The sequence below is a fragment of the Choloepus didactylus genome, chromosome 1, assembly GCF_015220235.1.
Source record: "Choloepus didactylus isolate mChoDid1 chromosome 1, mChoDid1.pri, whole genome shotgun sequence".
In the NCBI taxonomy this organism is placed as follows: Eukaryota; Metazoa; Chordata; class Mammalia; order Pilosa; family Megalonychidae; genus Choloepus; species Choloepus didactylus.
Genome location: NC_051307.1, coordinates 104,101,155 through 104,173,243, shown reverse-complemented (window position 1 = coordinate 104,173,243; position 72,089 = coordinate 104,101,155). Strand labels below are relative to the sequence as shown.

At 40.9% G+C, this 72,089-nt stretch overlaps 1 long non-coding RNA gene across 2 annotated transcripts; it reads right to left on the bottom strand.

Annotated features, from left to right (window-relative positions):
• Positions 1-26,531: 26,531 nt before the first annotated feature.
• On the bottom strand, positions 26,532-46,784 carry LOC119536033. Of its 2 annotated transcripts, XR_005217346.1 has the most exons (6): positions 45,830-46,784; positions 36,158-36,222; positions 34,857-34,917; positions 34,140-34,296; positions 32,696-32,722; positions 26,532-26,923 (listed from the first exon to the last, which is right to left on the bottom strand). It is a non-coding gene; the product is annotated as an uncharacterized LOC119536033 (long non-coding RNA). The 2 variants fall into 2 exon arrangements; XR_005217347.1 differs by lacking the exon at positions 34,857-34,917.
• Positions 46,785-72,089: the final 25,305 nt, after the last annotated feature.

Genomic DNA, 72,089 nt, shown 5'->3' with positions numbered 1-72,089 from the left:
ACTTCAGGCACTGAGGCCCTGGAGGGAGAGATATCTTTGAGCAGGAGCACTATCTGGAACCTCTGAATTATGCATTTTAGTGGCCATTTGCTTCATTAACCCTGGAGGCCTGCCTAATTCCTGAAGTGTGGTACCAAGCATGGTTTGAAGATCATGGGCAAAGGCTCTAAATTTCTATGCTCAGATACACTGACATTAACCAGAGAACTGGAAAAGAGTAGTAAGTAGTATCCTAACCAGTCTCCTTACCTCAAGCCCCATCTTCCCTTATAGTTCTCTTCTATACTACCTCCAGAGTGTTACTGCTAAAATGCACATCTGAGCAGATTACTTTTCCTACACCATTACCTCTAGAAGCAAGTCTTTGGCTGGACATCAAAGGACTTCTGTGATCTGTCCCCAGAAAATGTCCCCAGCTCTGCATTACTCTCCAATCTCTGAACACATCCTGCACTTACACACTTCCATGACCTTGCTCGTGCTGGTCACTCTAACGGAAATGCCCTTATCCTCATCTGTTGACTTTTAGTCGTTTTCATACCTCAGTTCACCTACTTCCTATTTTATGAAGACTTGGGAGGAGAGGGCAATGGGGAGGGAGAGTGTGGCTATCCAGGTGCTCAGGTGCTCAGGAATGACTGCGGCTTCAACCTTGACATAGCTTAGACATGTAAAGCCAAGCCTGTGACAGAGCCTGCAAATCACATCCAGGCTGCAAATTCAGAACTGGCTCTGGAGACCCTCACAAAGTGTCAGCAGGACCAACCCACATGACCCTGAAACTCAGAGCTTTCTCAGCCTCCCAGAGGTGGTTTCTAGGCAGCAGTGTGGAAAGAGGTTGGACTTTAGAGTCAGACCAACCTGGGTGAAATTTCAGAGCCACCCTTTGAAATGCATTGAATCTATGGGAATTTAAGCATTAGCACTCTGAAAAATTAGAGAACAATTTAAATAGCACATATAACTCTGCCTATCATTTCATTAAGTTAGCACATGTACCCCAGCAAGCATGAAATGATACACCAGAATCTGCTGCTTACACAGAATGACATATTCTGTACTTTACTGACAAATTGAAGGGTTTCTCAGGGTAATTTTGACTATGGAAAATGTTTGTCTTACTCACTGACTCTGAAACATTAACCCCAAGGTGAGATGTCGCTCAACTGCGTTGGTTGGGTGAATTTGAGCAGGTTTCTCAACCTCCCAGAGCTTCAATTTCCTCATTCTTAAATACCTTTAGGAGTGTGGCAGATGGTATTTTCCAATGATGGCCAGAACATCTCCCAGCCCACATGAGATCTCCTCCCATCAAAGCACTTGATCTATGTCCTTCCTCTGGAACATGGGCATGCTTTGACTTGCTTGTAACCCACGGAGTGTAGCAGAACGGATATGATGTGACTTCAGAGCTGGGTTTCAACAGGTGACCTAGCTTCCACCTTTTTTTCCCCCTGGAACTCTTGTTTTTGGAGCCCTGAGTACCATGCAAGAAATCCAATTACCCCGAGGCCTCCAGTCTGGGAGGAAGCCCTGGCCCCAGGGGGAGGCCTTGTTTAGGTGCTCCAACCCGTGCTGACAGACAGCGTCAAATGCCAGATATGTGTCTGAAGATGCCTGCAGGTGATTCCAGCCCACAGTTGAGTTCCTCCAGTCTACCTATCTTCCAACTAAGGCCCCAGACATCACAGACAAACTGTCCCCTCTGTGACCTTTCTGATTTCCCCACCCACAGAATCCATGCACATAATAAATTGTTGTCTTATACACTAGGTTTTGGAGTAGTTTTTTAAGCAGGAAAAGAAGCTGAATCATGGGTTTTTTTTGAGGACCAAGTATAATAAGGTACCCAAAGGATCTGCACAAAGCATTTGCTCAGAAAATGGTTGCCAATACCATTATTGTCTCACATGCTTAGCCTTAGATCAGCCACTTTATTTTTCTGCATGTACGGTTTCTCCTTAGGAATACCTGTCTGAGTAACCTGTGAGGATCAAATAGGATGATGAACATGAACGTGCCTTGGAGACCGTAATGCTCTGTAGAAATCCAAAATATTATTATATTTACATTACATCCATCTGCTAAGGTAAAACTACCTAGTAACAGGGGTCAGAATAGGAGAGCATCTTAATAATCCTTTAATGGCAGTGTCTGAAATCATGAGACCAAAGGACCTTGGCCTGAGGTCCAGCATTTATTCCCCTTTAGAGATCATTAATTACAACCTTTCATCAAATATGCTTTTATTAAGCACCTATTGCAAGTAAAAAGCTGTCAAATGCCCTGAGGTTTCTGCAGAAATTAGGATATTCAATCCAATCCTCCAGGAAGATGCTGGATAGTTGAGAGGACAAGAAATGGACATAATGCTGGTAGAATGGAGGCTTTCTGTAGGCAAATGTTTCAGGAGTTGCCTAAAAGGAAGGAGGAAGACAATTAATGTGGCTTGAAAACCACATTGGCAGAGACCATGCCAAGCTCTTTACATATATTATCTTGCTTAATTCTCACAGTGATGCCATGAGAGGGATTATATAGTATCCTCCTTTACAAAAGAGGAAACTGATGCTTGGAAAGATTAAGCATCTTGTCCAAAGTCACAACAGTACTAAGTCACCACTGAAATCCAGGTGTAGAGACACACAACCAGGCTGCTACCCTGGAATATATTTTTCTGCCTCAAAGATATTACTTCTTCATCCAGATTATCAAAAATATCCCCAGCTGAGATTCAAATATTTACCTTTTAGATAACATTACTGCTCAGTTAATTTTCTTCTGAAATTTCAAGTTAAAATAATTAATAATGATAATATCCCATTTGTACAGACTTGAGAATTTACAAAGTGTGTTCACAACTTTTTCTTCTTTGATCCTCCAACTGTCTACAAAGGAGGCACCATGTTATTTACAGACAATAAATGGGTAAAGTATTACATTTTAGTTTGTTTCCACATTGCTTTTTATTTATAACTTCATTATTTTTACTGTAAGAGGAAAAATAAGCATTTCCTCACTGGTATGTATTTTGTCTCATACTAAGCATCACATGACTTGAAGCACCACCAAAAATTTTACAGAGATTCGTCATTCATGTTCAGGATGTCTTGCTAATCATGATGGCTTCATCCCATCATCTACTCCATTCTCATGATATAATATGCACTTACATTGTGAACAACAGTGGCTATAAATCCATTTTTAAACTATTTGATAATTTCATTTATTTTTTGGTTGGCGTCTTATCAGCCCAGATTAGATGGTTATTGCTTTTTCCTTGTAATGTGGCTGGCAAAGAGTTTTGGCCAGAAATAGCAAGGTCAGCACTACCATTTCCTTGTGGTTTAATTGTGCTTGCAATATCAGTATTATTTGCAATCCACTCATTGTACAAATCTTTTTTAGGCAGAAATATTTTTAACCCACTGAAGTCCATTTTGAGAAAGTTAATTTAGTTAAAACTGGTAATACAATCCATAGATCCACTTGACGGGGCTCATGTAAACTGAAGAATGTCACAATACACTGAGAGGCTAAGAAAGAATGAAGATGGCTTGCCTCACTGTTTGACTCCCATTCTCCCTTTGAGACATCTCAGGTATGTTTCAGGCATGTGACTATCTGATGAATATTGGTGGCAGTACCCATCCTCTTATTAAACATTGATACAACTTTTTTTTTTATATTTAAAATGTTAATAGAAGTTCTTGGTGGTTACGTGAATCTACATGTGAAAAAATCACATAGAACTACACACACACTCATACACACAAGTGCACACGCAAATGAGTGCACGAGAAAACTGGTGAAATCTGAAGAAGTTCTGTGGATTGTACCAAAGTCAATTTCTTGGTTTTGATGCTGTACTATAGTTATGCAAGGTATACCACTGGGAGAAACTAGGTGAAGGGTATAATGGGATCTTCCTCTCCTTTGTGTGTGTGTGCATATGTGTGTGTGAGAAAGACTTCTGTAAATCTATCATTATTTAAAAAAAAAAAAAAACCATATCTAGAAGTTCAAATATCCTTCTGGCATTCCAGTGGATTGTTTGTTGCTGTTCTAAGAGACCACACCCTTATTGTAGACCATGAACCTGGCTCATTGTGGGAATGAGAAAAATGGTTTCACTTCCTTCATCTGTAAAATGGATAGGTTGGCTCAAAGAGTCACTGAACTCTAAAATTCCAAGATTGTATATGCAGCAATTTGGGAATGCCTAAATCTCCTCTCTCAAGTTATGGGATCACAGAACATCATTAGCTGGTAGAGGAAAATGGAAAACATCCCACTTTCCTGGGAAGTAGATTTGGAGCCATTTGCCCTTTCCCATGGACTCCTCTACAGGGTCTTCTGACGAGCAAAAATCTTGCATAAAGCATCACAGAAAGCTGGATGAACGGAAAGCATGATATCATCTGCTGAAGATCATGTCCTTTCTTCTGGGCCTCCAGGGTTTGCCAAGAGCACGTGGTAGCTATTGCCTGAATCCATGGCCTGTTCAGGCTGCCCTGAATGCTAAATGCAGAGGAAAACACCTTTTCAGCAACCGAGTTAAAAGAGGATGTAAGGGGATTTGTAGTAAGACTCAGAGCCTGCAGGAATTTGTAAATGTCACCTTGACATTGCAGCGGAAGAGTTGCATGTTCTCCAAGGCATAGCAATTTCATCCCTAGAGAGACCTGAGGGGTGGGCCATATCTTTTTCACATCCTTAGACAGTCCCTTAACCTTGGTAACTGCTCAATCAGGAACATATATTTACCTTGGACTGGGAACCAGGAGGGGCATTTCTTGCCATGTCTCTCATGGGAGCTAGCCCATGCTTTAGAGTGTTTTCAGCTTTGTATCTTCCTTTGATTCAGCTATTTCTCTGGAGTTTATCCTCCAGAAATAATCATATGTTAATGAAAAGAAAAACATATAAGCACATTTACTGCAGCAGTGTTGAATTTTGAAAATCTGGAAATAATTTTAATAACTGTCAATAGGGTAATTCCCTGTTATGCCATTTAAATTATGACAGTGATTTTCAGACTCGAAGACTGCATGAATCAATAAAATTAGGGAAAATGATGTAAGAAAGATGCTTTTTATTTTGCAAAATAAACATTACAAAATACTAACAATGAGTAAAACTATTGTGCCATCAAAGAAAGATATTTTGCATCAAAAAAAAAAAGAAATTCCATCAGAATTCTTTTCAGAGAAAGGGCTTTGGAAAATTATACCAATATATATGAAGAAAAAAATCTCTTTTAGTAGGACAAGTGGTGAAATTTGAATAGGGCCTATAGATTAGTATTAATATTGTATCAGTGCTAATTTTCTGATTTTGCTAATTGTATTTTGGTTAAGCAAGAGAATGTCCTTGCTTTAGGAAGCATACACTGAAATATTTAGGGGTAAAGGAACATTATGGCTGCAGTTTATTCATCCTCAGTCCCCTTTAGCTGTTTCCCTTCTTTTCCTTTTAGGCTCATCTGTAGAGAGTGAACATGGTAAGAGATGGACATTCTAGAGACCAACGAAGGCAAAGTCATCATTTTGTCCTTTATCCCTAGAAAAGGGAAGTAGCTTGTTCAAAGCCCCAGGGTGAGAGTGTTGGTCTGTAAGCTCCTGAAGGATCATGTTTGTCTTAATAAATATCAAATGAATAAATAGTGGCCAAGTTTGATCTGGAACATCATTTTCTCTCCCTGTCACTCTCAGGTCCATGCTCTTCCAGAAGACCCTACTGTCTCCCCATCTTGCATCATTGTGTGTTTGTCTGTGTTTACTACTTCACTGAAACGTCTTCTGGGAACCAGGATCATATTTTATTCATCTTTATTTTTCCTCCAGTATCTAGGAAGTACCTGGCTTTCAGTAAATTTTTGGTAGGCATGTGTTAAATAAATAAGCAAACAAGCAGCCATAACATAACAACGGACTGTTCAACTTTTGTTCTGATATGATTGATTGTTACATTACAAAAACTTTTCACAACCACACAGGTTAATGTCTTATATCTACACAGTTATACTAAAGTGGGCTCAAATATTGTTTCTTGACATGTCTTCCATGACCACCCCAGATAGCATTAAAAGTTCCCTTTTTCCATTATCTCATGGTCTCGTCATGTTGTATGTTTATTACACCTTGTGCCTGTAATTATGTGTTTGCATGGGTATCTTGGCCCATGGAGGGAACAGTGAGCTTTTTGAAAACAGGAACTGAGTCATGTTCAAATTTGTATCCTCAGCATCTAATATTGGGTCTAATATTGAATGAATGGCTGAACAGCTTTGAAAAGTCAAATGTATTAGTTTAAGAATACTTTGGAATTTTCACTGGGGAAGAGGAACCAAGAAATCAAATGGTAATTTGATTTTTTTTTTTTTTTTTTAGATTGAAGTGACTGTCCATTTGCTAAATTGTCCAAATGGCCTGCTTATATTCTCAGCATGAAGTCAGAATTAATTTCCCCGGATATTTGTTTGCTGTTCACCTTCACTTTCAGAAGCCCTCTTTTTTCATTGCTCATTCTTTAAGCCAGGAACTAAACTAAACATTCCCATTATCAACTTCTGTGATCCCATAGCCTTTAGTAGTAAGGCTCCATGCAACTAAATATCTAATCCACCAAGCTTCTTAAAATCAAAGTCTGTGCCTTTTGGGTAAAGGAAAGTTGAGAAATCATCAGGAAAACATCAATCACTGAAAACAGTTGAGAAGATACACAACCAATCTCCTCCAATCCCAACTCCTCCTACCATACATTGAGTGTCATTTTTAGCAGTAGCTCGGGTTGCCTTAATTGTGCTGATAAATAAATCTTAATTCAAAGTAAATGGACAGGTAGAAATAGCAAGGGTGCTAAAGAAGACTTGAGAAGACTAAAGGGTGTCATGACTGCTATCTTCAAATACTTAGAAGGAGGCATATGGACATGAGGGGCTGACCAATTGTGTGAGGGCCCAAGGACTAAAATAAAGAGTAGTAAGTACAAATTTTCAGGGTAAGTTTTGGCTCATTCTAAGGGACAGATTTCTATCAGACAGAACTGTTGAAAAATGGAATAGGATGCCTCAGAAGTTAGTGAGTTCATGATCAATGATAGCTAGATGACCACAGCAATCCAAATAATTAAAAATTATTTATTGGCACCTAGTACAAGCCAGACACTGCTTAACACCCTGGTCATACATGGAATGAGCCTAGTAGTTATAGTCCTGAAGAGGACTCAGATCAATGAAGGAAGACAGACAAATGAACAAATAACAATACATTGTGACAAATGTTCCAGGAGAAGTAGAGGTAATACATGATGAGAACACAGGGACAGGAGTAATTTATTATTATTATTATTACTATTATTATTATTAGGATCTGATCAGGAAAAGCTTAAGAAAGAAGGAGATATTTGAGCTCAATCTGGGAGAGTGATTAGGATGCTGAAGAATATTGAAAGTGTTCAAGCTTCTGAGGGGGTGGGAAAGGAGGAAACTTGGAAGGGAATGTGACTAAAGAAACATGGTTTCTTTCATCCCCCAAATTCCATCAGTCTATAGCTTGAAGAATATTTGTTTTAAAATGCCATTTCTTTTCCCTTCAGGAACAAGGAACAATTAGAACTAAAATGCTTCCTCCTATATGCCCTTAGGGAGATGTACTTCAATGATGGAATAATAGCACTTGAGATCAGCGTAAGAATCGGTTGTATGGTTTCTTTGACAATGGCAAGGGTTCTCAGAAGAATTTGTTCTGTAAAGTAGTTCCAACATTCTCTCCCACACTCTCAAATGCCCAGCAAATCTGTTCATGGTAGATGGTATCAAGGAAAATTTCAGTTTGCTGGAATGATGATAAATTCAGAATTAGTGTATTCAAGTTCTTGAAGTTTCATTGCAATGTCTTTGCTTTCCCACCCATAGACAGAACCCCAGGCACAAGAAGGAAAGTTTCCTCCATAGAGTATCTGTGAATTTGAGCCTCTTTTATCATACTCACATGGAGGAATAACACTTGACCTATTTGAAAACGCAAAAGATTCCACACCTTCAGTTGTTTCTTCTGTATCAATCATCATTTTTTGGTTGACCACTAAGAGGTTGGGTTGGGGTCAAGGTTGAAGATTTTCCTTGAATTTCCATAGTGCTTTTGTTTGTTTTCTTTTTTGTCTATTAACTTCTGCTGGCTTTCCTGCCTCCTGTGGAGAACTCCAAGATACCTAAACTTAATGTCTCTATTAGTAAGGTTGGGTTTAAAATCATTGTTTCTAGGAATCCTGATGCTATGATCATTAAATTGCCAACATGGATGATTAAAAAGGGTCAGGCAAGATATAAAAAGGTTGGAGCTAAGATGCCTTTCATCTGTTTCCTTGAACCATTTCCATCACTTTTCCTTCAAACTAATCTCTTCCCAACTTATGGCCACAAAAAAATTTTGTATGTGAATGTTTATAACAGTTTTATTCATTTTTGCCCAAAACCAGAAAAACACAAAAGTCCATCATATGGCGAATGGACAAACAAATTGGAATATTCATGCAATGGATTACTACACAGTTATAAAAAGGAACAAACTCCTAATACATGTAACAACATGAATGAATCTTAAATGCACTATGCTAAATGAAAAAGACAAGACTCGAAGTTTCCTACTCTATGATTCCATTTATAAGACGTTCTGGAAAGGGCAAAATTCTAGGGTCTGAATATATCAGGACTGGGGTTGGGGAGATGCACTGACTAGAGGGACAAGAGGGAATTTGGGAGCTGATGGAACTGTCCTATACTTGACTGTGGTGTTGGTTACATGACTATGTATTTGTCGAAACTCATAGAACTGTACACTAAAAAGGGTGAATTTTATTGTATGTCAATTATACCTCAATAAATCTCACTTAAAACAACAACAAAACAAATAGCTTCTTCTCTTTGACCAGGACTTCAGGCCTTGCCCCATCCCTATCACACACACTCACATACTTTTGACACACCCAGCATCCCCAAATTTATGTACCATTTTCTTTGCCCTGTGTTTTCCATCTCCCTGTTCACTGTTCACTGTTCTTGTCCAGTATCTTTGCACTCAACCTAAAGTCCTCTCATTTTCCAACAATCTCTACGTGTCTAAATCCTGCCTATGTTTTGAGACCAACCCAAATGCCAACTCCTTCCTGAGGAGGAGCTTCCTTTGGCTAGGAGAGAGCACAGCCTCTTCTCAGCTCTCATAACCCTAGCTTGTCTTTCACCAATGGCAATCCCCACCTGTACCATTGTACCTGCTTCTGTGCTTGTCTTATCTCCTCTTGAAAGTAGCAACCATGCCAGATTCCTTTCCTTTTTTAAACTGAAAATTTTGAGATAATTGTAGATTCACATGCAAGTGTAAGAAGTAACATAGAACACTCTCACATACCCTTTGCCCTGTTTTCCCCCAGTGGTAACATCTTGAAAAATTATAGTACAATATCACAATCAGGTTGTTGACACTGATACAGTTCATTAATACTCAGATTTCCCCAGTTTTACTTATACGCTTATACGTGTGTGTGCATGTGTATGTGTATGTATTTAATTCTATATAATTTTATCACATGTTTAGGTTCATTATCCATCACTATAGTCAGGATACAGAAGAATCCATATTCTTTCTTATCTTTTCTGCAGCAGTAAGGATACTACATTGTTAAGGGGTAAAAACTGAGAGACATTTATCAACATATTTTCTTAGGAGATTTCATTTAGTGCAACCTATGGTGGTTTCAAGGAAATCCTTAATTCTATTTTCTCTAAAATTGGTCCTCATGGTCTTTGTAAGGGGCTGTAGTTAGTGGATTTGTTTTGCATCAACTGAATTCAGCATCTTGTACATGTCATGTACATACCACATTTCAACTGTTAGAAGGTGGTGAGCAGGACACAACTCCCTTCCCCAGTGAGAGATTGCCTATCTATAGCCACAGGGCTGAGGGATGGCACTTCACACCCATGGCTTTTATGGGTTGAATCACGTCCCCCACAAAGACATGTTCAAGTTCTAACCCCTGGTCATGTGGATGTGAACCCATTTGTAAAGAGACTCTTTGAAGACATTATCAGTTAAAATGAGGGCAACTGAATCAGGTTGGGCCTTGTGACAGTTTGAATGTATTATGTCCCCCAGAAAAAGCCATATTCTTTAATGCAGTCTTGTGTGGATAGACGTTATCAGTGTTGATTAGATTTCTTTGAGCGTTTCTTTGTAGATGTGCCCCACCCAACTGTGGGTGATGACCCTGATTGGATAATTTCCATGGCGGTGTTGCTCCACCCACTTAGGGTAGGTCTAAGTTGAGTCACTGGAACCATATAAATGAGCTGACAAACAGAGGGCAGTCAGTGCAGCTGAGAGAGACGTTTTGAAGAGGAGCTACAGCCAAGAGAGACACTTTGAAGAATGCACTGGAACTGAGAGAGGAGCTTCAGCTTACAGAGACATTTTGGAGATGGCCTTTGAAAGCAGACTTTTGCTCTGGAGAAGCTAAGAGAGGACAAAAGCCTCAAGAGCAACTGAGAGTGACATTTTGGAAAGAAGCTGAAGCCCAGAGAGGAACGTCCTGGGAGAAAGCCATTTGAAACCTGAACTTTGGAGCAGACACCAGCCACGTGCCTTCCCAGCTAACAGAGGTTTTCCAGACACCACTGGCCATCCTCCAGTGGAGGTACTCAATTGCTGATGTGTTACCTTGGACACTTTATAGCCATAAGACTGTAACTGTCTTTTATAAACCCCCTTTATAAAAGCCAATCCATCTCTGGTGTTTTGCATCCCAGCAGCATTAGCAAACTAGAACAGGCCTTAACCCAATATGACGGGAGTCCTTACAAGCAGAGGAAATTTGGGCACAACAGGGGGAGATAGACAAGGAGAGAGAAAGCTTTGTGACGGAGACAGTGATTAAGGAGGCATGAATTGCTGGCAAGCCACCACCAAAGAACTACTGACTTTGGTTAAAGCAGGATCCTGCCAGCACCTTGATTTTGGACTCCTACTTTCAAAAACTGTGATACAATAGAAGCCTGTTGTTTAAACCAACCAGTCTCTGGTATTTGTTATAGCAGCCTTGACACTAAGACAAGCTCAGTCAACAGGGTAAGTATTGTGTTCAATGAGACTTCTGAGATTCCGTGGCATGGTTGTGTCTATATAGCACATGGATAGTCTGGGGTAAAAAGAACAAAATAATCTAATATTTATTCATCTAAAAATGTTTTGGGAGATGAATATGTGTCACTTTTAATAGGGCTACAAAGATGAATCAAACAAAGATTTTGCCTTAAAAGAACTTATGTACTAGCCAGGGAGATATGGCATATAAATACAACTAGTCTTTTTTTTTTTTTATCCCCATTACTTTTCATCACAGCTTTATGCCCAGCCAAGAAAACGATCCATTCACTAATCACCAAACCTTATCCAGTTTCCTTGCCTTTGCATTTATTCATAGTATTTCCTCTGTTTGGTCTCCTCTTGCCCCTCATCACTATTCATTCATTTCTTTCCCCACACCAAGTTCAAATGTAAACCCTTCCATGAAGAGCTCTGTGTTGAACTGATTTGTGTACGCCAGTTTGGACATGTTCTTGATGTAGATGTGGACCCGTTATAAAAAAGATCTCTTCAAGTTATTACATTCAAATTAGGGTGTGGCCCAACTGAAGCAGGTTGGGCTTTAACACAGAATACCGGAGTCCTTTGTAAGCAGAGTGAAGGTCAGACAGAGAGAAGTGCCACCAGGAGCAGCCAGAAGCTGGAAGTCAACAGAACTGGGAGAAGACACCACCATGTGCATTGTCATGTGATGGGAAAGACAAGAGCCAAGGAGAAAAGATTACTAGCAGCCAGACCCAGAATGCCACAGCCTTTGAGGAGAAAGCACCATCTTGCTGATGCCTCAGTTTTAGATTTCTCCTAGCCTCAAAACCATGAGCCAACAAATTCCTGTTTTTTTAATCCAACCCATTGTAAGGCATTTGTTTTAGTGGCTGGGAAAGTAAAACAGCTTTCCTGATCAAGCTAGAAGTGATCCTCTCCCCTCTTCTTTCTATGGGTTTTTAAAATGTCATACTTTGTATTTGAGTTATTTATACCTATGCCTGGCTACCCAATACATATGAGCTTCTGAAGACAGGATATATTTCTAAGATTAGGATCCAATAGACTCCCTTACAATGTAATCAAATGTAAAAATGTTCTGATATAGCATGGTTAATTTCCATAGCAAGTGTTACTCCTATCTACCCATCTACCTCTGCATATGACAATTAAGGAAGGCATGGTTCTGCTGCTAATGTTTGATACGGACTTCAGAAAATCTGAGCCAAAAGTACAGGACAGCATAATATTCTTATGTTTCTTTGCTAATGTTTTTTTTATGATTCTTGGGTGTGACAGCATTTCCAGACTTCCTGTGTCAAAGATTATCCTCCTGATTTCTAAGTAAAATCCCCCAAGGACCAGTAAGATTGGGCAATATTCTGCTATGGAATGTCAGAGCTGGAAGATACCTCAGTTCAACCAATTCATTTTAAATATGGGATAACTGAGGCTCAGAGAAGGAGTGAGGCTTGTCCAAGGTTGCAAAAGGATTCGGGGGTCAAACTGGACCTAGAACATGGGTCTCTTGCTGATTACTGCAATGCCCTGTCTATACATAAGGCCAAGTTTTCATATTGACTGTGGTCTTTCCCAACACTTTGAAGTTTTGGTGTGAAATGAGCCATCAGTTTCTTGGATCATTAAAACAGGCCCACCAGAAGCGCTGCTGAATAGATCATTTGCCCAACCTTACACTAATTTGAAGACCTCTGTAATGAGAAAGTAGCTGAACACAATGCATCATCAAGAATCCCCAAGGAAGCACATGTTCACCAACACAGGACTAAGCCCAAATACAGCAGCCATAACTGGTAGGGGACCACATGGTTAGAGTGATAGACCTGGAAATGGGTAGAACCTTGGGAGATTATCCAGAAGAGAAAGCAGCACAGCAACATGAGATGGGAAACTTATTTTCTAGAAATGATCCTGCTATTTACCTGCCATGTAACAATGGGCAAGTTATTCCCCTTCTCTTGTTCTCAGTTTCCATTAACAGATTGGGCTAGATGATACCAAAGATATTTTCCCAATATAATGCTTTCTGTTGTACAAATCATCCCATTTCTTAGTTTGACAGGGGAGAAAATAGAGGCTTATAGAGGTTCAGTAACTTACCTAAAGTCACAGTGAGTTGGCAGAATGGTGGCTAGAGCCAGCATTCTATCCACTGCCCCATGTGACTAAGGAGACCCATATGGCTGGAATCATCCCTTCCAAGTTGCCCTGTAGCCTTGTGGGGAATTGTGCAATTGCTGTCCCAAGGCTGTTGCAATCACCTTCTTCTCTATCCCCTTTGGACTGCTGGAAACATTCAGAGAGCCGTGGGAGAGGGGTCTGAGCAGTCTCTGCCTTGGAAGTAGAGCATGGGTCAAATAAGCTCTCTCTTCCCTCTGTCTGTTAAAATGAAACCAAAACAAAGCTCCTTAACTCTGTGGGCAGAGAGGCTAGAAAGGAGGTGGCCCTCAGCCTCTGCCTCTGCGGAGCCCCAGAAACTACTTGCCACTGAGTGGAAAGCCCCTTCCCCAGGGAGCAGATGGATTTTCTTCCTGAGTCTCTGCAGAATGGAGCCAGTTGATGAATTAGAACTGGAAAAGATGTCATGATCCAGGAGAATAAACAATAGGTCAAGATGCAGAAAGACTGGCATCCAGCATGGTTCTGATACTGACTGTGTGATTTTGAATCATTTCAGATCCCATCTAGAAATCAGAAAGTAAGTCAACAGAAAGACAAAATAATCATGCTTTTAACCTAATACTACATTTGAGACTCAACCTCTCCTGAGGACAGATACGGAAAGCATTTTTCTTACCTACTTCCTTTGCAATACAATAGAAAAGCTGTTGGAAAAGGCAATTGAAGTGGACCAGCCCTGAGTATCAGGCATTATGATTGGAAAATCTGATGGGTGTGTTCTCTTAAAGGCACATATAAGGAAGGTCTTCCATTTCTTCCTTGAGAGGAGGCGACATGGTTCATAAACCTTCAAACCGGGAGAACCCTTGGACATAAGTTTCAGTTTTGGAATTGACTTGCCCAGGGCCACACAGAAAGGCAGCAGCACGACAAAAACTCCATACAGATTATCTGTCTCCAAGTTCCCCTTCCCTGTTATTGGAAGAATCTATTGAGAATAAGAAAGTAAGCAGGTTTCCTAAGAACTGGTTATTCTAAACCGTTTTAAAAATAAGCTTCAGTTAATCAGAAATTTGAGGTCAGAGGATAACTTAAGGCCATCAGAAGTTGGCCAGATTGGACTCAGGTTCTCCAGAGAATTCCATTCTTTTGGCAGTCAGATACACTGTGGAATGCCAAGCCAGGCCTGCGATTTGGATGCAGCTTCAGGCTCCAGCCCCTCTAAGCCAGACTCCAACTTGCAGAAGCAGCAAACAGGGTCCATGCCGAACATAAGCTTGTAATCAGAGACACTGGGACCTGGATAGGATCTTTGACATGATTTAATTCAGTCCTCTTACTTTACAGAAATCAAAGGCCAGCTTGGGGAATAGGAAAAGGAGTGCTTGCATAAGGTCACTTGGCAATTTTAGAAGCAGTGTGGGACAGTGAAAAGGGTAGCTTTGGAGTGATGACCGGATTCCAAAATACCAGCTCTGCCATTTATTAGCTAAGAAACTCCAGGTAAGTGACTTGACCCCCCTGAGTACCAATGTCCTATATGTGAAATGGGGACTACAGCTGCATTGCCTAAATCACAGGACTGTCGTGATGACTAAATAAAATGAAAAACATGAAATTTTCAGGTAAGAGGACACTATTCACACTTTAGTTAATGTATATATTTAGCTCATGTAAATTTTAAATCATAAGAAAATGCAAACTAATAACAACAAGAGTCCATGTTTTCTTAATACCCACCAAGTGCCAAGTGCTTCACATGCATCATTGCTTTGAATTCCTGAGACCCTGGGATAATGTTCAACCAATAACCATATACTTGGAGAAGGATTTAGACAGAGTCATACACAGAGCAAGACTGAAACACAGTCTCTCACACCTGATAGCTTCAACCCTACAATCCTGAAACCTGGGCCCAGATCCCCTTTGCGGACGTGCTTGGCTCTCCACCCTACTTCCCGCACCACCTTTTCATTGATGAAGGCAGGCCGCACTCCCTCATGTTTGTTTGCCCCACGAGACAGCACAGTATTTTGCACAAGGTAAAAGCTTAGTTTAAAAATTTTTTTTTTAATTTTTAAAAAAAAATTTTTTTTAAAAATCAAAAAAATTAAAAAAATAAAAAGCAACAATAGATAAATTGATATTTCATTTCTTTAAAACACACACACATACACACACTCAGCTTTATTGGGGTGTAATTGGGTGGGAAATGGTATTTGATTTATATCTAGAATCCACCAACTTTTACCTGAGGCAGGGGAGAATAAGGATTGTCCAAGATAATAGAGAACACTTAACTTTTTAAAGTTTTCAAACAAGAAGTTGATTCTGTAAGATGTGAAAATCTAGCAATTTTTATGAGTATTTCCTATTTGCTTCTGTTAGCCTTTTACGAGACTGATTGATCTGCCTGGATATAATTTCAGGACCTTCCCTTATCAGCCAGTCCTAATGTACCCCATCCCAATTGCCAGTTTAACACACTCTTTTGTTAAATGATAGGATGTTGCTGGTATTTTTCACCTGCAGGGGGTACTTATTCTCAGTAAGAGACTGTGCTTTATAATGAACATCCTGGATGCAGAAATAACTACCCCCTCTTCCAAGGGTTTGAGTCTTCCTGCTGATGGCGTTGCAGCCTTATTTCCCTATGGCAGACTGCATTTTTCAAAGGTGGCTGCACCAAACTCTCCCACACCACAACCTATCCTAGAAACTTTCTGCTCTTCTCATCAAAAGGTGGACTCTAAATCTCCTCCCTTTGACCCTGGGTAGGGTTATGACTCACGCATAACCATTTTGATACAGTGTTAGTGATGCTGAGTGACTTCAGAAGCTACGTCATAAAAGGCAATGATGCAACTTCCTCCTTGTTCCCTAGAAAACTCTCACTTGGATCTCTGAGCCTCTGAGTAAGCAGTCCTGTCCTGAGGCTGCCATGCTCTGAGGAAGCCTGAACTGATCCACACAGAAAGGCCACACGGAGGGACCCTGATAGATGCCCAGCCAGCCCAGAACTCCTACCTTCCCAACTGTTCCAGCTCCAGTCTTTCACTTTCTGCAACTGCATGAGAGCTCCTGAGCCAGAACTGCCCAACCCAAGTCCCTCCCATATCCCTAACCCACAGTTTAAATCACTAAGTTTAAGGGTGATTTATTATGCAGCAATAGCAGATGTAACACTTTCCTCTTTCCATCCTGGTACCAAATCTGGTTACAGCAGCCCAGACACATGTCAGGGTCTCTCTAGCACCAGAGGAAAACTCTCAACCATTCTCCTTTCTCCTGCTATTTGTTAATGGGAATGCATGCTGGCCCTGTCATGTACATGAATGCCCTCAGGAAGGGCAGGCCATCTCAGGCCCAGTTTTCTTCACCTGCAAAAGGGGTATAAGAATTGCTTCCCCAGAGGACTGTGAGGGCTCTACAGATGTTTACATTATTACATTGTACAAGGCTCCACATTTTCCTAAGAGTGTTCACATACAATGTTTTGTTTTAATCTTTACAACCGCCTTGTGAGGGTGCAGGGAAGGTGTTATCCATTTTGAAGAGTTCAGGAAAATGACATCCAGAGAGATCAAATCACTTATGTAGCTCCAAAAAGCATCTGTTCCAACTGGAACCAGAGTCTAGATCTGCTTTCTGGAGCCTGGCCTTAGTCTGCACAATCCCATGAAACATTGGAATACCTAACCTGCTATAGCTCATCCTCCACTTCTACCCTGGCTTTCTTCCCTAAGAGTCTGTTTCAGCTTTGACTTTTCCTCTCTACCTACCGACTCTCCATCTTTAGCTCTCCCGATTGGGTAGGAACTATCACACCCTTATCATGTCCATCAGGATCAGTTCTTTCTGGAAAACATGGGATATACCTTCATGGGAAGGGGTGCTCGATTGTCCTAAATTCCCCATGAAGACCAAAAGTTTAGATTTCAGATGGCCAAAGCCAAAACCCATTTAGAGCTTCCCTTCATTAACCTCATGTATTTGGGATTTCAACCAATCTCATCAAATGGATCTCTTGGCAATGAGAAATCCAGACCTGGGAGGTTATTTGGTCCCACTTCTGGCTTGCCCTCAAGTGCACAGTGAGATAATGGCCAAGCCAGGTCTTGACCTCCAATGTTGTGGCTTCCAATCCAGTTCTTGTTTTACTCCTTACATTAGGAGCAGGAAAGCTTTTTGTGAAGACTCTGCTCACCACTCCCAGTGGATGCTGGTCAGCATGAAGTAAAACCTGGTAAAGAGGCAGGGAAGGGACTTTAGCTTCCAGAATCCCAGGTATTGCACCTAAGAAGTACCAAATCTGGAGTCCAAGAAAGAAGGCTTACTCACTTCTCTTGGGTTTGCAAGGACTCTGAGAACTTTGAGGTAATTTCAAAGGAGATTTAGTCCAACTTTTTAGTGAACAATTTAGAGGTTAAATGGGCCCTAATTCAATATATGACATCAGAGTAATTGATTCTCCTTAATGAACTTCTTTTGTAAAGAACAGATGAGCTAGTAGTGGTCTGGAAAGCCAGTTTACCACTTTTTACTGTGATCTTCCAAAGTTACTTAACTCTCTGAGCCTCAGCTTCCTCATCTGTAAAATGGGGATAATAATAGCAACACACTGGGATTGTTGTGAGAATTAAATTATATAGTATGCATGGAAAAGAATAGTTCTGTATCTGGAGTAAAGTGGTTGGTGTTATTTCCCTTCTGCTAACTCCTTCCCCTTAAATTCTAATATTCTCTACTTCTCTACCAAACTTACCAGACTATTGTGTGATTCTTTCCAATTGTAATCAAGTCAGAGAATGTTAGTGAGGTTGTTGTGCCTCAATCATTCTGAGGGTTGAGGGTAAGTTTTGGGTGAATTGTGTTTTTTTAATTTTACTTTTTATTTTTTTAATGCAATTTTATTGGGATATATTCACACACCATACAAACCATCCGAAGTATGCAATCACTAGCTAACAGTATCGTCACATTAAATTGTGGTTTTTAATGTTCACAAAGGAGCCTATAACTGGTGAAGGTTTCCATTGTTCAGTGGCAATATGCAGACAACATGCCTTTGTAGTAATGTACAGCTCTTCTGCCTTTAGCATCCTTGTGACCAAAAGGTGGTTTAAAAGCCCCCTGTTTTCAGATGACTTTGTGGCTGTTTAGCAATCTTTCATTCCTATTTTTAGTTCCAGAAAGAGAAAGACAAGTGAAATTTGCCTCACCTCTCCATTTCAAAATAGGTGATATTACTGAAAAATTATTTAATGTCCTCACAGTATCTGGTTTTTATATTTTTAGGTCTACATTGACTTAATTCATGGATAATCCAAAGGACCAAAATACAATGCTAAACTGGATCTTCTCCTTACAAAAAGGTTTTTCCCTTGTCTAGAATCAGTGTTTGTCACTTGCCAGAACAAATGTACTATGTTGGAAAGAGATTAAGCTGGAAAATTTTATGTTTCTAAAATAAAAATAACGATGATGATAACATCTGTAGAGCATTTAAGAGGTGGCAAAGAGCTTTCCTTGCTGTCATTTCTCTTAAGTATCCCAACCAGCCTGTGAAGCAGGTATGAAAAGAAATTTTATCCCCAAATGACAGATGAGAAAATAGTCTGGGAGTTTAAATGGCTTACCCAAAGTCAAGTTGCGTTTCCTGAGGCTGGGTGCCCCAGGAAGAGCTCCAGTCAACTTGAGGCATACAGTCAAGGAGGTTATCAGTTATAAATCCTGATGATGCATGAGCTATGCAGAACCAGAAAGGCCAACTCTATGCTGGTCCACCAAAGAAGCAAAGCAGGTAGAGGAAGACTTGGATAACAGCCCATCAGCCTATTCAGAGGTTGAGATACAGGTTAAGAGGAAGAAAAAGGATTCAGAGCACTTGGGAACTGGGTACCTCAAGGTAGAAGCGGTATATTCGTTTCCCTACTTTAATAAATGACTGCAGACTTGGTGGCTCAAACAACACAAATTTATTCTGTTACAGTTCTGCAGGTCAGAAGTCTGGAATCAGTTTTTCTGGGCTACAGTCAAAGTGTTGGGCATGGATGAATCTCGAACATATCATGTTGAATGAAATAAGCCAGATACAAAAGGACAAATATTGTATGATCGCATTGATATGAAATAATTAGGATAAGCAAATTCATAGAGTCAGAAACTACATTATAGGTTACCAGGGATCAGGCTGGGGGTACAAAATGGGGAGCTAATTCTTAAATGGTAAAGAATTTCTGCTTGGAGAGATGAAAAAGTTTTAGTAATGGGTGGTGGTGATGGTAGCACAACATTGTAAATGCAATTAACACCACTTAATTATATATTTGAATGTGTTAAAAGGGGGAAATTTTAGGTTGTCTATATGTTACTAGAAAAAAAATTAAAAAACAAAATGAAACATAGAACTGCACAATGCAGTGAACCCCAATGTAAACTATGGACTATAGCTATTGGTAAAATTATAATAATATCCTTTCTTCAGTTGTAACAAAGGTACAGTGTGTGGTAGTTTGGAGCTATATACCCCAGAAAAACATGTTCTTTGACCTGGTCCATTCCTATGGGTGTGAACTCTTGTAAATGGGACATTTTGATGATTTGCTTAGAGTAAGGTGTGGCCCAGTTGAGTCCCAATGGGTCTTAATCCTATTACTGAAGGCCTTAAAGAAAAGATCACAGAGAGAGAGAAGGCCAGAGGAACAGCCAGAAGCAGAACTGGGAGGGAAGGGGGAAGCCAGGAAAGGCCGCCATGTGCATTATCACGTGACAGAAATCCAAGGACCAATAATCACTGGCAGCCAGCCCCAGAATGCCACAGTCCTCTGGGAGAAAGCATTGCCTTGATGATGCCTTGATTTTGTCCTTCTAGCCTCAAGACCATGATCCAATAAATTCCTGCTGTTTAAGCCAACCCGTTGCACCATATTTGCTAAACCAGATTTTGGTAACAAAAAAGTGGAGTGCTGCTACAGAACATACCTAAAAATGTAGAAATGGGTAAATGGGTAAATTGTGTTATGAGTAGAGGGTAATGAGTAGAGGCTGGAAGAATTGTAGAGTGCTTGATAGGACAAGTCTAGATTGCTTTGAAGAGACTGTTGGTAGACATATGGATGCAAAAGATCCTTCCAGTGAGGACTTAGAAAGAAGAATTTCCATCTCTACTTCAGCCAGTTGGCTTCTCCTGGGGAATTAATCGAAAACCTTTACTGGAACTTCCAGCTTGTGACCTGACCTACAGAATTTGGACTTGTCCATCTCCACAGTCATGTGAAACAATTCCTATAATAAATTTCACAATATTTACATTATCCATATATATAGATATATCTCCTGTTGGTTCTGTTTCCCTGGAGAACCCTGATTAACAGGGAGTATATGGGATCTTTGCATTTTCTATATGATTTTTCTGTAAAGGTATAACTTCTCTAATAAAATGCACACACACACACGAAGTCAAGGTGACAGCAGGGCTGGTTCTGTCTAGAGGCTATAGGGGAGAATCCCTTTCTTTGCCTTTTCCAGCTTCTAGAGGCCACCTGTATTCCTTGGCTTGTGGCCCCTTTTTCCATCTTCAAAGCACATCAATCACTCCATTGTCACATAGCCTTCCCTATAACTGTGGCCTATCCTGCATTCCTCTTATAAAAGCCCTTGTGAATATGTTAGATTCTTGGGGGATAATCCAGAATAATCTCCCTATCCCAAGATCTGTACCTAAATCACATCTGCAAAGTCCCTTTACCAGGGTAAAATTCACATATTCTGGGGATTTGGATGTGCATTTTTGGGGGACCACTACGCAGCCTATCACAGGTGACAAGGTGTCAGGTGGATGGTGGCAGCCAGTTTTTTACTGGTGAATGCATCGCTTGTATGACTGTGTTTGCCTGCCTGAAAACCACACAACTGCTGCCACCTGCCACATAGGGGCCAGAATAGAATCCATATCTTCTGAATATAGCGCTTTTTCAGGCACATCACACCAGGCCATGGCAAAACTGTACTCACATTCATTTTTGAAAATATCCCAACCTTGTATAGACAGTAATTAATATTTGCATAATGCTTTAGAGATGATAATGTCCTTTTTATTTACATGAAGTCATTTAAATCCCTACAATAGCCCTCCGAGACAGTTATTATTAACACATTTTTACATATGAAGAAGCTAAGGCTCTGGGCGGTAAAGTGGTTTGTCCAAGGTCACCCAGCTGGTAAGGGCAAGACCAGAATGCAAATCCCAAAAGTTCCACTATACTCAACTCTAAAATTTAATTTACACATAAATCCACTTTACTAGATGTTGGTGGCACTCTGAAGTTAACTGGGATCTCCAGTGAGTTTATGAGAGAAAATGAATCAATAAATGTGAAAGTGCTTTGTAGCAGTATGACTCACTACTACAGAAAGTTATTGATGGCATTATTATTGTTAATATTATAATCATCATCATCATCATAATCGTCATCAGCTGGAATGGAGACCAAGAGAATTCGAACAGGGCTATACCTCTAATTGCTGTGTTTCAAACACTGATCTCTGCTGCCTCGAGGTCTCTGGGGACAGTGTCACAATAACACAGCTCAGGGTTATGTGGTTTCTTGGCCAATATGCAGGTGTGACTTGACTGGCTGAAGCAGGACCCTGAGTGGACAAGCCAAGCTCCCCTACCCTTGTGGATAAATAAGGCAGCCCTTGACTCAGTGAAGCAGTAGATTCCAGACAAATTCTCTTTTTTGTGAAAGGAGAGTGATCTTTCTAGGTGCAAGGTGATATTTGGTCATGTTTATTATTTTTTCCATGTCTTTCTGTCTTTTTTTTTTTTCTATGAGACCATTTGCTCTGCATTTCAAATGTGTCTAATTTGGTGGGCTGGAGGGGGCTGGGAGGTGATAGGTAGGGCCTACGTGAGCCAGATGCAGAACTGTCGCTTACACCTGACTGCTCTCAGGCAGGTGGAGCTCCACTTCGCCAGGCCTCTACCCCCCTTCTTTTTTAAGAGAAGCCCCAGCTTCTGCAATTTGCAACTTCAAAACCAGAACAGAAGACTCCTGAGAAGAAATAGCCAAGCCGCCCTCCAAGTGTGGCAGAGCAGTGAGCCGGGCCCCACCTCATTTGAGTGAGACCGCTGAGAGTCTTCACACATGGGCCACAGGAACACAGTTAGGAAGGGCTTGCTGCCACTCAGAACGACTACCCTCACCAGGCAAGGGGGGGAGGGAATGGAGGCAGGTGCATTCAAATTGTCCTGGTTTGACCAAGAGAAACGAAGCACTAAAACTCAGCGCAGTCCCACAATGAGTCAGGATGGGGGTAGAGAAGGGTGCCCAGAGCCCTTTGACCTTCTGCTTGGGTGGAAGTCCTGCTTACACTGGCCAGCTCTGGGATTCACAGCATTTGGTATGGGTCTTACTTCTTACATCCCATCGCTTTGGGACAAGGGGCACTAATACAAGTTGTTCATGAGACAAAGTTCCCTCCACCTGAAATGTGCCCTCCCAACCCCATTCTCCTAATCCCACAACCTCCACTTCTGCCTGATCAAATCCTACCAACCCATCCAGAATTCACTCATATTCTTCCTTTTCTAAGAAGCCTTCCCTCATTTCGAGCCTAAAGGAATCTCCTTGTTCTCATAACCATCTTTATCCTTTTTCTCAGATATTTGTACTTATTATTTTTAAAAATGAAAATAATTCCTCACCTATTAAATAGGGCATCCTGCTAAGCACTTTCACACTTGCTGTTTAATTTGCTGTTTATGTCTTCCTAATATTAGAAAGAGACTCCTTAAAGACAGACACAGTGTGTGACTCACCACTTCATCGTCTGCCAGGCACTATGCTCTCAAGAAATAGTTATTGGGTTAATAATTTTAGAAAGCTGTTTGGAAAAGTCCTAAATTAGTGGAGATTTGAAGTAAGCATGGAATGATCAACCTGTCCCCATGCCACTCAAAGTAGCCAGAGTGACCTCAATGAGAACCTGAGTCCCTCCCTGTGGTAGGGACTATGGGTCTGTGAGGGGCCAGAAAAATCTTAGGGTGACCACAGGCAGATCAGCTAGAGGAATCTTTGCTTAGGAGGGGGTGGGTTGAAGGAGTGCCAGGCATCTGCTGGCAGCCAAAGGGGATGCAGGTACAAACGGTAAATGAGGATGGAAGAGGAAGAATGAGTTGAGACAAGTTTAGAGCTGATGCCAGGGAAATCTGAGAGCCTAGAGTTCTTATTTAGTAGTTCTTTGAGCAGGGCCAGGAGATGCACACTGTAGAAAATATATTTGCTCCCACATAACAGGCCTGAAAGAAGCTCCACAGGCTCTCCTTCCCAAAGAGCTGGGACTGATGGTGAGGGAGTACATTTGCTATTGACCAATACCCATCTTTCCTAGCTCAAGGACCTTCCCCAGGCCATGAGGACCTGAGAAGCAGCTGGAAAACCAAAAGCACACAAGTCAGATTGATTCTCAGTCATGGCTCTACCACTAACTTACTTCACAAACCAGAATAAGTTGCTTTACTTCTTTGTGTCTTATTTCCCCACTTATCCAATGATGGGATGCAACTAGAATGTTGCTAAGGTTCCTTTCATCTTCCCCTACTTCTCCTCTTCTAAACACACCAGGAGCAAAGTCCTTCCCTTCCCCTTTCCTTCTGTGCCAGAGGTTGAGGCATCTCTTCTTCTCACCATAATTGGTCCAACAGCCTGTGAATTAGACCTTTTCTCTTCAGCCTCCCTCAAGAACCCAACTCACCCATTACGCTCATTACTTTTTGGATTGTCAGTCTCTCCTATTTCCCTTGCTCCTTTCTTTCAGCCTATCAGTATCCTTGAATCTCTCTAAATTCTTAAACATAATTGCTTCATCCAGTAACCTCCTCTTCAAGCTAAACGTATTGATTATGTACAACCATCTCCATAGTCTCCCTTCTCACCTACCCCAACACCCTACAACCTGGCTTATGACAACCCCATAAATTCTCTCTCTCTTTCCCTCTCTCTCTCTCTCTCTCTCAAGTCCTCTTTCTGAAGTTTCTGGTCACCTCCTCATTATATAACCACATTGCAGTCTTCATCTTCCTTATACCCCTACGGATGTTTGCACTGAAAACCAACTGCTTCATCAGTGTTAAAAATTCTCTCCTGGTTCTCAATTTCCACTGCCTCTTTTCTGCTGTCCATACTTAGATACTGGGATTCTTTAAGAATTGGGTCTTTATCTATTTTCACTCCACAGATCTTCCTGGGGGACCTCATTGGGTTCTAGAACTTTATTTGCCATGTATATTTTGATGTCACCTGAATCTGTTATCAGCCTCTACTTCACTCCCAAATATCAGATTTCTCTTTCCAAATGCCTACTTATATTTCCAGCAGGGTGTTTTGCAGGAAGTTAAAGCTCAGCATGCCCAAAAGAGAATTCATTTCCTCCCACCTCTCACCCTAGCTTTACTAAACCTATTCTATGTCCGTAGTGTTCAGTCCTAGTTAATGGCATTCACATCCACCTTACGTCTAAAGCTAGAAATCTCAGAGTCATTCTCAGACACTTCCTTTCCTTTACCCTCCCCATCCAGTCATCAAACCCTCAGAGTTTAAGTTCATAAATCAGCAACACCCATCCTGCCCCTCCATTCATATGCCTTGGATCAAGCTCTCACTAGTTTTCAGCAGGACCACAGGAACATCTGCCCTCGGACCTCCATGTCTCCTTGGATTATTTTCTTAAAAACCAAACCTGACCTAGGCATGCTCTTTCTTTGGAATCCCTGTTGATGACTCATTGCCTGTGGAATTGAGACAAAACTCCTTGGATGGGGCACATAAGCCCCTTCACAATCTGATTCCAAGTTCCATCTCCAGTTTTATCTCCTGTCTTCCCACCATACACAGCCACCCTGAACTTCTTACTGCAACACACTGATTTATTTCACAATTTTGAGCATTTGCACATGCTGTTCCCCTTTTCTGGAATGTGCTTCTGCCCTTCTTTGATTGGCAAACTTAGTCATAGTTTCAAGATGCAACACGAATTTCACCATCTCTGTGAGGTTGTCCTTTATTCCCTCCAGGCAGGACTATTTGCTCTGCCCTGATCTCTCACAGTACTTGTTTATATCCCCATAATAACAATTACTACACTATATTGTAATTTTCCTTTTCATGTGTCAGTCACTCCATTATGCTTTAAGATCCAAGAAGTCAAGGACCTGTACTTATTATTTTTTAAATCCCCAGGGTCCAGCCTAAGATCTGCCTCATAGTCAGCCCTGAGGAAAATACATATCAAAGAAATCAGTGAATATACACAGAAGTTCTCTACACTAAAGGAAACATTACACCCAAGTGAAATGGACTCGGATGCTAGTCCTAGTTCTGTTAATGATTAAAAGGAGGATGGACTTTGCAGTCAAACATGATGGATTTCAAATCCTACCTGCACAATTTATAGCTATGTTATCTCTGGCAAGCAACTCCCAAATCTATGCCTCAGTTTCCTTATCTCCACATGGGAATAACTCCTACTTAATAGTGTTGTTGTGGATTAGATAAGAAGGTGAATATCTAAAGTGTTTAGCACAGGATCTGGTACTTAGCAAAGTGCCGTGATTATTACCATAAATTATCTGTATACTCCTGCACTGGAACCTTCCTTTCATTAGTCTTCCCCGGAATCCCACTTTATAGAATGGGGGTTTAGACTATTATCGCTGAGTTTTCTTTCAGCTCCATCACTGCAGGATTCCACCGCAGTCCGAATGTGCAGTTACTTCATTCAGCCCTGGATTTTATCCTGCCTGGTTTTATGAACTCTAATAGATTTTAGGCATATAACCAAAGCCAAATTCATCGGCCATACTAGAGCTCCACAAGGGCATAGCCTGCTGTTCTCCAGTAGTGTCTGGCTCGGGGCTGGGCACGGGGAAGGTACTCCTTTCTACTTGGCTGAAGCAGTGGAAAAGAGGCCTGTCTATGAAGGGTTAATACTGGTAATAGGGACAGGGCGGTGCGGATTCCCAATCACTAAGTGTGCTCCTAACTTAAATGACTCTGTGAACTTATTTTGCATTTCCGTGTTTATCCCAAGCTCATTCTTATTAGTTTCCTGTTAATATCGTAGTTTGAATTGTGGCCACTGCATCTCACACCAAGAGCACACATGAGTCTATTTAAATTTCTTTGGATTCTCCTAGAAAGGAGGTGTCTCTCTCCCACATTTGCACATTTATAATTTATTTTTGACATCTTAATATGATTATTTTTGTTCTTGTAAAGTAATGGAGTAAAAGAGAAAAATAGCTGGTTGGGTTTCTTCCCCCAACATTAAAAACAGGGAAAACAGCCAATTCTTTGGAAGCCAGTAGTCTGGAGTAAGATTTGAGGTCTTGTTGAGTGAAATAATTATGCACCTCTGTAGAACAAAGCAGCACAGCATTATGGGAAAGCAACACACACAGTCTCCTCAGGAGATCTTGGGCAGTTTTCTTGCTCCAGGGCAATAACTATCTTCAGAGAGACACACAGTGCAGGGGAGAGAACATGAACTTTGGCATCAGTCAGACCTGGATTTAACTTCATCTCTTCCAGTTGCCAGCTGTGAGATCCAGGCCATTTCCTAAATTCAACAAGACTCAGTTTCCCCATCTGTAAAATGAAGATAAAAATAGTGCATACCTCAAGTTGAGGTTGAGAGAATTAAAAGAAAGAATGTATATGAACACAGAGAAGATATTCAATAAATGTAAATTCTGCTCTATGGTGAAAGCATGGTATGAATGGAATGAAGCTTTACATCTTTTTACCCTTTCTCCACAAGGGATTTAAGACAATTTTTATTGAGGTTTATAATATAAAAAAGTGAAACGAATAAAAAGAGAGAGAGAGGAAGGAAGAAAGATGAAAAGAAAGAAAAAGAGAGAGAGCAAGAAAGGGAGGAAGGAAATAAGGCAAAGGGAAAGTAAAGATGACAGAGTAAGATGGACTCAAAAAGTAAGCTTGTTTTACACAATGCACATAAGGTCCTGAGGCCATGGTATATGTGTGTGACAAGTTCAGTGTTTATATGGTGACCAATCACCCAAGCAAAACCTAGCTCTTATTGATTGAAAAGCCAAAGCGATTTTTTTTTTTTTAAACTTCTGGCAAATAAGCCCTGGAAGAAAAAACTTGAGTTCCCTTCCCTCCTCAGCACTTATTTCACTGTGTGACCTTGGACAAATTGAATTACCACTCTGGGCACCCATCTCCTCATCCGTATACAGAGGTCGGACCGGATGAACTCCAAAACCTTTTCTAGCCCCAGTGTTTTATAACTTGATCCTGCAAAATGCTTGCAGCCTTCTCCTCCAAGCATTTGTAATTTGCATGACATTCTCATTGAAATTCTTCGGCATAGTCTAAAAAAACTAGCTCTTCCTTTAGAAAGGTAGGTTTATTTCTTTCAGCTTTGTCATAGGTCTTATGACAAAACCTAGGGAATCAACTTTCTCAGTGTAATAACCATATGCTACTTAAACATACCTTACAATGGAACCATTAGAAACAATTAATACTAACTTGGGCAGATCTGAGTTTATTTAGATTAAAGGTATTATATCATTCCTTCCACCTTTTATTATATTTTTGATACGCAATTTTTTTTTCTTTTTTTTTATCATTTGTTCTCCTTGGGAATGTCTCAGGTCTAAGGAATGGAGAGTACAGGGAGTAGCCGGGGAAGGGGCTGTTGTACTGTGCTCATGAGAATCAGCAGAGCATCCATTAATTGCTCAGACAGGATTTGTCTGCTCTTTAGTCATGGCTTCTTGATCTGTATTCCTATTCTTATTTGGTGGAAGGGTAAGATGGAGAGAAGAGATATATTGAATAGTAAGGACAGTCAGGCCTTGACAATGTCTTCCTCACCCACCACTTCATTTCCACCTTTTCTGAGAGAACCTCCATTCTTTCAGCAGGAACACACCAAAGGCTTCCTGACACCCAACCTTACCTCCCACTACTTCCCTCATGTGCCCTACACTCCTACTGCAGATTCTGTGTGCCCTTGCTCCCAGCTGCTCCTCAGACACGGTAACTAACTCACCCAAGAACACACAGCCACTAAGAGACAGAGCTGAGGTTCCAGTTCACGTCTGTATAACTTCAAAGCCAGCAACTTAATCCTCAGTGTTAAACCAAATCTCCGGTAGAGTAGTATATTATTACACTCCATGAAACCTTTTCCATTTCTCCATTAAAATATCTTTTTTTGGGTCTCCCAGCCCTTTTATTATACCAGTGGTCCCCCAAATGGTCTGCATATTAGAATCACCTGGGATCTTTTAAAACTTCTAAAGCCCAAGACACACCCAAAACCAATGAAATCAGAATCTCTGGGGGGTGGGACATAGTCAATAGTAGTTTTTGATGTTCTTTAGGTGATTCAATGTGCAGACAAGTTTTGGAACCATTGGCTTATACCAGTGTTACAAGCCTTAACATAACTCAGCCAGGTACTATAATTACCAGTTTACTTCTGATTATAAACGGTAAGCTACTTGAGAGAAGAAATCTTATTTTATTCAACTTTGAGAACACACAACACCAAACAAAAAAGAGTAGCTCTGTCAATACTATCAAATGATCACATACGTCCAATTTATGTTCTACTAATTTAAAGGAACAAGGTCAACTTAGCAAGGATCCAAATGACAGAATTGGAAATGCCCCATGTTTAGGAAGTGGGCCTGGAAGTGGTAAAAGCCAACAGACTGTGATTGCTTAGAATAAAAAGAGAGGGCTCTGATAATGTGCTTTACAATTTTCTCCAATCACAAGAAAATAAACCTAGAATGGTGAGTCCTTGTTTTTAATCTCTGCTAAAGAAACAGGTGAAAGCTGCCACAGGAGTTATGTAGTTTAGACCTTAGGAACTGTACCGGTTTGTATATATTATGTCCCCCAGGAAAAACTCTGTTCTTTGATGCAATCTTTTGGGGGCAGACATATTAGTGTTGATTAAGTCGGAACGTTTTGATTAGGTTGTTTCCATGGCAATATACCCCACCCAACCGTGGGTGATAACTCTGATTGGATAAGTTCCATGGAGGTGTGGCCCCACCCATTGAGTGTGGGCCTTGATTAGTTTACTAGAGCACTATATAAGCTCAGACAGAAGAAGCGAGCTTGCTACAGCCAAGAGGGACACTTTGAAGAACGCACAGGAGCTGAGGGGAGCTTCAGCTTACAGAGACATTTTGGAGATGGCCTTTGAAAGCAGACTTTTGCTCCAGAGAAGCTAAGAGAGGACAAATGCCCCAAGAGCAACTAAGAGTGACAGTTTTGAGGAGCTGAAGCCTAGGGAGGAATGTCCTGGGAGAAAGCCATTTTGAAACCAGAACTCCGGAGCAAACACCAGCCACGTGCCTTCCCAGCTAACAGAGGTTTTCCAGACACCATTGGCCATCCTCCAGTGAAGCATTAGCAAACCGGAACAGGAACCAAATCCTAATGACCCAGAATACAAAACTCTAGAATGGTGATGAAAGAAGGCCATAGAATCATTCATCTCAACTAAGGTAAGGTTTAAGAAAGGATGAGACCATGTGTTGCTTTCAGTTCTTAACTGAAGAAGTTGGGTAAAACTTCCATTAGGAACTACAAAGAGGATTTTATTTTTTCAACCTGGCAATGTGGTGAGTTCCTGATTTTCCCTGGGGATTGCAAAACAATCCATTGTATTGGGTCCAGGCTATAAATTCAAGCTTGCAGATTGCTCAGAAGACGGTTCGAGAAAGCAAAAGGCAGATTGTCCAATCTGGCCGCTCCATGTGCCAGGAGTTATTAATTATGTCTGTTCTAATAACAACAGCTGGGAAGCAGCAAACTCAAAACATGCAGGGAAAACAAAACAAAATAAGATGGTGGTTTGCCTTAATGAGAGGAAGTAAGAGACAGCAGCTACAACACCAAGCAGGGTAGCTGGGTACAAAGCCTGCCAGCAATAAATTTCAGTGGCAATCATGCACAATCATCATAGTAGCTAGAGAGGTCATGGAATCCCAGTGGACCTTCCACCATCTGCCCAGTGACCGATGAGGTCACCTTCTTTTCTATGCTTCTCTCAGGTAGGTGTGGCAGGATGAGAGAAGTCATTGAGAGGGACTAATTAGGATTTTTTTGTTTGTGGATCATAGATCATCAGAGTTGAAAGGGACATTATAGACCAAAGAAATAGTCAAACCTTAACCATCTCTACACATGAGCTTCTAGAGAAGCTAAGTGACATAATCCAGATCATACAACAATGGCAGAGCAAGACCTGAGTTTTCGCCATTCATCTTTTTGCTGGTCAATGGTAGAATTCCTTTATTCTCACCTAGGGGACTGTCTCCTGGAATCTCCAGCAGCCTCACCTGGGCAGATACCTAAATGTTTTTGCCTCCATCATAGGCAGGGTCCTGGATCAGCTTTGCTTGGTGAATGGACCTCTCTAACCTTCTTAGGACTCTTCTCCCTGTTCAAGCCCTAGGAATTCAGACTCCGGGAAGCTATGTCATTTCTTCGAAATGGTACAAGGAAGCTGCTGTCTGGTAGGCATTTCTTCTATCAATGAGGGTTAGTTAAACAAAGGAAACCGTCAGATTTACCTGAGGGTGTCATCCCCGACTTACATACCAGCCTGCTGCCTGAAAGATTTTACAAACAAAGCCTTAGAGAGTTATGCTTCTCTCTGGCCCACTGGACTCTGATTATATAGAAGACAGGGATTGGTTATTCTTCATCTTCATATCCTGCCCGTCACTTGGAAAATGCTCAGAAAATCTTAATAAATGTATAGGCCCAACATTTAAAGGAAGAAACTTACAAACTGGAACTTACTCAGAGTTCAGTAACCAGGAAGAACTTTGAGTTGGATGAGGGAATGGCTTAAAAAATAAGATATCTAACTTGGAGAAGAAGACACCCATTGGGAAAATGATCACCACCTTCAATTAGCCAAAAGACTACCTTTGAGAAAATGAAGAATAGGAGAGTTGACTATGGGGAGGAAGACTTCAGATGATTGTAAGAAGCAGCTTTGGAAAAGAAAGCTAACAATCTGAATCTAGTGAGGACAACCTCTTGATTCAGATATGGAAGGGAAGGGTGAATAGGCAAGGAAGGGAGCTTGGCCTGTGACTTTCTAAACGTAAGGAACCTTGGACCCTTTGGAATAAAGGAGGTTTAGTGGCACTTTTACTGGAGGCAACATTAAAGGTAAGGGGTACGTATCTGGCATAAGCCAAACTGGAGACAGTGGGTAGAAAAACATAATTGTGTTTGAGGGTAGGACAAGCATGCTTGGCCCTAAGATTCCTCTTTGTAAATAATAACAGTACTGCTTACTGAGTGCCTGTATTTGCTAACCCCTGTATTATAACTTCAAACTGACTGATGACAATCCTGAGGGAGCAACACTCAGGAAGCCCCGTTTCATACAAGTTCAACTTGAAAAAATAAAGGAAATAGATTTTTAAAAACTTGTTGGCAAGATTTCTGTGAAACTGGCATACTTGTGTGTGGAACACAAATTGAAACAATCTTTTTGGAGAGCCATTTGGCAATACTTTTCAAGAGCCATAAAAATGCATCTAATAATCCCACTCCTAGGGATTTACCCCAGGGAAAATAACTCTAAAGAAGAAAAAACCTGTATGTTCAAAGCTCTTAAAAAAATCAAAACCTGGAAAGAATCCAAATTCCAACAATTCAAGAATGGTTAAATAATTTATGATATATTAACTCCATGGAAAATTATGTAGCCATTAAAATGATAAATGGGAAGACTTTGTGGCAACATGAAAGTACATAACAAATAATGTCTAAGGAAAAGAGTGGAACACAAAAGTGTGCGTGTAAAAATACTTAGGCTAGAAATCAAAAGGGACAACAGAGAAGTATAAAAAGTTCTTATGCTTTATGGGCTTTTGTGTATAATAATTGTTTGTATACTTTTTAAAAAATAAAAACTTTCACCATAGCTAAAGAAATTTGAGACTTATAGGTCATTGACTAACACTCTCACTTTTCAGTTGAAGAAACCAAAACCCTTAGAAAAGTAAATTGTCTGTCCCACAACTAAAACATAGAAGCGCAAAAAGAGAATCCCTGGAAGATTATGGTAGAGACATACGAGGTGAAAAGGGCAGGAGAAAAAATAGGATTGCCAGTAATACAAATTCTCAGGTATGGGCAGCAAACTGTCAGTTTAAGAACATAACTTCATTTTCTTTTCCTGAAGACAAGCTACCATCCACTCACAGAGTATGTTGTGAATCTGGAAAGGGAGGATTTATGTTTTATGTTTATTTTAGTTTGTTTTGCCTAATCAAGTATGTTTTGCCTTCTCTGTAACTGAAAGATCAAAACCACAACACTAAAGTATGACATACTTACAGTGAATTGCTTCAATTAGTCCATTACCTGGAAAGAAGAAAAAAAATGAGACTGCTCTCTTCAAATTTATTTCATGAACTCCTCATGCTTCCCCTTCTGGAAACTTCTCTGGCTATGATGATCTGAATATGATTCCAGTCGTAGGACAGAAAGGATCCTGCTCCAGCACCCATCTCTGAATACACAAATCCAGGTCAGTGTCGCTTCCTTTAAAGGTCATCAAATTGGTCCCTTTCTTTCTGTCCTTATTACCACTTCCTGGGGTCAGGGTCTCAGCAACCATTCTGTAAACACTTGGTGGGCACCCATTACATCTCAGACACTGTGCTAAACCTGGAGATATAATGATGAGCATGACACATACAGCCCCTGCTCTAATGGTACTCTCATTTGAATAATAGAAACAGACAATTATCATGCAAACAAATAAATCTGATGATTTAAAATGGTGATAAGTACTATTAAAACAACCAACCAACCAGGGATTTCTGATAGAGAGTAATTGGATGGAAGATAGAGGGTACAGTGTGACTCTAGATAGGGTGGGTTAGGGGAGGCCTTTTGTGATTCAGACATGCAAAAGTCTCATTTGGGTGTGTTTAAGGAAAAGAAAGACAGTTGCTGTTGCTGGGGCACTGTGAATCTATCAGTCCTGGTTCAACCAGAGAAGCAAAACCAGTAGGAGATGTATATTAAGAGATTTATTGCAAAAAAAAAGAAAAATTGGCTATACATTTGTGGAGGCTGGTTAGGCAAGTCCAAAATCCAGAAGACAGGCTGGAACTCTTGGGCATGGGAAGAAGCTGCTGTCCACAAGCAGAATTTTGTCTTCCTCAGGGAAGCCTTAGCTCTCCTTTTAAAACCTTTCAACTGATTGAATCAGGCCCACCCAGATCATCTAGGATGGAATTCAATCACATCTATAAAATATCTTCATACCACCACTTAGATTGGTGCTTGATTAAATAACTGAGGACTGTAGTCAAGTTGACACACAAAACTGACCATTACAGTGAGCAAGGTGAAGGTTGCTAAATGAAGTCAGAGAAACAGGTTAGTAGTCAGACCAGAGAGGGCTTGCCAGCTCTGGAAAGGAGTTTGGGTTTTATTCTATGTGCCATGTGAAACCATTGGAGGATTATATGCAAGGCAGTGATAAGGACTGGTTTATATGCCTAAAAGCTTACTCTGGCTGCCTTTATTTCTAGACAATTACACTAGCCCCCTTAGCAACAGACTCTGCCTCTGCTTACTGTGACCAAAGGGAATCTTCTAAGGGTGAACTTGATGTGACACTTCTTCACCTGAAAACTTTCAAAAGCTGCCTCTCACCCACAAGATAAAGCTCAAGCATTCAGCACAGTTATGGAGATCTCTCCAACAGCCTTCCACACCACCTTAAGTCCAACCATAGCACATTTCCTGCACCCCACACCACACTTACTTCTTTAGTCACCCCACTGGACTGTTCATTGTTCACTTGGTAGGCTGCACCTCCTGCCGAGGTGGACATTCAGACAAGCCTTCTTTGTTTATAGAACTCTTCCTCTTCTTTAAGCTTTGTTTGGATGTCACCTCTTCCTAAAAGCCTTCCCTCATTCCTCCAAGTGGAATAGATTAGTCACTGCCTTCCATTTTCTCACAATATGCTTTGTTCATACTTGTATTATAACACATCACATTGAATCATAACTGTGTGTGTGTGCGCACATGCATGTGTGTGTGTATAATAAACTTTTGGAGAGCAGGGATTGTGTCTTATTCATGTCTTTACATCCAGAGCAAAACACAGGCTGGGTTTAATGAATGAATAGATAGATTGATCATTGGATGGAAGGATGGGTAGGTAGATGAATGAATGGTTGAATGAATGAATGAATGAATGAATGCAGGCTACCCCTTCATTTTACAACCAAAGCAACTTTGATCTTGTTTCTCATCTCTAAAATGAAACATGAGAGTAAGTGATTTTAAAGATTGCATCTAGCTCTGATGTTCCAGGGTCTGAATGTCAACAAATCACGTGTTATTGGTCACTGGATTCAGAAAGCCTTCCTGGCTTGACTGCCTGAGATAACTTAAAAGGGCTCCAGGTTCATGATTAACTTCAAAGGGCCCATGGAGCCTTGACCTCACAGGTCTGCTACACTGAGATAAATACCTGGGCACAGGCTGAGTGTCCTCCTGTCCCAGTTGGCACCACTCGCAATACCCCATCATACCTGCTGAGGGAAGAAGCCTTGAGCAAAACAGGTTTCAAGCTGGCTCAGCAACAGCACAGCTATACATTCCTGTAAATTTCCAGGGCCGTGTGAGGGCCTGGACAGGCATGTGTGCGCCGCTATGTTTCACAGCTCCAGTGGCTATCTTCATGTACCCCATCGTCTTCTGGGTGTGGTTTTCAGTATAGACTTATATAGGTTTAGGTTGGAGGTCAGGACAGAAATAACTCCTAACTCAGCCTTCAGTGGAAGAGAAAAGAGTGAGGACACACTTATTCTCTCTCTATCAGGGTAGAAGAGAAGGTGACCTGAAATTTGTTTTAAGCCAGGGAACTTGTCTAGAGGCCAACTACAGGCCAAGCTCTACATTAGGGGCTATGGGGAATTCAAAGATGGATAAATAGTTCTTGCCCTATAAGGAATTTACCTCCTAGTTAGGGAGATCTGTAATATACTTAACTTGATACAAGTAAATTATTTGGGGAGCAGAGAGGGAAAAAGGAAGGGATCAGGGAATATTTCCTAAAGAGCAAAGTATATTCAAAAGATGCAAATGGAGATTGACCATGTCAGTCAGGGAAAGGGCTTGAACAAGAGTATGGAGGGATTGAAATGCAGGATCGTGGAGAAAGATGAGCATAAGGTGTGTAAGCGAAGCAAAGGGGATGTTTTACCTTGTTGGAAGAGTTATGACAGAAGGGATCAGTCAGGTCTTACAGGCTTGCCTCATTATTTATTTAACAAATATTTGTTGAGTGCCTGTTCTTGCCAGGTGGTGTTCCTAACATTGAGTGCCAATCTCCAAGGTTTAGAATGCATCCTAAGGGCAAAGAGGGCCAGTGGAGGGTCTGGAGAGAGGGATGAGGTGGAAAGTGTGGAGAGCCCTGCTCCCTGATTACTCCCCTTTCTTACCTGGGAGATCACTGGCAGGAGTAGCTTGGCAAGAAGTCAAGCCTCAGTAAAGGTTTGAACACAGGACCTCTCTCATCCCTTCCTAGGAGATCCTGTGATCAATTATGTATTTATCAACAGAAGACATTTGCAGAAAATGCCAGAAGTGCACACACACACACACACAAATGCTTGGACACACACACAGATCTCTCTGAAAAGGAAGGTTCCTGGAGCTAAAAGGATTCCATGTAGATGGCCAGATATCAAAAGTACCTTCCTGGCAACAGTAATAGTGGGAGTTGGCTCCCTCAGACCCCAGGGTTTAATATGAGATTTTCTCCTTCACCTTGGAAAGCAGTGGAGATCTCAGCCTTCTGTGGTTTCTCATGTGCAAACGGCAGATTTCCAGGCCTGTGATCAAAAGCAAGAGTGAGAGCTAAGAGAATCGTAAGAGAGAATGAAGCAAGTCAGAATCTGAAACTGAGGAAGAGAAAATACTACTAAACCAATGAAAGGCTCATTTTAAAGAGATTTCATCCTGGCTTTAAAAAATGCAATCAGCTTTAAAACTCCTTCTTACAGAGGGAGGAGTTTACAGTAAGTTAATCTGGAAGTTAAGGGCATACAAAATTGCCTTAAAAAGTACCGAAGAGGCAGTGATAGAAATGAATCAAGCTTCAAAATATAGGCAACACAAAGAAAGATGCTAGGAATTTAAAACAGCTTTGGGTGGCTTTTTTAAAAAGTTACTCTTGCAGATGTGGGGAGTTGTTTGACTCTTTGCTATTTTTGAAAAGTTTTCATTTTGACTGGATTCTGGGGAATTCATTAGTCCTTTACCCTGTGAACTGTCTCAGGGTCAGGGCCAGAGCTTTTATACAGAAGGGGACTTTGACAACCTTCAAGCAAAATTGGTTCGGTAAATTCCTAGAATCCCTGAGCAAAGAGACCATTTCTTATCTGTCTCTCTGTTGACTGTTGTGCAGATCTCTCAACATATTGTAGGAGTCAAACTGCTAAAAGGAGCCCGGGCCTTAGACCCAGAAGACAGGGTTCTAGTGTCAACCCTATCTCTTAAAGGCCACAGGGACCATAGGGGATTTGCCCTCCCTCGCCAGGCCTTAGTTTCCTTTTATAAGAAATGATGGAACTAGGCATTTCTCTGCGGTCCCTGCCAGAATTAATGCCCTATGAATGGAATTTGCTCAGACACCAACCTGACCAGTTAAATGAGCCAGATGCTTTTCTTTTATTCTTGGTACTCTTGAGGGAAAAAATAAATAATGGTAAAACTATATCTAACTACATACCAGATACTCTGCTAATAGGTTTAGGTTTATTATTTCACTTGCCAACAAATTAATATCCAGGATGAAATGATTCAATTAATCAGCTACAACAATTCCAAGGGCCCGGATGGAAGTTACTACAGACACAGCTCAATTTTTCCACAGCTTCTGCATTTCTATCTAGGACCCTAGGAAATAAGAAAGTATGATCTTAACAATGGCATTAGGTGCTAATAGATTTTATGAATCATCAAAGAAAGTTTAGATCATACTCGGTATCATTTTAGTGTTTAGCAAAGTGTGTTGCAATTTACTTCTTTGGAAACCAAGAATCAGTCAATGATATAGACAGTAACCAGATGAACCAGAATTTTCCATTACCCAGAATGCCCCATTCCCTAGCCATTTCAGGTAAACAGGAATTTACTATGACATTAGAATAATAATAGCCCACAAGAACTAGATTCAGATCATCGTGGGCTTGCCAGCTGTCCAGCAATGCGTCAACTGTAGAGATTGCTGTCCGCTCCAGCAGGGCATCACTGGGACCCAATCACACTCCATTTCAGAAATCATGGGCGGTGTTTCCATGGAGCTCTGCCCAAAAAGAGGTGATCTAAATCTTGCATGAGAGATGTACATCAACAGGGAGCTTTGCCTAGAACACTGTGACCTAAAAAATCATATTAAGGAACTCAGAATGTGGAATCAGTTTCAGAGACATCAAGTGACCTTGTTCAAGGCACCTTGCAAATCGCTCTGCCTGTTTGACTCTCTTAATGAATGAAAACTGCCTCGGTGAATACCCAGGCCAGTGCCGCGCCCCAGCTGGGGGCAAACATTCTGATTTTCACTGCTGTGTTTTTTTTGTTGTTGTTTTTTTTTAATGCAGCCTGCTCCTTCTATTAATCATCTTTCTGTTTGTTTAGTTCTGGGAAGGCAAGCACTGATTCACAAAGGGAAAGATTGTCTAGTAGATGGACTGGAACAATATCTTCGCTGCATCTCCTTTTGAAGATCTTTGCATTTTCCTTTGAATATCCCTTAAAGAAGGACATGTGATACATTTCTTGTGGAGTTTAGTGCCAGGTAGAAGTCACCCCCACCCCACCCCACTCTTACCAATGAATAGCTCTGCACCTCTTTATTGAATGGTGGGGGCTGTGTAATACAACAGATTTCTTTTTTGTTTTGTTCTGTTTGTTTGTTTTTGTTTTATTTAAGCTGCTGGGAAGCTCAAAATCAAACTATATGCTTCATTAAAATTATTCTTATTCTGGGTTTTCTTCCTCATAACTGTCCTCCTCTTTCATGACTAGGTCTTAATCTTCTGTCCACATTTTAATGAGCCTGTTATCTCATGTCTAATATTATAAGTTACTTCAAACCCTTTTTGGAGGCAAGTGGCATGCAAATACATCAATAATGTAGACTAATCTTTCACAAACGCTTCCCAGATGTGGAGAGTAATTTGGAAGATTAATGTTTATTCTATGATGAAGAATGAAATTTCATTTCTAACACAAATTAATCATTAATATTTTAAAGTTTGTATAAAATAACAATAAGCTTTGGCATCACCCTTACCATTTACAAGGTAGATGCTTTTACATATGTGATCTTATTTTGTAATTAGTGTTCACACTTTACAGATGGGGAAAGTGAGGTTTAGAGAGATTAAGTGGCTTGCCAGAAATCATAGTTAGTGAACTCTGATCTTTTGACCCTAAGCCAAGTGTTTCATTGTTATTTTTCCCCCACAATATCATCTTGTCTTTCACTGATTTCTCATTTAAACCTAATTCTTCTCATTATCTCCAATCAATTGTTTTTTAATAATTAAATTCAGTTTTATTGAGATTTATTCAAATACCATACAGTCATCCATGGTGTACAATCAAGTGTTCATAGTATCACCATATAGTTGTGCATTCATCACCACAATCTATTTTTGAGCATTTTCTTTACACCAGAAAGAATAAGAATAAAAAATAAAAGTAAAAAAGAACACCCAAATCATCCCCCCCATACCACCCTATTTTCATTTAGTTTTTGTCCCCATTTTTCTACTCATCCATCCATACACTAGAATAAAGGGAGTGCGATCCACCAGGTTTTCACCATCACACTGTCACCCCTTGTAAGCTACATTGTTACACAATCGTCTTCAAGAGTCAAGTCTACTGGGTTGGAGTTGGATAGTTTCAGCATTTAAAAACATTAAAACCTAAAAATGGTTATCTATATAGTATGTATGAATGTTCACCAGAGTGACCTCTCGGCTCCATTTCAAACTATTGTTTTTTAACGTGTCAATCAGAATTGAGGAGAAAAACTGTCTTAGCTGAGATGATCTACAGAAAGTCTGGAAATCACTGATTTATGATCTAAAGGATGAAGCTTGAAATGGTCACTTTTAAAGATCTGAACTCCCTGAGATCCAGCCTCAGTTTAACTTATAAATCATATGCAATCCTGTAAAAGGAAAATGGGAAAATGTAGCCTCTAACATGTTTTTCCCTTCTAGATAAGTTGTTTAAAACACCTTTCCCATCCTTAGTGGCACCCAGAATATCAAATCAATGGATTGTTGGGACAGTCAAGGAGAATGGTCCATTGCTTCTTAGGGCTTGTTGTGAAAACACAAAGATATACTTTATATTTAAGTCTAGGGGTCATGATGTTTTTCTACCAAAAGGGCCAACCTGCTTTAAAGTGACTCTGAAAATAAGGTGTTAGTAAGCACTGCATTTGTATTTTTGTTTTCTCCTATTTTAGGCTATCCATCTACTGCCAACAGCAAGTTGAAAAGCTCTGGAGATAGTTTGTTCAAAAAGTTCACTGGCTGTAGGACATTGTACGAGGTCACGCGCCCTAAAAGAGGGTTGTATCCAACAGCATCCTCTCTGATTCTCCCTCTCCAGGTTTGGTCAGACCCAGTTCTGGTTTCCCATTAGGCCCCAGATCCTGCCCACAGTCTGGGGGTTGGAAAGGCTAATCTCAAAGGGCTAGAAATGAGTCAGTTTCCACGCTCAGCTTCAGGCGTGCGGCTTCCTGGAGCACAGACGAGGAAGCGCTGAATTTCAAAGAGTGACTTTTTTTTCTCTTTGCATACCATATCCGGAACTGAAACCACCAATTCATTTCACTTAAGATGTCACACTACACTCTGATCATCAATAACATTCCAGAGATAAGATACCAAGGCTTCACCAACTGAGTCATTCTGTCTCCTCTCTCTTTTCTTTGGGTGATGTTGGTGGCGGCTGCTGCTGCTTTTTCTTCTTTTTTTATTTAGTCCTGACAACACATAATTCGGAGGCCTTTGTTTTTCACAGGTGTTTATGAGAACAAGGAGTCAAATATCTAAAAATCTGCTGAGGGGTTGACCCATAACTTTCTGCTTTCCCAGGCAAGTCAGTCTAGCTGACTGTGAGTGTAAGTGCATAGATTCAATATCCCACTCCCCCGGCAACTGGTTTTGCTGAGGGCTTCTACACTGATGTAACAGGTCACCTCATTAACCCGTGAAAGTGGTTAAAAGATGGAGTCTGTGGAGAGATGCATGCAAACCACCCTCACGAACAGGAAAGCGGCTGAAAATATACACATCCTCCTTATGGGGCCGTCACATCAACATATTTAGGAGGAAGACGGGTCCCTCCATTTATACAGCACATTGCAATTTACAAACCACTTTCACATCCTTTCTCTCTCTTGATTCTCACCAGAACTTGTGAGATCAGCCAGACAAGCATTATCTTCCCCATTTTAGCGATGAGGGGACCCAATGCTAATAAGTAGAATGACGAGCCCAAGCAGTGACAGCAAAAAAGCCAGAGACCTCACACTAGAAGCCAGTTCTATCGATTCCAAGTCCAGTATTCTTGCCAACCAACCTGACATATAATATAATATTACATCATATCCATGATCTAATGTTATGCTGTCATTTGACTTTTTAGAATTTCAGGTTCTCATAGGATCAGGGTTAATGGCTCTTGGTTATTACTTTTGTCTAACCCTTCTGGGCCTCTGCTTTCTTCATTCAAAAAAGGGAACAATGGCATTAAAATCACTCACTGTGGGTTTCAGCCCTAACATTCTCTGGATCCATTTGTCCTTGACTCCTGCACACATAGGATTAGACAAAAATGTAACCCAAAGTGTTCACCATGGAGCATTTGTCCCCAGAATGGTAATAGTGCTGCATGGTGTTAGGTGAAAATGGTTACCATGTTCAAATAAGTTAGTGAAGATCAGGCTTATTCAAAATGAAACGGCTTGCTTTGCTTCAGCCCTTACAAGAGGTTTTAATGCAAATGTACATTATAAATCTACAGGGGTGAGAAGATATAGCTCTGTGGATACACAACATTCCTCTAGCTTGGCCCTAGCACACAGATCTCATGGGATTAGTGTTCCATGGAGCCCACTTTGCGACTTTTTCTAATGATCCCATTGGTCTCTGAAAGCAACCACACAAATCCCAAGAGGAATTTTACAACCAGTCCAGCACCGCATACCCCCATCCCTCACCCATCCCAGTACTGTTCTCACCAGGCCATGGAGTGTGGTTCTCCAGGTCTGATGCCACCTAAAGTTGAGCATTTCCAGTTGCTCAATCTGGATCACATCACTCAGCCACAGAGACCTTTGTGTTTAAAAAATTCCTCCAAGCCATCTGAGAGCAAGGATTTGCACATGTTGCCTGAATGCGGCCTAGAGGCAGTGCCTTTTATTGCTTGGAAATTTACTGCCCCTTCATTTCCTTGAATGTAGGATCCCATCATTCTCCTATTATTGGAGGAAAGAGGAGAGGCTGGCCAGGGATTTTTCATTCTGTCTATTGTCATTCTGTCTCCCGTGGGTCTTTTAGCATCCCTTTCCTCTTCAGAAAAAGGAATTCTAGGTTGTGTCATTTCAAAATCATAGACTCTCAGAGAGACTCCTAGGGGTGTGGCAGGCCAAGGGGGACATTCATTCAACCCGTAAGCCTGTCTTAGTTTGACTCTTCCCCTTCAGCATCCCTTCCACAGCCTCTGCTGAACAGCTCCTGGGATGAGGCTCCTACTACCTCCAGAGGCAGCCTGGCTCCACATTTTAACAGCTTAGATTATTGGACAGTTCTTAACTGAAGTTGGCCTCATGGGAACTTCCTCCCATCGAAGGCTCTGAACAAGCCTATCATCTTCCACAAGCATGAAAAGTATTTTCACCAGTCTGACAGGTGATGATACTTGTCTTAAATCCATGTCTTAAAAGCCCCATGAGCAGCATGTACAACCATTCTCAAGCCCAATATATCTCCTGCTAAATTAACCTCCAGTAATCGTTTCCAAGATCTGTTGCTCTAGTGAGGAAGACTTTGTGGTGCCAAAGATATTATTTACCTATTCAGTTGGGGATCCTTCTCTCAGAGTTTAGATTTCTGTCCTAAGAGTAGGTCAGCACGGTGTAATTGTGAAAATCTTATGGCTCACACTCCCTTTATCTAGTGTATGGACGGATGAGTAGAAAAATGAGGACAAAAACTGAATGAAAAATGGGGTGGCATTGGGGCGGGGTGATTTGGGTGTTCTTTTTTAGTTTTATTTTTTATTCTTATTTTTATTCTTTCTGGTTTGGGGTGATGAATGTACAACTTTATGATGGTACAGTTGATTGTACACCATGGATGATTGTATGGTATGTGTATATATCTCAATAAAACTGAATTAAAAAGAAAAAAGAGTAGGTCAGCAAATGCCATCGAGAAGTCTGGCTGAGTGTTTCTACTTTGGTCTTCAGCCACAACTTATGCTTGGCTGAAGACTGCTAGCTACATGAGAAGTTGAGACAAATTATCTTTAATTCCAGAATAACATGAAATTTCCTAGTATTAAGTAGGCAATGGAAACTTCAGGAAGAAAGAAGGCATATAAGCAAACAGACACTTAAAATGGCCTTGCTAATTCTGTTTTGCTTTGCAAGGAGAAAAATCATTCCCATTTTCCCCTGAATAGAGGTTCTATAGTCTTTATCACCCATTTCATTAGCGCTTTACATGTAAACATGAATATTTCACATTCATTATCTTATTTATCCCCCCAAACAACCCTTTCAGCTGCAGATATTATTGTATCATTTCATACCACTTGATTATTTTGTGAGAGCACTGGTGTTTCTGAGATTGCGGTTATGGGCCAGAGTTTTAACCTTTTGTTCCATTGCTAGAATCCTGGACTGTGGTTCAGAAGTCTTGGGTTCTATCTAACCCCTGCACGACCTTAAGCATGTCACTTTCTCTCTTTGGCCTTCAGTTTTTCCATCTGTAAAACTGAAGTGGGAGAACAAGATAATCTCCAAGAACCCTAATCATGGTCACCCTCTTAAAACTGTATGTCCTTGTTCACAAAATAAACGGAGAGGCAAAAAAACACAGCTGGGTGCAGGAGGAAGGCAAAACTTCCCTGCTATTTGCCACTTTCATGGTGAGTGAGAAGCATTTGTCTCATTATTTTTACATCCCAAAAGAAAAACACATCCAAAATCATTAATTACCACAGGCACAGTGACAATTATTTTTTAATGTAGAAACTCTGCTTGGCTCAAGTAAAGAAATTTTTGAGAGAAAGTTCAACTTCTGAAACTGCTAGTGCTTTCCTGTGATGGTATGTGGGACGGGGTGGGGGTAGGGAACAGTAAGCCAGACAGTTCATCTTAGGGGTAACCTCTTTGGTTTATGTAAAATATATGACTCAAAGCAAATTCACCTTGTAGGCTGCCGTGCCTGAGTGAGGACGAAGCCTCACTCAAAAAGGACTGAGCCCTTCAAACAAGTAACCAGCTCCATCACTTTGTTCTGTATTGTGATGTTTAATTTCCAGAGGAAAGATCATCTTCAAACCACAAAAATGATGATGCTTTTGGGAACAAAACAAAAAGCAACAAAAAGGAAAACTCATGTCTCCTAAATGTAGAGATTTCGATATGAACTTGCCTATTGTTTGTATTTCACACCCACATTCTTGATGCCCATTATCTCTGAAATCATTTCAGTTTCCAAAAACAATTTAAAGCACTCCTACACTCGGGGCTTTTGATAAACAGTCCGGTTTCTACAGAGAGGAACGGTACTCTGTGTGTGTGTGTGTGTGTGTGTGTGTGTGTGTGTGTGTGTGTGTGAGAGATCGACATTGGGAGACAAAGAAAGTTGGGTGGTGGAGACAGGGAGAGAAAGTGAGAACACACTTGTGAGCTCTACAGCTCAAGCTTGAGCACCTGCAAAGACATGAGAATTACTGTAATATAGCAAGGAATTCTATAGGCATGGGTCTTTCCTCCATGATCTCCCTTTTGAGTTTGCAAGAAACTTTGGGTAATTTCACTCTGATGCTATGAATAAAAATAAGAACAAAAGTCAGAATAAATATAATGATTAACATTTCTGAGCACTTACAATGTTTCTAAGAGCTTTGATGCAGATGAACTCACATATTGTTCATGAGTCTGAGTTGATCCTCATATTATGCCATTGTACAGATGAAAAGGTGGAATCACAGAGAAGTGACCTCCCCAGTCTCTTGATCATGAACACTGAATCAAAATCCTGCCTGACCATCATCAAGATTCAAGATCCCACTTTCTCTGGGAAGCGATTTTAGTGAGATGGAATCTTGATTTCCTCTGGGCAGCCCCGAGCTTTCTCATGGCACAGAAGCTTCTGCCTTAAGCTACAGTTACCTAAGTATATATCAAATCATCTCTGCTCTAGTTATCTATGCACATACTATATCATCTCTGCTATAGATACCAGGATCCTTATGATCAGGGTGGTATTGAATGTATCTCTGGGTTCCCACAGCATAACAAAGTGCCTGACACTGTGTAGGCACTTAGGAAATACCAGTTGAGTAAATGAATGAAGAAACCCAAGTTTCAGACCTGAGTTCTCACAGTCAAGGTTAGAAAAAGCAATACAGCAACTTCTCTAGAGTTAAAGCTAGCTGAATCTTGAGACAACTATCTGAGACATTTTAAATAAAATGTCCCACTCATTTTTAGCTATGAATTCATTTTCACCTCTTTCATAGCTATGGTTGGTAGCCTGTCCATCTTTCTGGAAAATAGGTTTCAAAAGACATATTGTAATAAAGGAGAGAAAGCTTAAGTCATATCAAATTTTGAAGTTGTTATATTCTCCATTGCTGATTCTGAAGTCAACTTCATACAGGTTAACTTGATATAGGTCATCTTAGCTTCCAAGGAGCTCCTCATCCTTTTAGAAACAGAGCAGAACCCTGTAAGAATACAGGTTATGCTTCATCCCTAAAGCACAGCCAGTTCATATAGAAAAACTGAAATGTAATGGGACACCTCTGATGAAGGTGTAATCTTATAAAAAACTCATCAAAATAGATGACCCCCCCTCAAAGTTCATCTACTTTAATCAGCTCATTTGGCAGATGGGGATAATGTAGCTAAGAAAGAATGATGGATCAATTTAAGAATAGAAGTGAGAATAGACCAAGGTCAGGAAATTTCTAAAAGAGACACCTCATTTGCCTACTTCATTTTGCTAACCTTCAGGACTGGATTACAAGTTCCTAAAATAAAGCCCATCTGGATACATTTGGGGTAAAAGTTTGATTTGGGTATAAGTCCTCAGGCTTAGGCAAGACCATTCATGAGGAACTGGATGAAAAGGGGTCTCTATTTTTGATCACATATGAAGTGTTTATGCCTACCAAGTCAAGGCAGGATAAATTAGTTGGTTGGCATCAGAAGAGCATGAATCACCATTCTCACCAGCAATAAATCGAATTCCTGGCACAGAATGCATCAAATGCAAATTGACAGCTGAGATTGGAGCATCCTGGCCTTCCTCCATCCAGGGTTCTTCGGTTCATTCTCCAAGCTGTTTGAAAATGTTACATTGTCCCCCAAGTGATGGTCAAAGGGTTTTAAAGTAGTTGTGATGACTGAAAAATCAGTTGCCAGTGACTGAAAAATGGGTAAAAGTTAACAGTAGCTGAGCACAGGGTAATGGCATGCAAGGTGAAGGCAAAGGACACATGCTTGAGCACTGGCTTTGATCCTGACACAGTGCATGACTTTGAACATGATACATGATGCTATGGGCCTCATTTTCCCCACTGAAAAATTGAAGAGGATTGGCCAGGGGATGTCAAGACTCCTTCCAGTCCTAGGATTCATTGAGCCTATGAATTTATCACTTCCTTCTTGTTCTAGACTTCATTTCCTGGGGTGGGCAGCAGCTCAGAAACTTCTCATCTCAGCGAACAGTCCTGACATCATCAGGTAAAGGCCATTTGGGGGCAGGCAAAGTGCACAGCTCTTCGAGTCAAGAGAGCGAGCCTGGTTCAGTCTCAACTCTACACCAAGGTGAGCAAGTTGCTTCAGCTCCCTTTCTTAACCTCTAATTCTTCCTCTGAAAAATGCAAATAGTAATACCGATTTCACAGAGTTGTCTGTTGTTGGGTGAGCTTATGGATGTCAAAGTGCTTTGTAACCTGGAAACAATAAAGGGTTGAGTGGATGAGGATGAGAATGAAGATGTAAATAAGTCAAGGACACTTTCTGATTTTTCATAAAGGTACATACAAGCTATGGATTCAGGGTTGACAGGTAAGGGGGATTGACATGGAGGCGGGGGATCTGTCTGAGTTCTTGTGCTCTGCCCCCCATGAGAACTCCACCAGATGCCCCTGCATTAAAACTTTCCTTAGTTACCACCAGCACTACCCAGTTTCCCCAGTTCAACAGAAGGTCTCATAATCTCGTGCACCTCTCTTACATCTTACTCCTTCCTCCTCCTCACCCCCATCACTGCCGGCCCATCTGGGGTGTCAAATCAAAACCCCTGTACAGATATTTCACCCTCACCTCTTTAGTCTTCTAGACGATCTAAAAGAAAACAGCGGAGGCGCTCCCTCCACCCACGCATGTCCCTTTGTTTTGAGGGCTGCCTCAGCTGGCTGGCTTTGTGGCAGTTACAGCTCCTGGCCAGAAAAACTGCTTCATTTCCAAGTCCTCTTTTGGCACCTAAGTGCTGGGCACTCAGCAGGTGACCTGGCATGCTGGCATATGATAGGAACAACACAGAGGCTCGAAAACATAGCTTTTCACATGGATCCACACTGCACAGAGCTGTGAAAGACTTTTGGAGCTACCTGTTTTAACCAGTTGTTTAGCAGATGCAGAAACTGAGCCCTAGAAAAGAGAAGAAATATGTACGGTCATTAAGAAGTGGAAATGGAGGAATCTTTGTTTTCTCTTGTGAATTTGTATTGTGGTAATGTATATACAACAAAACATTTCCATTTTAACCACCTTCAAGTTTACAATTCAGTGGTGTTAATTACACTCACAATGTTGTGCTACCATCACCACCATCCATTATCAAAACTCTTCCTTTACCCCAAACAGAAACTCTGTACCCATTAAGGATTAACTCCCCATTCCCTGCCCTAGCCCTGCCCCTGGTACCCTGTAATCTACTTGCTGTCTCTACAAATTTTCATAGTCCACTTATTTCATATAAGTGAGATCATACAATATCTGCCCTTTTGGGTCTGGCTTATTTTACTCAATATGTTGTCTTCAAGGGAGTTCACCCATGTTGGAGCATGTATCAGAACTTCATTCCTTTTTACAACATAATATTTTATTGTGTATATATGTGTATATATACATATATATATGTACACACACACACACACCACATTATGTTTATCCATTCATCCATGATGGACACTTGGGTTGCTTCCACCTTTTGGCTATTGTGAATAATAATGCTGTGAAGTTTGGTGTACAGATATTTGTCTGCGTCCCTGCTTTCAATTCTTTTGCGTATATACCTGGAAATGGGATTGCAGGGTCATACAGTAATTCTATATTTAACTTTCTGAGGAACTGTCAAACTGTTTTCCACAGTAGCTTGTAAGGACATTAGTCATATTGAATTAAGGCCTACTCTCATTCATTTTAGGCACAGCTTAAAAGTCCTATTTACAAATGGGCTCACACCCACAAGACCAGGGGTTGGAACCTGAACATGCCTCTTGCAGGTGATGTGATCCAACCCCCAGCAGTGTCTTTGTGCCAGTATCACATTGTTTTGAGTCCTACAACTTTGTTCTTTTCAAAGGTGGTTTTGGCTATTTGGGGCCACTGGCCCTTCCATATGAATTTGACGATTGGCTTCACCATTTCTGCGAAGACTGTAGGAATTTTGATTGGCCAGAGAGATTTTAAGGAACATCTAAGCCAAACTTCTCATTTGACAAAAAAGGAAATTGAGGCCCAGTGATGTTAACTGACCTGTTCTTTAGGGAAAGAACTAGTACTCAAACCCACAACCTCTGATTTAAAGTTCAGATATTATTTCATGATACTACAAATAAGGTACCTAATATGAAAACTATGTACATAAAATACAGATTCTGATAATATGTAGACAAACACTGGGGTATTTCATCAACGCAAGTGTGAGGGAATAAACTTACATCCACATTTTGGAATTCCCATATTACCATACAGGAGATACTTCGTATATTCCTATGTGTGGGATATAATGAGCTTAATTAAATTTGTGGTAGATGTTTAAAATATATAGGTTGACTGGCTCCCAGGGGTGTAAATCTCCCTGGCAACATGGGATATGACTACTGCAGATGAATCTGGACCCAGAATCATGGGCTTGAGAACATCTTCTTGAACAAAAAGGGGATGCGAAATGAAACAAAATAAAGTTTCAGTGGCTGAGAGATTCCAAATGGAGTTGAGAGGTCACTCTGGTGGGCATTCTTATGCACTACATATAACCCTTTTTAGGTTTTAATGCATTGAAATATCTAGAAGTAAATACCTGAAACTATCAAACTGCAACCCAGTAACCTTGACTCTTGAAGATGATTGTATAGCAATGTAGCTTACAAGGGGTGACAGAAAGCCTTGTGGATCACACTCCCTTTATCCAGTGTATGGATGGATGAGTAGAAAAATGGGGACAAGAAACTAAATGAAAAATAGGATATGGGAGTGATTTGGGTGTTCTTTTTTTACTTTTATTTTTCATTCTTATTTTTCACTTTTTCTGGTACAAGGAAACTGTTCAGAAATAGACTGAGGTGATGAATGCACAACTGTATGATGGTACTGTGAACACCTGATTGTACCCTTTGGATGATTGTACGGTATATGAATATATCTCAGTAAAATTGAGTTAAAAATATATATTGGTTGAAGCATAAAGTAACTACTAAGAATGATTTCCACTCCAACTGGGAAGCTTGGAGACTTGTAAAAGTCAATTTCTACCATCAGCAAGTAGTGTATCTGTGATGATTCAAAGCTAGGCCCTATTAAGCAAGAGTTAGGCCTGGAAAGGAACGAATCTGTGTGTTTCTTGGACCCAAAATCAGTTCTGGAGACAGGCCAGTGGCATGCTGGAAAATGTTTAACAACAAGCTTTCTGGGGTGGGGAGAAGCCCTAATTTGTAGTGTTTGCCAATTTCTATGTGAGAATATTCTTACAATGACTGATTTCAAGCTACCAATGTGACATCACTGAATGTGGAGTTTGAAAGAGATGCACAGCAGCACACCAATATATAGTAGTGATACAAGAAACAATAAATAACCTCAAGAGCATGTACCATAATAAAATGTGTAAAATAAATAGGCAGTACTGAGTTTGGGGGATGTATCGCCTTTGTTTTATTTTTTTTTTTTTTTTTTTTTTTTTTTTTTTTTTTTTTTTTTTTTTTTTTTTTTTTTTAATCATCATTTTATTGAGATATATTCACATACCACGCAGTCATACAAAACAAATTGTACTTTCGATTGTTTACAGTACCATTACATAGTTGTACATTCATCACCTAAATCAATCCCTGACACCTTCATTAGCACACACACAAAAATAACAAGAATAATAATTAGAGTGAAAAAGAGCAATTGAAGTAAAAAAGAACACTGGGTACCTTTGTCTGTTTGTTTCCTTCCCCTACTTTTCTACACATCCATCCATAAATTAGACAAAGTGGTGTTTGGTCTTATGGCTTTCCCAATCCCATTGTCACCCCTCATAAGCTACATTTTTATACAACTGTCTTCGAGATTCATGGGTTCTGGGTTGTAGTTTGATAGTTTCAGGTATCCACCACCAGCTACCCCAATTCTTTAGAACCTAAAAAGGGTTGTCTAAAGTGTGCATAAGAGTGCCCACCAGAGTGACCTCTCGGCTCCTTTTGGAATCTCTCTGCCACTGAAGCTTATTTCATTTCCTTTCACATCCCCCTTTTGGTCAAGAAGATGTTCTCCGTCCCACGGTGCCAGGTCTACATTCCTCCCCGGGAGTCATATTCCACGTTGCCAGGGAGATTCACTTCCCTGGGTGTCTGATCCCACGTAGAGGGGAGGGCAGTGATTTCACCTTTCAAGTTGGCTTAGCCAGAGAGAGAGGGCCACATCTGAGCAACAAAGAGGCATTCAGGAGGAGACTCTTAGGCACAAATACAGGGAGGCCTAGCCTCTCCTTTGCAGCAACCGTCTTCCCAAGGGTAAAACTTATGGTAGAGGGCTCAACCCATCAAACCACCAGTCCCCTATGTCTGTGGTCATGTTAGCAACCATGGAGGTGGGGTAGGCGAATACCCCTGCATTCTCCACAGGCTCCTCAAGGGGGCACTACATCTTTTTTTTTTTTTTTTTTTTCCCTTGTTTGTCTTTTTTCTTTTTTTCTTTTTTTTTTTTTTTTAACTTTCCCTTCTTTTTTCAAATCACCTGTATGAAAAAAAAAGTTAAAAAGAAAACAAACATACAATAAAAGAGCATTTCAAAGAGACCATAGCAAGGGAGTAAGAAAAAGACAACTAACCTAAGATAACTGCTTAACTTCCAACATGTTCCTACTTTACCCCAAGAAAGTTACATAATATAGCAACATTTCAGTGAACTTGTTCTTACTACAACCATCAGAAATTAACAGACCATAGTCATTTCTGGGCATCCCCAGAACGTTAAATAGCTTATCTGTTCTTCTTGGATTATTGTTCCCCCTTCCTTAATTGCTCTCTACTGCTAGTTCCCCTACATTCTACATTATAAACCATTTGTTTTACATTTTTCAAAGTTCACATTAGTGGTAGCATATAATATTTCTCTTTTTGTGCCTGGCTTATTTCGCTCAGCATTATGTCTTCAAGGTTCATCCATGTTGTCATATGTTTCACCAGATCGTTCCTTCTTACTGCCGCGTAGTATTCCATCGTGTGTATATACCACATTTTATTTATCCACTCATCTGTTGAAGGACATTTGGGTTGTTTCCATCTCTTGGCAATTGTGAATAATGCTGCTATGAACATTGGCGTGCAGATATCTGTTCGTGTCACTGCTTTCCGATCTTCCGGGTATATACCGAGGAGTGCAATCGCTGGATCGAATGGTAGCTCTATATCTAGTTTTCTAAGGAACTGCCAGACTGACTTCCAGAGTGGCTGAACCATTATACAGTCCCACCAACAATGAATAAGAGTTCCAATTTCTCCACATCCCCTCCAGCATTTGTAGTTTCCTGTTTGTTTAATGGCAGCCATTCTAACCGGTGTTAGATGGTATCTCATTGTGGTCTTAATTTGCATCTCTCTAATAGCTAGTGAAGCTGAACATTTTTTCATGTGTTTCTTGGTCATTTGTATTTCCTCTTCAGAGAACTGTCTTTTCATATCTTTTGCCCATTTTATAATTGGGCTGTCTGTACTATTGTCGTTGAGTTATAGGATTTCTTTGTATATGCAAGATATCAGTCTTTTGTCAGATACATGGTTTCCAAAAATTTTTTCCCATTGAGTTGGCTGCCTCTTTACCTTTTTGAGAAATTCCTTTGAGGTGCAGAAACTTCTAAGCTTGAGGAGTTCCCATTTATCTATTTTCTCTTTTGTTGCTTGTGCTTTGGGTGTAAAGTCTAGGAAGTGGCCTCCTAATACAAGGTCTTGAAGATGTTTTCCTACATTATCTTCTAGGAGTTTTATGGTACTTTCTTTTATATTGAGATCTTTGGTCCATTTTGAGTTAATTTTTGTGTAGGGGGTGAGGTAGGGGTCCTCTTTCATTCTTTTGGATATGGATATCCAACTCTCCCAGCCCCATTTGTTGAAAAGACCATTATGGCTCAGTTCGGTGACTTTGGGGGCCTTATCAAAGATCAGTCGGCCATAGATCTGAGGGTCTATCTCTGAATTCTCAATTCGATTCCATTGATCTATATGTCTATCTTTGTGCCAGTACCATGCTGTCTTGGCAACTGTGGCTTTATAATAAGCTTCAAAGTCAGGGAGTGTAAGTCCTCCCACTTCGTTTTTCTTTTTTAGAGTGTCTTTAGCAATTCGAGGCATCTTCCCTTTCCAAATAAATTTGATAACTAGCTTTTCCAAGTCTGCAAAGTAGGTTGTTGGAATTTTGATTGGGATTGCATTGAATCTGTAGATGAGTTTGGGTAGAATTGACATCTTAATGACATTTAGCCTTCCTATCCATGAACATGGAATATTTTTCCATCTTTTAAGGTCCCCTTCTATTTCTTTTAGTAGAGTTATGTAGTTTTCTTTGTATAGGTCTTTTACATCTTTGGTTAAGTTGATTCCTAGGTACTTGATTTTTTTAGTTGCTATTGAAAATGGTATCTTTTTCTTGAGTGTCTCTTCAGTTTGTTCATTTCTAGCATATAGAAACATTACTGACTTATGTGCATTAATCTTGTATCCCGCTACTTTGCTAAATTTGTTTATTAGCTCTAGTAGGTGTATCGTTGATTTCTCAGGGTTTTCTAGATATAAGATCATATCATCTGCAAACAATGACAGTTTTACTTCTTCTTTTCCAATTTGGATGCCTTTTATTTCTTTGTCTTGCCGGATTGCCCTGGCTAGCACTTCCAGCACAATGTTGAATAACAGTGGTGACAGCGGGCATCCTTGTCTTGTTCCTGATCTTAGAGGGAAGGCTTTCAGTCTCTCACCATTGAGTACTATGCTGGCTGTGGGTTTTTCATATATGCTCTTTATCATGTTGAGGAAGTTTCCTTCAATTCCTACCTTTTGAAGTGTTTTTATCAAAAAGGGATGTTGGATTTTGTCAAATGCTTTTTCAGCATCTATTGAGATGATCAATTGATTTTTCCCTTTTGAGTTTTAATGTGTTGTAATACATTGATTGTTTTTCTGATGTTGAACCATCCTTGCATGCCTGGAATGAACCCCACTTGGTCATGGTGTATGATTTTTTTAATGTGTCTTTGGATTCGATTTGCAAGTATTTTGTTGAGGATTTTTGCATCTATATTCATTAGGGAGATTGGCCGGTAGTTTTCCTTTTTTGTAGCATCTTTGCCTGGTTTTGGTATTAGATTGATGTTAGCTTCATAAAATGAGTTAGGTAGTGTTCCATTTTTTTCAATGTTTTGAAAGAGTTTGAGTAAGATTGGTGTCAGTTCTTTCTGGAAAGTTTGGTAGAATTCCCCTGTGAAGCCATCTGGCCCTGGGCATTTATTTGTGGGAAGATTTTTGATGACTGATTGGATCTCTTTGCTTGTGATGGGTTGGTTGAGGTCTTCTATTTCTTCTCTGGTCAGTCTAGGTTGTTCATATGTTTCCAGGAAATTGTCCATTTCTTCTACATTATCCAGTTTGTTGCCATACAGTTGTTCATAATATCCTCTTATAATTTTTTTAATTTCTTCAGGATCTGCAGTTATGTCACCTTTTTCATTCATTATTTTGTTTATATGGGTCTTCTCTCTTTTTGATTTTGTCAGTCTAGCTAGGGGCTTGTCAATCTTGTTGATCTTCTCAAAGAACCAACTTTTGGTGATATTTATCCTTTCTATTGTTTTTTTGTTCTCTATGTCATTTATTTCTGCTTTAATCCTTGTTATTTCTTTTCTTCTACTTGGTTTAGGATTGGTTTGCTGTTCATTTTCTAGCTTCTTCAGTTGATCCATTAGTTCTTTGATTTTGGCTCTTTCTTCCTTTTTAATATATGCGTTTAGTGCTATAAATTTCCCCCTTAGCACTGCTTTTGCTGCATCCCATAGGTTTTGGTATGTTGTGTTCTCATTTTCATTCGTCTCTATATATTTAGCAATTTCTCTTGCTATTTCTTCTTTAACCCACTGATTGTTTAGGAGTGTGTTGTTTAACCTCCAGGTATTTGTGAATTTTCTAAGTCTCTGATGGTTATTGACTTCTAATTGTATTCCGTTGTGGTCAGAGAATGTGCTTTGAATAATTTCAATCTTTTTAAATTTATTGAGGCTTGTTTTATGTCCCAGCATATGATCTATTCTGGAGAAAGTTCCGTGAGCACTAGAAAAGTATGTGTATCCTGGTGATTTGGGATGTAATGTCCTGTAGATGTCTGTTAAATCTAATTCATTTATCAGATTGTTTAGGTTTTCAATTTCCTTATTGGTCTTCTGTCTGGTTGATCTATCTATAGGAGAGAGTGATGTGTTGAAGTCTCCCACAATTATTGTGGAAACATCAATTGCTTCCTTTAGTTTTGCCAATGTTTCTCTCATGTATTTTGTGGCACCTTGATTGGGTGCATAGACATTTACGATTGTTATTTCTTCTTGCTGAATTGCCCCTTTTATTAGTATGTAGTGGCCTTCTTTGTCTCTCAAAACATCCCTGCATTTGAAGTCTATTTTATCTGAGATTAATATTGCTACACCTGCTTTCTTTTGGCTGTAGCTTGCATGAAATATTTTTTTCCATCCTTTCACTTTCAATTTCTTTGTGTCCCTGTGTCTAAGATGAGTCTCTTGTATGCAACATATTGATGGTTCATTTTTTTTGATCCATTCTGCGAATCTATATCTTTTAATTGGGGAGTTTAATCCATTTACATTCAACGTTAAAACCGTGAAGGCATTTCTTGAATTGGCCATCTTATCCTTTGGATTATGTTTGCCATATTTTTCCCTCTCTCTATTAATATCCTTTATTGTACCCATACCGAATCTCTTTAGTACTGAACCTTTCTCCAAGTCTCTCTGTCCTGTCTTTGTTTCTCTGTCTGTAGGGCTCCCTTTAGTATCTCCAGTAGGGCAGGTCTCTTGTTAGCAAATTCTCTCAGCATTTGTTTGTCTGTGAAAAATTTAAGCTCTCCCTCAAATTTGAAGGAGAGCTTTGCTGGATAAAGTATTCTTGGTTGGAAATTTTTCTTACTCAGAATATTAAATATATCGTGCCACTGCCTTCTTGCCTCCATGGTGGCTGCTGAGTAGTCACTACTTAGTCTTATGCTGTTTCCTTTGTATGTGGTGAATTGCTTTTCTCTTGCTGCTTTCAGAACTTGCTCCTTCTCTTCCGTGTTTGACAGTGTGATCAGAATATGTCTCGGAGTGGGTTTATTTGGATTTATTCTATTTGGAGTTCGCTGAGCATTTATGATTTGTGTATTTATGTTGTTTAGAAGATTTGGGAAGTTTTCCCCAACAATTTCTTTGAATACTCTTCCTAGACCTTTATCCTTTTCTTCCCCTTCTGGGACACCAATGAGTCTTATATTCGGACGTTTCATATTATCTATCATATCCCTGAGGTCCATTTCGAGTTTTTCAATTTTTTTCCCCATTCTTTCTTTTATGCTTTCATTTTCCATTCTGTCATCTTCCAGGTCACTGATTCGTTGTTCAACTTCCTCTAGTCTTGTACTATGAGTGTCCAGAATCTTTTTAATTTGGTCAACAGTTTCTTTAATTTCCATAAGATCATCCATTTTTTTATTTAGTCTTGCAATGTCTTCTTTATGCTCTTCTAGGGTCTTCTTGATTTCCTTCATATCCCGTACTAGGGTCTCATTGTTCATCTTTAGTTCTTTGAGTAGCTGCTCTAGGTGTGTCTCTTCTGGTCTTTTGATTTGGGTGCTTGGGCTTGGGTTATCCATATCGTCTGGTTTTTTCATATGCTTTATAATTTTCTGTTGTTTTTGGCCTCGTGGCATCTGCTGTCCTTGATAGGGTTCTTTTAGGGTTTGTAGACCAGTTGAAGTCCTTATCTCTAATTTATCAGATCTACAGCTTCGTGGAGTACACTTTCTCTAACTAACCAGCAGGTGGCGTCCACGAGCCACCTGTTCTCCACAAGCCAGATCTCCCCCGCTTAGCCTTTTTTGGTGAGTGGGGGAGTGAGTCTTGTGGGGCCCAATTGGTGTCCCAAGCTTGCGTGTGTAGTTGGTGTTGCCTGCCCTGTATGTGGGGCGTGTTTCTGGGCAGTCGGGGAGGGGGGGTGGCCCTAACAATCAAATCTCCCTGATGATCCTAGAGTTTTAAAGCTACTGCAATAGTCTAATCCTTCAGTTCAGTCCTGCCACAGTTTGTCTCTGCCACTGACCCACAAGTCTTTGGTATTGGCGTATGGCTCCTGAGACTTGCAAGTGGGCCCCTCTTCCAGGCTGTGCACCCCGGGTCCTCTGTTGAGGGATGACTGTGCTATGTCACAGGTGAGTGCCGTCCCCCCAGGGCAGTTCTGGGCTGCTGGGCTGTGTTGGGAGGCTCCCAGTCTGCTCAAATGATGGCTGAATGGGGCTCTGTTAATTCACACTGCTCCCCCTTCCCAGCTCTGGGACATTCAGCTGAGGTTGCAGGGAAGGCTAATGTCCACACCCAGTTTTGTGGTGTGTGCCTGTTATTTGAAGCACTTCCGTCACACTGGGTTGTCTGGGGCAGCTCTGGGCTATGGGGCTGGCGATGGGCAGGAGTGTTTCCTGTCCACCAGGATGGTGGCTGTGAGCGGACGCCCCCCTTTTCTTGGGAAGTTGTGTTGTTTAGTGAATTTTCTCAGCCACTGGATTATTGCCTTTTGTCTCAGAGCTCTCTTAGTTCTGCTCTTGACTTGACGTGCCCAAATTTCAATTCTTTGAAGCTTTCTGTATTGAGCTTCTTAGAGTAATTGTTTTAGAAAAAGCAAAAAGGATTTTAAAAAAAAAAAAAAAAAAAAAAAAAAAAAAAAAAAAAAAAAAAACGGCCCTCCTCAGAGATCTAATGGGTTATTGAAATGCTAATAGACAAAGCAACCAGGGCCATTAAGGAAAGGTGCCCTGGGCAGAGAGATCAGCCTTGCTTCGGGATTTGCATATGCGCCTCAAGGCCTGATCTCCGCCCTTCCCCTTTCTGTGTTCACCAGAACTCCAAAAATCCTCTGCTTTTACTTTGGAGCTTCTCGTGTTGTTTTCCTTCTATGCCCGTCTCCTCTCTGCTGGGCTGGCTGCTCTCAGAGTCTCTGGTGTCTGGCCTCAGTCTATCTATGGTTGGAGTTTGAATCAGTAGAATGAGTTTCCGATGAGAGCAGCCACTGCAATTCTCCCTTCTCCTTCCTGGAGCTGACAGCCCCTCCTCCCCCGGGACTGAGCCTGGCAGGGAGGGGCGCGGGTCCCCTGGCCGCAAAAACTTACAGATTTCGCTGATCTCAGCAGTTCCACGTTTTCATGAGTGTTGTATGAAGTATGCCCAAAGACAGATTGCTCTGTGGTGTCCAGTCCACGCAGTTCCTGGCTTTTTACCTACTTTCCTGGAGGAGTAACTAAAACATACAGCTCACCAGTCTGCCCGCCTTTGTTTTAATATAATTTACCTAACTGTAAGTGTATGTGATTTTAAATGACTGTGCTTCACAACCAGTTCGCAAAATTACTGAAAATTCAACAAGCAGCTCTTATGAGCCAGAATGAGCCCTCTCCAGCACACCTCTGGGCTTGAATCCTGACCTACCCTTCTGCTAGCTGTGTGATGTTGGAGGAAATTTTGAATTTCTTTGTACTTTAGTTTCTTCAGCTATGGATGGTAATAACAATAAAAATAACCTCATAGGTTTATTGGTAAAGATTAAACGAGATAGTAGTTAGAATAGTAGTTATCATAGTAGTTATACATAATTAGCACTCAACAAATCACTATTAGTGCATTCAAAAGCCAAAGTCATTCACTCAATAAACATCTTTCAGGGGCATACTTTATAGCTTTATATTGTACATTGTCTCCACTATTTGGCACTATGGGTGTACAAAATGTTTCAAAGATTAATCTTTTCCTGCCCACAAGAGTTCATGGTCTAGCAGAATGGGATATAAGACAAGGACACCAGTAAGTATAATCCAGAGCAAGCTATGAACAGTTCATTAAAAACAGACATAGAACATGGGAAGGGCAGTGCGGTGGTGCCAACCCTCATTGATGGTGGGGACTGTGCCCTGATATTCACAGAGAGCCTGGCTACCACCCCAATGCTAGGAGAGGGTGGGACCTATACCCCAGTGTTCACAGACAGCATGGCCACTCTGCAAGCACTTGGAAGGGAAGGGGCTGTCATTCCATCAGGTCCCAGAGGAGAAAGCATCAAGCCACAGATGGCTCTCAGACCTTAAATCCATTAGGGGTTTCAGTTTTGTTTGGGACCTGTAACCCCTGTTTGCCTTCTAATTTCTCCTTTCTGGATTGGGAATGTCTGTGTAATGTCTGTCCCACCATTGTTTATTAGAAGTAGATAACTTGTTTTCTACGTTTCATAGGTCCATCAGATGAAGACGAATTTTATGCCAGGATGGAACACACACATAAATGATTTTGATGAGACTTTGGACTAAGCATTGTTCTAAAATGGCTTAAAGCTTTTGGTAGGTTGTGCTGGAATGAATGTATTTTGCATGTGGGAAGAGCATGTCTTTTTGAGGTCCAGAGTGGAGACTATGGTGGATTGAATTGTGTACCCCACTTCACACATGTTCTTGGTCTTTGTCCACATTCTGGTGGCTGTGGATTCATTGTAAATAAGATCTCTTCAAGATGTTACTTCAGTTAAGATGTAGCCAAAATTAATTAGTTTGGGCTTTAATCCAGGTTTCTAGAGTCCCTTATAAGCCAAGTGAAAGTCAGACAAAGAGAGAAGAAATGAGGAGCAGCCATAAGCTGGAAGTTAACAGAAACTGGGAGAGAAAAGAGACTATGCCACCATGTGCATTGCCATGTGACAGAAAATCCAAAGACCCAAGGATCACCAGCAGCCAGCCACAGAACTCTATATTCTTCAGGGTGAAAGCATCACCCCGGAGTTGCCTCAGTTTTGGACTCCTAGCCTCAAAAGTGTGAGCAATAAATTTCCATTGTTTAAGCCAATCCACAGTATGGTATTTGTTTTAGCAACTGGGAAACTGAAACAGGCAGAAATGAGAGAGAAGGAAGTGGCCATGGAAGCAATTGCATTCGAGCCATATATTTTGGACGATGCTTAGACATTCAGAGATTCCAAGGAAAGGGTGTTCCAAGAAAAGAGAGTAAAGGGGGCAAAGGCATAGACAAAGGAACATGGAGACTTAAACAGTATGAAGTTCATGGAACAGAGGATAAAAAGGGTTGGTTGACAAGAAATTTGGAAGGGCAGATAATTTCCAGGTTGTTTCAGCTTTGAATGCTGAGGACTTGGTAAAAATGAGCCTGGGGAAATTTTTCCTCTTATAAGTGACACAAATCAGATTGTTTGATTACCTATTATATTATTTTACATTTTGTTCATTGAATAGATTCTGCTGGTAACTGTTAGCCTTTCTTTTAACAGGGATAGTTAAGAGTTAACTGGATAGCAAATACCTTTTAATCTAAGAAAATTTCCCCTGTGTAAAAAAATCATGTATTCAGGGATAGAAGGTGGCATTATAATCCCCAGTTGAAAACAAAGTCATTACTTAAAGCCTTTGATAAATATTAGGAAGGCTCAAGCCAGTGGCAGAATTTCATGAGTTTCAAATTGTCTGCTGCCTCCCTCTTGCATTATGCTTCACACACAAAAAAGTCACATGACCTACATCTTTATCTGCTCCAGTCTGAAGCTACTATATATAGGCTTTGGTTATGAATGTTTTTTTCCTATGAAAAGGTCAGACCTTGCACATGTACCATAAATGCAGAGCCTTGCTTATTAAAAAGCAGGCAGGCGAGTTTGTAAAAGTCATTGAAATATTACAGATGCAGGGAAAAGCTGGGCGGTTTGCTGCAAAAGAAATGGTCTCCAAACTTTCTCAAAGGGGAGATGTGGAAGGATCTATCTTTTGATTACAGAAGCATTTTCCTTCTGACTAAGGCAACCTGTAGCTGTCGGCACGTATTTACAGACATGGGCTGGAATCCTCCCACCCCCAGCTCTTTCGTGAATACGGGTGCAGACACACGCCCCCCTATCAGAGACGCTAAGCTCCATTAACTCCTCCTCCCCACCTCAAACCCCCATGGAACATCTGGAGGTGTAGCTGGGGAAGGTACTTCGGTCAGATAGATGCAAACCCAATTTGGGGTTTCCGGTTGTACACACTGCACAATGTTGCAACACCAGAGAGAGCTCGGGGAGTAATGAACTCTTGCTTTTCAGCCAAAAGTTCACAGGTTCAAATAACCTTCCACTGTCAGCTGCTCCCTAGGGCTAACACTTGAGTCTGAATGCTGTGAAAAGGTGGAGCTGCCTCAGGAGAAAGGCCTGCCCATTCAAATTGGATCTTTTCTCAATAAGGCCAAGCACTTCTCCAGAATAAAATTGTTTAGTAACAATGTAAAGGAGAAGCAATCTCCTTTTCTTTAGCAGATAAAAATTGAGGTTCAAAGAGGTTGAGTTAACTTGCCCAAGTTGGTTCAACAGTGAAGGAGAAGGGCAGAGTTGACGACTGGGCTGTCTCTCTCCACTGTCAGGCTCCTGTCCATTTACTGGAGACCCCTGTTACGCACCCAAGTAATCAGCACTGATGGGCTATAGTGGCCTATAAAGGAGAAGATGACTTGTGACTGTCCTCAATTAGTTAATACTGATCTGTTAAGACAGGCCCCACACAGAGGTGCATTACAAAATGGAGATATGCCAGGTTGAAGCGAGTGAAGTTTTACGTTAAAGGTTAGTAGAATGTGATTTTGGCTTTAGATCAGATGCTATCATTCACTCACTGATTTATTCACTGAATAAACACGTATTGAGACTGTACCAGGTCCCATTCCAGGCACTGGGGTTCAGCGCTGTGAACAGAAAGAGACACAGTGCTGCCCTCACAGAGCTCAGACTGGGGTCCTCCTGTGTAGGCATTGCCAGTTCTTCCTCTCATATAGTTTTCCTTTGCTTACCCCTTTGTCTGCCCCTTAGCATGTGAGCCCCTCAAGCGTAGGGGCCATGTCTAATACTCTCATGAATCTTGCTATCTAGCACCGAGTAGGTGTTAGTTGCAGGAATGATCTGTGAGAATTTCCCAGTCATTCATGCCAAAGAAGAAAAGAGTATTTAAAAGGAATTAGAGGGTTTTTTTGGTTTCTTCACCTATTTCCTGACTAACAAGGTTATTACTGCTCTTGGGCTTTAGCCGACAAGGCCACATATATAGTACCTCATTCATATCTTCCATTTCTAAACACCATGGTTCACCCACCTGGCTGGACTTCCCCTAATCTAGCTCTGTCTGTCTCTTCTGAGGGTGCATGCCTTGTCTCCAAGTCCTGAGCCAACCTCCTCTGACCCTTTTTGACCCCCACAAAGTTTCCATGCTGACACCTAGGAAAGGTTTTAGGCCTGTGGAGATTACCCACATGGTGAGACTGAAATAAGGACATTCTTTGACTTGAATAAAATAAGGGCTGAGCACTTGGAGTTAAATAAGATAGAAAGAATAGAAAAAAAATAAAAATAAAAAAACTCGTTCTAATAGTAGGAACTGTCCAAGGATAGTGGGCTGCTTCACTGGGTAATGAATTTCCCATTATAGGAGAACGTCACCAGGAGGGTATATTAGTCAGCTCAGCTTTCTTCAGAGAAACAGAACCAACAATATGTATGTATGTATGAATGCATGTATGTATATGTGTGTATATATATTTATATACATTTATGAGGAGATTTTTTATAAAGAATGATTGTAGGGGCTCAAATCTGTATGAAGCCCAAATCTGTAGGGTAGGCCAAGAAGGAGAGGAAGGAGGGTATAGTTTCAAGGCAGAGTTTTTTCTCATTCTTGAAACCCCCAATTCTCCCTCTTAAACCTCCAACTGACAGAATGAGTTCCACCCACATTGCTGAGGGTAACCTCCTTTCATAAAGTCAACTAATCATAGATGCTAATCCCATCTACCAAATCCTTCCATAGTAACAACAAGGCTAGTGTTTGACCAAACAATTGGATGCTATAATATAGCCAAGCTTGGGTTGGGGACAGGTTACTTCCCAGATTCCCTTCAACCCAGTCTTCTATGACTTTAACTTTGAATTCTTTACCATTTTGAGAATTGATGATGTACCAAATCCCTGAAATTTCATCCACTCTTTTCCCAGATGAGGGATCCAACTTGAAAAATAAAGTAACTTTCATCTAACTTCATCTTTACCAATCTTCAGAGTAAGGTAACAGGGCTGGTCGCAGGTAAATGGCTTTCTTCTATTTTGTTACATTGTCTTAAAATTATACTTTATATTTGCTTTTCACTCCCTTTATAGTTCCCTGTCAACTCCAGGCTAAAACCCAATCATTTTAGCCTGGCATTAAGATCCTTCACCCTCAGGCACCAACACATCAGTTTTCCAACCTAAGCTCAAGTACTCTGTATCCACCACCCTTGGCTCCCTAGCCTGCTCAGTGCAGAGCCTCTGGAATACTCCTTGTCTTTACCATCTCCACATTTTTCTTTATTATTCCAGAACCAACAATATTTGTAGTATCTATTGCCTTATTTCTTGAATTATTTCTTTATTTGCTGGTACTCTTTGAGAGCAGGGACTCTCTTTTTATCACCATATGCGTAGTGCCCAGTCTGGCCCTTGAGCCATGTTTATTGGCTGGAATTAAAATACTTTTTTTTCTTTCCATGCAGGGATGCAAAAAAGCATACTGGTTAAGAACACAGATTCTGCAGCCAGACAGCCTGGGAGCAAGCCCCATCTTTGTAACTTATTAGTTATGTGACCTTAATCACGTTACTTAAACTCATTGAGACTTACTTTCCTCATCAGTACAATTGGGAAAATAATGGTACAAATGTCACATTATGAAACTTAAGGGAGTTGTTTTTCCTAAAGTGATTAATCCAGTACCTGGTACACTGTTGTCCACCGTTGACTATTCGTTCTTTAAGGTTCCTCTCTGTTCCTCTCTCCTCCATGAATATTAATTTTATTTTCCATGTATATGGCACTTTAGAGTTTACGAAGACCTTTCATATGTGTTTTCACATTTAATCATCGCAGCAATATGAGGTAGGTGTTGCTATCCCCAGAGGTTTTGGTGACACAGGTAAAAGTGAGGGGAGGGGGAATGGTGACAGGAACCCAGAGATTCTAGTTCTCTGCCCGGAGTGTGTTCAGCTACAACTCATTGGCCCCAGCCTGGAGCAGTGGGACAACTGAGGCACTGTCTGGCATGTTGCCAGATAAGCCTCATTCCTTTTCTAAGGGCTAGATTCACCAAACCCCAGAGTCGGTGCTATTATTCCTGTGCTGTCATTCCTATTTGTATTTCTGGACCAGGCTTCATCTCACAGCCCTCTGGGGTGAGGGTAGAGTTTATTGGCTCCACACACTCCCTAGAAGCCTTGTGTTTTCATTTCACCTCTGCTGCAGATTATTCTGTGACCTTTGCTCCTTCTCTGTTTGTAAACCTTTCTCACTGCAGGACATTAAGTAATCTAATAACAGAGTTCCCAAGCTAGAAGGGATCTCGGAGGTCACTGAGTTCAATCCCCTGAGAACATTTTACAGATGAAAACACTGAGTTTCAGGAAAGGAAATTACTTTTCCTACTAGTTTATGTGCTCCTTGAGGGCAAGGCCATATTCAGGCACCGGAGGAACAAAAGACAGGACACCTGCCTTCAAGAAGCCCAAAGTGTAGTCAACTAGGCCCTATTCATCTGAGTATCTCAAATGTCTAACCTAGTGTCCAACACACATAGCAGGTTCTCCATAAGTGCTTCTGAATGAATGAATGAGTAGGTACATGCCACCCAACCAGTCTCTGAGCTGGCTAGAACCTGGACTCCAGATTACCAAGCGGGGTTCCCTGTTGTTTGTGTTTTCTGCCTCCCCCATTCAGAATGATGCCCATTGTGGTTATTCATGACTTGCAGGTGGATTGCCAGTCACCTTGTGGAGAAGTTTCCTCCCTGCCTCTGTCCCGAGGTGACAGAAACTAAGTGGGAAAGCAGAGCATGCAGCAGGAGACTGGCATCCTCAGTCCCAGGAGTAGCATCTTGGGATACCAGGGCTACCTCAAATGCTCCCATGCTCTTGCTGTACAAACTGAAACCAGCACATGATGCATACTGGCCTACAATGGGTATCTTAATAGGTTTCAGAGTTTTCTTGATTTTAGCTCATTTCATAGCATGTCCAAGCAGGAGGGTACCTTGGAGATAATCGACTTTAAGAGTTCCACTATGGAATTTATTGTCTCACAGTTCTGGGGGCTAGAAGTCCAAAATCAAGGTGTTGGCAGGGCCATGCTCCCTCCAAAGTCTCTAGGAAAGAATCCTTCCTTGCCTCCTCCTGTTTCTGGTGGCCCCTGTCAGTCCTTGGCATTCCTTGGCTTGTAGCCGCATCTCCTCAATCTCTGCCTCCACTGTCACTTGGCCTTCTTCCCTGTGTGTCTGTCTCCTCTCCTCTTCTTATAAGGACACCAATCATATTGGATTAAGGGCCCACCCTAATCCAGAAAGACCTCATCTTAACTCAGTATATCTGCAAAGACTCTATTTACAAATAAGGCCACACAGAACTGAGGCTCTGGATGGAGACGAATTCAACCCAGTATACCACCCAAACTCATGCTGTCCAATATAGATCCCACTAGCCACATATGACTATTGAGCACTTAAAATGTGGCTAGTCCAATATGAGATGCACTGTAAGTATAAAATGTACTTTAAATTTCAAAGATTTAGTATGAAGAAAGGAATGCAGAGTATTTCATTAACGATTTTTATATTGATCACATGTTGATAAGACACTTTTTGGGATATATTGAGTCAAATAAAACATTATTAATTTTTCTTACAAAAAAAAAGAGTTCCTCTATGGGAAAGATCGAAAACCTACAGTCAAAGGAGGAAAATGAGCTGCTCCTGGTCACACAACATGTCCATGGTTCAGACTGGCCTGGAACCCAGACTTTGTGGATTCTAGGGAAGGGATTGAATGCCACACACTGCTGGACTTGGCATTAAGTCAGCACACTGCCTGAGCATAAGCTTCTCAAGACAGCAGGCTGTAAATGACTTACCTTTCTCTCTTGCACTGCTGGTACAGTGTCTTGTACTTGACTAAAACCCTTTCTTTGCTCAGCACTGTGGAGTTCTCAAGAGAGCTTTCATGTTCACCACAAACCCCATTTTATAGACCAGGGAGCCTCATGAGGCTCAAAGGGGCCAAGGACTCAAGGTTCAGAAAGTGGTGGCAGATCTTGAACCCTGGTTTTCTGAGGGCTAGGCCATGCCCTTCCTCTACACTGTATGGCCAGTCAAATAATTTATTTGATGACTAACTGAATGAATGATGACAGGAAGGATAAGTAACAAAAGATGGACAAACATAGCAGATCATCAATCAGTCTTGAGAATTAGATTTAAAAAATAAGTAAATAAATAACTCCAGACTCTCACTCATGCTTGGACCCAGACTGACCTGCTTTGACTCCCTCAGCTTTGTTTTCCCTTCACTTAACACCCAATATACATGTTTAAGGGAGGAGGAAAAATTAACAATACTTAACTTTTGTGTTCCTTGAGGAGCCAATTTCTCTGATGCTTATGATATCCATTTTGGATGATTTTAAAAAGCACAAAGAAAGAAATTTACACCACCCCAAATCCCACCATCCAGAGAGATCACCAGCAGTTAACATTTTGGTGAGCACATATCCTTTTAACAGTCTTTTATTCTAAGCTTATATGTAATTTTTTAATAGAGTCAGACTGAACAAACTGCTTGGTAGCCTGCTTTTGTCATTTAATGGTAAGTCACAAATATCTAGTCAGGTCATAAGTGGATCAAATGAGGGAGTGAGCATAATATTTTGAAAGCATCTGACCTGTTGAGTAACACTTAGATATTGGGATTCCCGAACACGGCTTTCTGCTCACTGTTCCAGGGGCAGCAGAGAGATTTTGCCCGTCTCTGCCTGAGCTCTCCTGTTTCTAGGATGACCGTGGTTATAACATTGTTAAGATGTGGGTAATTACAATAACTTGGAATAACAGTTTAGGCTTTACTAACCTGTTTTACATACTTTCATGAACACACACACAGACAAAAATATACTTGCACATGCACACACCTGCATACAAACATGCACACATGTACATGCCCACATACATGCACGTACAGAAACACCACCTATTAAATGTCAAGCACTCTGCTCAGTAGGCAGAGAGGGGAACATCATGCATCTCATATGTCCCTTGCAACAACCACGGAAGGGAGGCAGGGCATATGTTGTTATTTTAAAGATGAAGAAATTAATGATTGGGGAGTTTATGTGACATGCCTGTTTTTATTTTTATTTTCAGAACTATAATTAAACAAAAATGAGCCAGTGTTCAAAGAAGAGTTGCTTATGGTTGAGGATTCATAGATTTTATTCATTCACAGTGAAGTAGAGACTTGAACACATTTTTGCTCTTTAATTACAGAACTACTTTTTATACCATGCCACCACTCTTTATACTGTGCCACACTGCCTTCCCAATTTAAAACGTTTCAGTTTTCCTGATTCTAGCTCATTCCACAGCCTATGTATACATTATATACATGTGTGTGTAAATGCAGAGTCCTGCTCCACGTCTGTCAGCCCGAGTGCTGACAGTGCATTCTGCGGCCCTCCACAGATGGACTGACTGCCTGCCGCTCACGTCTGTGAACAAAGTTTAATTTGATTAACGTGGGCCACTGGTCAGGACAACCTCCCCTGCTCAGTGAGGCGAGGGCCACTGGGCATGGCTGGCTGGAGGGCCAGAGAGAGGTTGTGATTCATTTCTGCCCCAGGCACCCACCTGGCCAGCCTGGTGCAAGTGCTCTGGGGCCATTGAAAGTGAGAGGCTGCAGCCGCCCTGCCTGTGAGCTGGACCTCGGGAGTAATAGCGAGAAGAGGGGTGAGAGTCGCAGCTGCTGAGGTCGATATTTATATAATGACTCTCTGTGCTTGAGGCAGGAAGTGAAACTGAGGTTCTGCTGAGACACTTTCCTTCCCCCACACCGCTGCCCACAGGCTGTTCCAGAGGGGTGACATGAGGAGAGCCTTAGCAGATTGTGCTTAAGTGTGTGCAGTCTCCAGCTCTTTTACTGGGGTGTCCAAGCCAAGGTTCTCCCTGTCCCAGTCACTCCCTGCTCACCATGACCCCTTGTTTCTCTCCTCCTCCTTCCCCTTTGTGATGGGGAGAGCCCTCCTGCTCCCCTGCAGCTTTGCAGGAATGCTGTGATGGTGGATAGGATAATGTCTATACAACACAGGAGCCAATCACACATCAAACACACAAACTTTCTGCGTCCTTTCCCCTCTTTTCTTTCAAGCATGGCCCTTTTCAGACCATCTCAGTCATCAGAGCAAATGTCTGCTTTCCACTGTGCTTAAGCCAGCATTTAGGAATTCTGATCTAGCCTCTCTAAAACCAAAGCATATTTTAATATAGACTATGTGTCATCTAAAGAGGTCTTCCTATTTTGCATCCCACCTTAGTATGTGGGGTCCATTTGAAATGTGGAGTGTTCACAGCTGGAAAGGACCTTAAAAATATCTAGACCCCTGCTTCTCAATGGGTGAAGGCCAGCAGCTCCACCATGCCCAAGGAGTCTTCTTAGAACTGCAGAATCTGATGCTCCAATCCACACCTACTAAATTAGAAGCCGAAGTTTAATAAAATCTCTGGATGATTTATATGAACATTACAATTTGAGAAGCACTGCCTTAGCCCAAGATTCTCATTAGCAGGTGGGGGAAACAAAGACTTAAAGAGGGACATAGATGTGTCCTGGGTCACATAGCAAGAGAATGAAATCAGATCAGGATAAACTTAGCATTTCCATCTAGTTCAATTTCTTTTCCTCTGCATGAGGCCTTAATGAAGGACTCTGAAACAAGCAGGAGTAATCTCTCTCCCACTCTTTATTTTACTCGAAATTTCATTTATCGGTATTTTTACAATTTACTTGACTAATAGAAAATCAATACAAATGATTTCCCACCTCCTTTGTGCTCTCAGTTGCTAAGTTCCACAGAGTCTAGTGCGCTTAATTAGGGAAGGTTTCCCCATAAGTGATTTGAAGGAAGACCTCTGAGTGCTGGCAAGAAAAGGAAGATGTATATCGGATGTCTCAGCTACACTTAACCTTGCCCATCATGACCTTACCAGGAAGAGCCATGAATGACAGCACATTTTAGGATCATAAAATGCCAAAACTGAAAGGGACATTAGAGGTCATCCTGTCCCACCCCTTTAAGTCTCAAATGGGGCATTGAGTCACAGAGGGCAATGACATGTTCAGGGTCATCCTACCAGTTAGTAGCAGATCTGGGGCAAGAGCTGAAACCTCTTGCCTCTCAAGCCAGGGGTCCGTGCCATGTACCCAACCCCTACCCCCAACACCATCTAAGAAAGTGGACAAAGTAAATCCACCCCAGAATTCTGGAACAATTCATGGGTAAAACTGGATCTATTGTCCAGAATGCACAACCTGTAATTATAAATGGTCACTGATATAGAGGGGCTGTCACATGGCCAATTGGATTTCCGTCAATATGAAGGGCTACCTTGGAATGACAAGCCACAAATATCACTGCTATGTCTTGAATTCATAATATAGAGTAGGATCATCGAAATGCAAGCAAATATAATCTATTATGGGAAAGGCAACAGAAGACCCTTCACAAACCACTGTTTTTCAAAAGACTAGAGTCAGGGTTTAAGTTTGGGGCTATTGAAAGACAATGCTCTCAATTTTCATAGACTCAAAAAAATCAAGAGCAGCTTGATTACAGAATTGGTTGGCATAGTACTATGTCATCTTTGACAGGAGCATGCAAACGATACAGTAATACTGTTTCAAACTCCCTGGGTAGAGAATATTGACCTAGAGAGCTCCAGAAATCAGAAATCCACCCGACTTGGGTTTTACTTTATATTTTAATGAAAGACACAGAAGAAGGAGTATAAAGTAGTGAGACCTTCACTTTTGTAATTTTAACTAAACACTTCTAGTCATCATAGTGCCTCATTTTCAGATTGCATCCATTGTACCACCACCAGTACTTCATCTGATGCTCAAGACAGCCCTGTGAGGTAAGCAGGAAGTGATCCACCAGCTCCACTGGAGCCAAGGAACCCAAGCTTTAAAGAGCAGTGTCTTTCCAAAACTTTCATCACTTAACCCTATTTGGATTCTGAATCAAGAAACTTCTGGCTAAAGAAATTCCATGATGAACAGTAACTTCTAATATTTTCACAGCTCTTTACAAGTTACAGAATATCTGGACAGCTCCATGACATGGAAGCAAACAGAACCAATTGCTGTTGAGAACCTACTGTGAGTGTTTTCAGGGGCTTTATTAGTTGCTGTACATGGTTATCTCATTGGATTAAGACAATGACTCTGTGAGGTGGCATATTAGGAAACAGAAAAGTTTGTCCAAGGTCACAAAGCTAGAAATTAATGGAGCTAGGATTTGAATTCTGAGTCTATTTGGTTTCTAACTCTGTCATTTCAGGTCATTATCCCAATGTAACAGTTGAAGAAATGGTCTTAGAGAAGTTAATGAACCAAGATCATACAGCTAGTAAATTACAGAGAAAGATTCAAACGGGAGTCCCTGATTTTACATCTCAGGGACATAAAGATTGCAAAAGAATAAGAAAAAAATGTAAGAGCTGAGCTTTAGTTTGGGCAATACAAAGCAGTCCTCTTAAGTAAAATATATTTCAATCTCTATTTATAAAATGGTTGACATTAATGCATCACAACTCAGGAGATGCATTTAAGTTCATTAGATTTCACTTCCACAAACACGTATTAAACGCAGACTCTGTAGCAGGTACCATGCAAGACATGTGCATGTATCTTCTTGTATTTGAGTCTCTTAGCAATCTTTTGAAGCACTCTTTTTCCTATATTACAAAGGAAAACTGGTGACTTATCAAGGATCACACAGCTAATAAGTTTCAGGGAAGAAAATGAGATCAGCTCTGACAAAACTGAACCCCAGTGGTTGCTTAAGTTGAGATGCTCTTAGGACTGTTGAGCTTCATCAGAAAGAATGTGGAAGGAAAATAGAAAAGCATTATCCTATGTTCACATGAAAACGGTGTGTGGGCTCAGGAAAAATGCGACAGTTCTATTCATGGATCTTCAGGGAAAGATTAGTAGAGCTGGGGAGGTGGGGAAAGGACAGAGGCAAACTCTTCAAATCACCAATATGATGGAGGCTTGTTGGAATAAAGATAAATTTAACAAAACTATATTTCCTCAGTCAAAAAAGAGAAGGTTGAGAGGAGATATGACAGTGCTTGATAGAATGGAACTATGATCTTAATCAGCAAATATCAGAAAAACAGAACTATCCCAACCTCCCCTACCCCAAGTTTTCAAGAGTTAAATTTGGAGCAAATAAAAGGAAGTACTGTTTTACATAGTAGATAGTAAATTTAATGAACCCGAGAGGTAGTAACTGACTGGAAGCGCAGATGCGCAGATGGGTTTAAAATGGGTTTATTTAAATACAAGGACCTCATACATCCTATTTGGGTTTATTAAAGATGCCTGAGACTTTCAAGGTCACCTGGCCCAGCCTACTATCTGATGGCTTTCTGGCATCTGCTTGGTCACCTCTGATGGCAAAGAGCTCACTCTCGCCCAAGGCAGATTGTTCCATCTGCTGACAGCTCTGCATGCCATAAAATTCTTTCTTAGGCTTCAAGAACTTTCTTAGGTTTAAACAAAGCCTACCTTCATTTACTACTCCCATTTGGGCTATTTCTGCCTTTGGGACCCCGCAGAACAAATCTGAAGACTCTTCCTTTTTACCTCCCTTCAGGGGTATTTAAATCCAAAGTTATTCCTAGTTCTTGGAGTCAATGTGATGACTAGAAATAATATTTACCAAGACATTGTTTTGTGATACTTTCAGAACTCTAAAAAAATGTAATGTGGCATCCTCAGCTTGGGGAGAGCTAAAGGAACAAGCACTGGACTGGGAATAAAGAGACCTAGGTTCTAGTTGTGTTCTGTGACTATTGCAAAGTCCCAGTCACTGTACCTGCCATTAATTAGTAGACGGATCTTAGACAATAGGGACTCACATTTCTAGACCCAGTTTTCTACATGTAAAATAAAGGAGAGTTGAACAAAATAGTGTTTATTCTCCCTTCTGTCCAAGACTTCTGTCCAAGCAGTGATGGCACTGATACCCAAATCCACTTCTTCTTAAACTCCCCTTCAACATACCATCACTGGCATGGGTTCTACAAGTCCCATCTCCTTAAGACTGACTGATGCAACTGGGTAGAAATTTAACTGACTACAATTGCAGCTGACTAACTCCCTCGCCTCCATTCCCTGTGAGTGCTGGTTCATCCAGAGAGAGAGAGAGCAGATTTCATCAAATTTTCACGCGTTTAAAGCTAAGCTGCTTACTAATAGCCAGAGAAAGGTTAACGAGTAGAAAGCAAGCAACAAATAGAACAGTTAAAATTTAGTTACATATCTTGTGACTGATCCATGGGACAAGGATCTGTTAGGGCCACAGTGATCCTGGTCTTACCTTCACATGAATGGGACTTAGAGGAGCAAAGGAGTTTTCTATCTGTGGAAACACCATGAGAATCGTGCAACATGAGAGGGAGCCAACCATTTGTGCATAAGAATCACTTTCATTCCTCTGAATGACTCGGAGAAAGGTCTGCCAAGGTCACATAGCCAAGGAGCAG